Genomic DNA, 70,695 nt, shown 5'->3' with positions numbered 1-70,695 from the left:
CGTAACATTCTCTTATCTCATGCTACTGCAGTTGCAAGATACCGCAATAAATACCAGGTATTTTTCAATGGAAGGGAAGAATAAACAAATAGGAACTATTGCAAATACTTAAGTATTAGTACCAGGATAATATGCATGTCTGTGACAAAATGTACAAACTGGTGCACTGACATTGAATGTGTCAATGGTAGTATAATTTGCATATATGCAGCAAGTAACCTAAACCTGCAAGTGTTAATTATTGGGTGTTCTTAATGCTTACATGCTGCGATGGTCCTTTTTCGAAAAAAATACATCAATCGATAGCAACATGACAACATACGAGATTAACTGTTGACAAATGCATCATGGTACATTCGGGGTTTCTCAAATTAGTTTTTTTCTACTTCCTCGGTAAACTGAACCCAAAATGACCATCCTGTACTACATTGCATCTTACACACACACACACACAAAAAAAAAAAAAACTCTTGTGCCTAAGCAATCTAGTGGCAACAACTGTAATATGTAAAGCATATTCTGCATTTTTTATCATTGATGTAATTTATAAACTCCCCAACCCAAAAGAAGAAGAAAAAGATCGAAAATGATCCATTATTTTGCTGAGTCTTTTGTGAGGAAATGATCCAGAACAAGTTACTTTTTTTTTTCTCTATAGGCAACTCAGAAAGGCAAGGTCGGGATAGTTCTAGACTTCAACTGGTATGAACCTCTTACCAACTCAACTGAAGATCAAGCAGCAGCGCAAAGGGCCAGGGACTTCCATATTGGTTGGTAAGATCTTAACAGCAATATGCGACAAACTTCAGTATCTTATTTAACACAGTTACCAATATTAACCATACCAAATGGTCATGGTTCAGGTTTCTTGATCCATTAATAAATGGACAATATCTAAAGATAATGCAGGACATTGTGAAAGATCGGCTACCAAGTTTCACACCTGAACAGGCTAAGCTAGTCAAGGGCTCATCGGACTATTTCGGGATCAATCAATATACAACATACTACATTTCAAATGAACAAACTACACAGCAAGGACCACCAAGCTACTCGTCTGACTGGGGCGTTCAATATAAGTGTGAGTTACCAACCTGTGATTCTGGTTCTATGTGGTTGTGTGTGTATCACTACAGTTTCTGAAGATCATCGCCTTCTTCCTTCCATGTTGAACTTTGCAGTTGAAAGAAAAGGCGTGCAAATTGGACAGCTGGTATAAGCTTCTCCCTTTTACTACTTTGAACCCTCTACTTTATTCTGTTGGTGTTACAAGATTGACAAGTGCAAAACAGCATGAAAATTTCTGATGATGAATGTACCTGTGCTGTGCAGGCGCACTCAGTTTGGCTTTACATCGTCCCATCGGGCATGTATGGAGTTGTGAACTACATAAAGGAAAAGTACCAGAATCCAACCACCATCATATCCGAAAACGGTAACACGAAATAACCTGTCTCCTTCACCTGAAATGCTTGCACTCCCTTCCATGATGCTCCTTGAATTGCATCGACAAATCATTGTGCCATGAATGAATGGATATAATTATATCAGGGATGGATCAACCCGGAAACCTGACACGCGAGGAGTACCTGCACGACACCGTTCGGATCGACTTCTACAAGAACTACCTGACGGAGCTGAAGAAAGGGATCGACGACGGCGCAAATGTGGTGGGCTACTTCGCGTGGTCCCTCCTGGACAACTTCGAGTGGCTGTCGGGCTACACGTCCAAGTTCGGCATCGTCTACGTCGACTTCACGACGCTGAAGCGGTACCCCAAGGACTCGGCGTACTAGTTCAAGGACAAGCTTTCGGGGACGGGCTCCAAGGCCGCCACCCCGCAGACCGGTTCAGGCACCCGTCCAGCTGGTTCGCCGTCAGCCACCTCGAATGGCGCTGCCCTGCTGGTCTCTCTGTTCGTCTCCTTGTGTGTTCTACTTCCATCCGTCTTCATAGTTTCCTCGGTTTAATTAGAAAGGAGTACTTTTTTTTCTTCTAGTGTGAATTTTGTAGTGGATGGCAGCGTGTTGCTTTTAAGACATGTTGCATCGATGAGGGGGACCTGTTGTAGGACTGAGACTATGATTGAGGGCTTATTTTTCAGGAGCCAGCTTTGAACGTATATTTAGTGTTTTTCGTGTGTTGATTGAGCTGAGCTGCCTCATTCCGTGTATCTGCGTTGATTAGAGTCCGTTGTCGATTGTCATGGTGGCCACCAGTTTAGTGGATGTTCTTTTTTGGCAGCTGAGTACCGAGTTTTCATTTTTCATATAAAAGGTTGCTGCTGGTCCATCATGGCTCGCACGCACGGCTGGATATCATATCCGAAGGAAATTCCTATCCGAAGCGATGGGATCATTTGATGACCCTTTGATGCCGTATCGGAAGCTCCATAGATATGCGATGCGACACTGCTTGCCGGCACGTTAGCTACGTCCACTTCGAACGCGATATATAATGGTAAAGAATCACGCAGAGGCATGCTCGTGATCCTTCCGTTGCTATAGGTTACTGGTTCCTCGCAGCTTCTGAGCTTCCACCTGCCCCGTGAGGCCGTGACCTTGCGGTTCCATTTCGATTTCGAACAAATGCGCTTGATCCAGCGATCGCTGGAAACGCAAGAATCCAGATCGCTTCCCCACATGGCCACGTTCTTCCGATGTGGCAGCACGAGTACACCGAAGTTAGCAGCTGCAGCCTGCAGTAGCAGCACAGCGAAATCTTCGATATCCCAGCCAAATAAATTCAAGTCCGTCCGCACCGCACGACGTGCTGTTTCACCGGTCAACAAGACAGTAGACTGTAGACAGCCCGCACCGCGAGATACTCCCGCAGACCACACGCGACGGGGCGCGCCGGTTCATCAAAAAAGGAAGAAGAGGATCGCGCCACCCACCGAAACCGACAGGACGACGACCCATAAACAATCCAAGCCTCCAAGGAAAGTAGACGCGCACGAGCCATGCGATCGGATAAGTTAATCGCTACCCTCACCAGCCGTGTCGGCCCGTCGTAGTCAGGGAGAGGATCTCGTCGAAACTCGGGTGCGTGCACGGCCAAGTTCACATCAAAAAGATGCCGCGCCGGGGACTGGAGTGGTGACTGGTGACGACCCTAGCTAGCAGGACTGCAGGAGCAATAGTGCTACTGCCACCCAACCGTTACCAGGAGCCCGGAGCTAGTGGGCAAACAGAGTGAGAGCTGCTTGCTCTGTGCGGCAGGGGAGGAGAGATGGTTGCTGTCCGGTGGGCGGCGCTGCTGCTCGCGCTGCTGGTGGCGTGCGGCGGCGCGAGTCCAGGTGCAGCGGCGGGGGGAGGAGCGAGCTGGCTGGGCGGGCTGAGCCGCGCGTCGTTCCCCAAGGGCTTCGTGTTCGGGACGGCGACGTCGGCGTACCAGGTCGAGGGCGCCGCGTCCACCAACGGCCGGGGGCCCTCCACCTGGGACCCATTCGCGCACACCCCAGGTACGGTAGCAATCACCTTCACCTCTCGCTTACACTCAGATTCAGTTGCGCCCGGCTGCCCCATCCCTGCGCTAGCATTAGCAAGCTCGGCTTCGACTAGCGTAGTGTGCTGCAAGAGTCTGATGCGCAGGCGTACGAAATGGCCCTCTCTGTACTCGACCCGGCAGACTCGGGAGCGGTACCTTGTGTCTGCTGCAACGATTGAAGTTTCCTGTTTCATTGACATTCTCTGTTTTGTGTTGCGATCAACAGGAAATATTGTAGGGAATCAGACTGCAGACGTCGCAGTGGATCAATATCATCGCTACAGGGTACTGCTAGTTATTATATGACAAATGAGATGTAGTAAATGCTTGCAGGTGAAGTTTGAAGTAAAAGAAAGTTTGTTAATTAGCCTTGTACTTAGTCCTTTTGTCATGCTACAGGAAGATGTTGACCTCATGAAAAGTTTAAATTTTGATGCCTACCGGTTTTCAATCTCATGGTCCAGGATCTTCCCAGGTACATATATCTGAGTTCAGTTGTACTTAGCAGTTAGCATGGTAGTCTAGGAGCACAAGTTCTTTTAGGTTTAACACCGGTGACACACCTTTGGTTATGTAGATGGCGAGGGAAGAGTCAATCCAGAAGGTGTTGCCTATTACAACAATTTGATAAACTACCTGCTTCAGAAAGGTACAAGCTCAAGTTGGAGCAAATTCGACATCTGAGGCTTCGGTTGGAACCCACATTCGCTCATGTTTGAATGTCTCCTTGAAAACTGAGCAGGCATTACTCCATACGCCAATCTTTACCACTCCGATCTTCCTCTTGCACTTCAGAACAAATATGGAGGGTGGTTAAACCCCAAGATGGCGTAAGTCAGTCTAATTTCTATCTGTTCATGTGCTGAGATTTGTTACTGAGTCTTAAAATGTGACTCCTAGAGTCCTAATTCCTACAAGTAGATAATTATGAATATGAAAGTGTTTCTATATTTTCCCAAAAGAAGACTGCACAATGTATAGAAGCACTCTGTTTAATTTATTTTATCCTTGCAAAATGTGACATGCTATATCCCTCGTATCACAAGTCTTAGCAGGAAGAAAAATTTATTTCAAAAAAAATTAGCAGGAAGAAAAACCAGATTTTATTTACATTTCTATATAATGTTTTGTAGGGAACTATTCACAGATTATGCCGACTTCTGTTTTAAGACTTTTGGCGATCGTGTAAAGCATTGGTTTACATTCAATGAGCCAAGGATAGTAGCACTACTTGGTTATGATGGTGGGTCGATTCCTCCTCAAAGGTGTACCAAATGTGCTGCTGGTGGGAATTCAGCAACGGAACCTTATATCGTCGCTCATAATTTTCTGTTGTCACATGCTGCTGCAGTGGCAAGATACCGTAATAAGTATCAGGTATGTTCTACTTAATATCTCATAGAATTACCCTGAACAAAAAATCTTATAGATCTGTTCTTGAAGTGCTATGTTAGTAATAGGTAATCTGGAGTACAGTACAAAATTTGATCTTATTTTACTACATGAAGTGTGCAGTCCAAAAGTAAATTTTAAGAAATGAAATGTTGCGGGTCTATATGCTTTGGAACGATGCTCAACATACTTTATAATGTTTCAATTCTATTCCTCACTCAAAAAATGCAACCGATTCCTTCCATAACTAATTGGTCGTGTAAACCGCAAAAGGCATGCAATAGCTATAGCCTGTCCAATTTGCTATATATGTAATAATTAACATTTTCGGGTTTAAATTGCTGATAAAATAAATTTTTCGAAGTGTAGGCTGCTCAGAAAGGAAAGGTTGGAATAGTTCTGGACTTCAATTGGTACGAAGCTCTCACAAACTCAACTGAAGACCAAGCAGCGGCTCAAAGAGCAAGGGATTTCCATGTTGGTTGGTAAGCTATGCAAGTATCCTTTGTCAAGACCTGAGTTTTCATGTAAGCAAAGTACAAGTTCTAATATCATCAATAATTGCATTTGATGCAGGTTTGTTGATCCATTAATAAATGGACATTATCCACAGACGATGCAAGATATTGTGAAAGAGAGGCTACCCAAGTTTACTCCTGAGCAAGTTAAATTGGTGAAGGGCTCAGCGGATTACATTGGGATCAATCAATACACAGCTAGCTACATCAAGGGCCAGAAATTGCTCCAGCAGAAGCCTACTAGCTACTCAGCTGATTGGCAGGTTCAATATGCTTGTGAGTTCTTACCTCAAACCCAAGTTTTACCTAAATTTAGATATTTTTCACCTGAGCATTCATCCCCTAAATTATGCAGTAGAACGGAACGGCAAACCAATTGGACCACAGGTATGTAGTTCTTATTCACTTCAGCATTTGCAAACATCATCCAGTAAACTAGTACTTTCTCCATTCCAAATTATAAGTCATTCCAACTTTCTTGAAAAGTCAAAACATCTCAAGTTTGACCGAATTTATATAATAAAATAATAACATTTATGATATCAAATAAGTATCATTAGATTTTTCATTAATTATATTTTCATAGTATACATATGTGATGTAATAAATCTTTGTACTTCTTTCTATAATTTTGGTCAAACTTAAGATCCTTTGACTCTCCAAAAAAAGTTGGAATGACTTATTATTTGGAATGGAGTACTACACAGTACACGTTACATGCCATCAGTGGCTCAGTGCTGGTGAATTAAGAAATAACTCGCTAGTTTGTGAAATCCTGATTAGCTTTTCAATACCAGGCAAATTCAAATTGGCTTTACATTGTCCCAACGGGGATGTATGGTTGTGTGAACTATCTGAAGCAGAAGTATGGAAATCCAACAGTTTTCATAACTGAGAACGGTACTCATTAGTACAGTCTCACATCTCACCATTGAACATTTCACATGAAATGCGTTGCATATCAAGGGATACATATACCAATCTTGTTTCTATGTTACCAGGAATGGATCAACCTGGAAACTTGACCCGTGAGCAGTACTTGCACGACACCACAAGGGTGCAATTCTACAAAGGCTACCTCGCTGAGCTGAAGAAAGCCATCGATGATGGTGCAAACGTGGCTGGCTACTTCGCTTGGTCTCTCCTTGATAACTTCGAGTGGCAGTCAGGTTACACGTCCAAGTTCGGAATCGTCTACGTCGACTTCAGCACGCCCAAGCTCGAACGACACCCCAAGGCGTCAGCCTACTGGTTCAGAGACATGCTTCAGAAACACTGAACGTCTAACAACCACAAGCCTGAGTTAGTTACCATTTAATTTCTTCAGCGTTGCCTAAGGTAGTGTTTGGCTGGCCATATTATTCTACCAAAAGTTGTAAAGCAGCTCAGTGCAAGGATATCAAAATGGGAGTAAAAGATGATAAACGGAAAATCAATTTGAGCGTTCCATGCTAATTGTGTTTTATCTGTTTGCATCCTTGTGTTTTCTGCTATCATCCGTCTTCACTGTTTGTGGACAGTGGACACTTTATCCTGCTTAATAATTTTGAATACGTGTTGCGTCTCCAAGAGGGACATATCGTATCAATGTGACTATAATTCTGTGTGCCTAGCATACTTGATTTTTCATAGTCTTTGATGCATATCTTTGACCACTATCTTTCAAATATAACAGATTTTGCAAGTAGTTTGAATACAAACTGACACATAAACTTATATGATTTTTAAACTACACAATGTAATAATTATTAGCGCTTGCAGTTTTTAAGCTTTTGATCAAATATTGTGTTGAACAATAAGTTTCTGTTTATCAATTAGAAATAGTTGAACGAACTGAGTGGAACTCAGTTGGTTGGGTTCCTTGTGGTGAAACTTGTCTATCCGGGTTCAAGTCATTGACTTGACATATGTGCTCGCATTTTTCTAGATTTAACGGAGTTGACATTCTTTTAGTGGTTGTTGACGTATCCGTCAATAGTGAGACATCTGTGGTGACTTTCTCAGTCTCAGTATTTCATCAATCTCGAGATCTACCAGCTCAATCTCATTATTTCAAAGGTGCTCATAGGAAAAGGTGGTGATCGGGTGAAGTATTTCGAATGTGCTCAAGATCTGTTGGTTTAAGGTGCTCATAGGGGAAATGTGTGTGTGCTTACGTTCGTAAGGGTGAGTGTGTGTACATACGTGGCTTCGTCAATCTCGCGATTTATGCGTTCATATGGGTGAGTGTGTGCATATATAAATATATACACCAGTACTATGATTAAAAAAATGCTCGGTAGTGATATCTTTTTTCGATAAAGGAAGCTTTTATTATGTTTCTCATCACGTTGAGTTGATACAATCATCTTGAAAGCATTTCCGGACTCTGCATATCAGGATGCACACAACCTACAACTTTTAAAGAAAGTACAAACATACTGGTACTAATCAATCTACAGACTAGATCGTCACCCATGTGCCTAACAAAAGTATTACTTGACAACATTCGCTAATTGTAGACAAACCACCAAAATCGAATTCTAGGAAGCCAGCTTCTGTAGTATAGATAACATGTAGGTGAGAAGAAACACCTTTTGTTTCAAAAATTATATCATTCCTATATAACCAAAACGACCAATAAATGGCACCAGCTCCCAACAGGACTAGCGGCATGAAGTCCTCGCTTAAACGCCGTAACCAACTTTCGAACATGTTGGATACACTACAACAAGGTTGAGGAAGATTTGTAGCTGCATGCACAGCAGCCCAGACAGCGTGAGCAAATCGATGCTCAAAAAACATATGCTTAGTTATTTTGTTCTTGTAACAAAAGCAATTGTACTCTCTCCCTTGCTCGTTGCGCTTAGCTAAATTATCTTTGGTCAATACTCCAAAGTGACCGATGATTAAAACGAAACACGCGCGAATGATTCTCGATGGCTGCACGACAACCGGCTGTTTTGTCACCAAGCAAAACAGCCAGTTTGAGCAACGCGCGCACCAGGACATACTCGTCCTTGCCATGTTCGATCCTCCCGGGAACGTACCGTAGTCCGTGGCCAGCCGCGCCGACGAACCGACCGGACGCCTCTCTGCACATGCGCAGATGCATACGCCGCGCCGCGCCGCCCCGATTCCCTGAGAAAAAGAGAGCGACACGCCATCCACCGAAAACCGGCATGCGTCGTGAACCGCTCGCCATTCCTGCCTCGCGTGTCTTTAAACCTAGCTCGATCAGCTTCTTTTTTTTTTATCTGAAACAGTGTTTTTTTTTCACGAATTCCTTCAACATTCCTTCAAACCATCCAAATTCCTCCAAACAAACAGGTCCACTAACGCTTCATCAATCGAATAGCCGAGGACGGCAGGAGACAAGCGCGGATCACCAGCACGGAATTTTTTATAATTTGGCCTTTTTTTAAGTTTCGCACGAATAGACCCTTGATGGAAAGAATTTAGGAAATAGACCCTTAGCTCAGCGCCATTGATGCTGGCGCCGAGCTCCTGGGCACGGTCGATGACCTGCCAGGGGGCTCGGCGCCAGAGTGACTGGCGCCGAGCTCGGAAATATCTAACGGGCTCGCGCCTTTCCTCTCTTCTTTTCCCTCTCGCCCTATCCGAGCACTGCCGCCGCCGCCGCCCTTGCCTGCGCCACCGCCCGCGTCGCGCCGAGCCCGCGTCGCCGCCCCGCGCCGAGCCCACGCCGCCGCGCCCTACTCCCGCGCGAGGCGCCGCGCCTACCCGACGCCATGCCCGCGTGCGCCCGCGTGCGCCCCGCGGACCGAAACCGCGCGCGCGCTCCCGAGCGCGTAGCGCCCTACGCGCCCGCAACGTGCCATGCGCGCGCCCGAAGACGACCCCGCCGCGCCATTGCCGCGCCATCCTGCGGCCCGCTCTCGCGCCGCGCCCGAGCCCGCGCCCGGGCCGCGCCACGCCGAGCCCGCGCCGCCGTGCCTGCTCCCGCGCCCCGCGCCCGCCACCGTGCCCGCGCACGCGCCCCTCGCCGCGCCCCTCGCCGCGCCGCGCCTCGGCGCGCTGTTGCCCATAGTTGGCCGCCACGCCGCGCCGCGCCGCCTCCGCTGCCGTCCTCGCCTTGCCCTCCACCGTCGGCCCCGGCCGCGGCCCGCCTTGCCGCCCTCCACCACCGGCCTCGCCCCGCCTTACCGCCGTCCACCACCGGTCTCGCCCCGCCTTGCCGCCGTCCACCGCCGGCGTGCCTCCCGTGTCCATCGAGCCGGACTCGCCGCGCGTACATGTAGTCACATGCCATTTGATGTGTTTCGTGTGTTGATTTATATAATGACGTACATCGTTAGGTTTTTTTTGCAGCACGTGTTCACATTTTAATACGTCCGTATCATTAAGCGGAATATTAAGACCATAGATAATGAAAACAACCACATAATGAAAAGTTCAATACTATGCCACATTACACAACATATTAATACTACAACTACATGCCGACAGTAGATATAGGGGCAAATGCACTTCCAAATCCTCAGTCTGAAACGTACTGAGTAAGCAACTCATCATCCGAGTACCAGTCCTCTACTACAACTCTGCTGTTGTGGCTAGGCTCAACTGCGTTGCTCTAACCTGCCTGTCACTTGTAGTAAGCGGCCTCCGCTTCATCTGCGACCGCTGCGGCCTGAGTGAGGAACATGTCGTCATCCTCCTCCGCCTGTAAGCCCGCCTCTACTAGAGCAATGAGCTCGTTTAGTCTGCCAGTGCCGTCCTCAGCCTCCTACGCCTGCATGCTCGCCTCTGCTAGAGCGATGAGCTCGCTAAGTCTGCCAGTGTCATCCTCAGCCTCCTGCGCCTGTATGCCCGCCTCTGCTAGAGCAATGAGCTCACTCAGTCTGGCAGTGTCATCCTCATTCTCGTCTCCCTCATCAGACAATACAATCGGTGATTGAACGGTGCGACCAGCTCGCGATCCATGGTCATCTAACTTCTTATCCTCATACCTTGCACGAGTCACCTCTGCGGCATGTTCCCCGCTGCAACCAATCCCTTCATGTATAAAATGCAATCAGTTAGCAACGTGATTATATTATATTTAAAACTAGGCAACGAAAAAAAAGGTTTTCAAGCACTCATTGGCACATAATGTAGCAACATGCTCGCTCAAGATCTGCATCTGTATTCTTGTCTCCTCCCTTGCCTCATTCCTTACCCTCTCCTCCTCTAACGTCATTCACCTCTCCAATCCCCATTTGTTAAGCTCAACATCGATCGGGTTACAAATACCGCGCTGTCTAGCAAACTCACACATCTTTTTTTGTGATGTTTAACGAATAGGTTGACGTAGTCAGGTCCATATCCCCTCTTCTATGCAATTAGTTGTCTCTTCTTCAGTTTATCCAAGAACTTAGCTTGACCATCATAACATTGCCAACTGTATTTCCTAGTGCTCTATTCAAAAGAAATATTATATCATATATGTCTTAGCAAAACAAACAAAATACGATTTCATGTTTACCAGAAAAATAACGAACCTCATCATACTCAATCATATGGCCGCAATAATGGCCTATTCCAAGCTCCGAAGGGACTAGGCCATAGTTTGAATTTTACAGCACATTCGCACATGACAGGAGGTGCTTTGTAGATTACCCTTTCTTTTTTTCTTTTCCTTAACCCTTCGCGGTTCTTCCGGTCATTGATTCTTAGGACCATACAACCACTCCTTGAAACGATAATTCGCCATTGAAAACACCTAAATAATGAGACATTAGTACATGAACACATATAGCTTAAGATTTCAACACATACACTTTGCACTTACTTCATGCTTGTTTGGACACACAAACTCCAACGTATTCTCAGGATTTATCATAGCTCGATCTCCGCAATCGCACAGAGGAGGTTTCTCGAGTAGTCTAACTGTGGCTAGGTGCTTCTCCTTAGTCGTCATTGGCGGAGGGTTAGGGGGTGGAACCCACCGCTTGAAGTGCTCACGTGGATGTCTTCCTCTAAACCAATCGTCGAAAAAGAGGTACCTAGGATCAAACTTGTCTGTACCATCGATCCACTGAAAGAAAAAGCACCTCTCATGGTCCTACACAACAAGATTCCAACAAAATATTAGTAGCATACTTACACAAATAAAGAAAAAGGATAGTGCAAACAATTTCTTACATTAAACCGACTACATATGTTTCGATTGAAAAAGGGTAGAAGCAACGCGCCACTGTGTCCGGATGTTTCGATTGAAAAACATGGACCGGGAAACCACAATCACAGTTAGGGATAGGAGGGAGGTCAGGAGGGACGGTGGCATTTTTGCTAGACGCGTCGGGGTATAATTCTCAAGGACGACCCTGTTTTCGTCAAAACTCCTCCCGAAACATTTCTTGCATCTAACAAAACGGATATAATTTAACAAACATAAATTAAAACATCACAAATAAATATTAATGAGAACCATAACTACAATACAACCAATTTCATTCTAAGAATCAAAAGCAGTTAACATTAAACCCCTAGGGCCTACAAGCTAGGCGAGAGAGGGAGCTAGTCCCAGGTCTCTGCGTAGAGTGGTGTGGGTTGCTTGAGATGTTGATCTCTCGCAGTGAGGGAGCGTGTGTGTTATAGAGCGTTGTGCGTTGCTTGCCTGTGTGTCTCCCCTTTAGAAGCGGCCCTGGTCACTCCCTTTTATAGTCGAAGGGAGGCACATGGGTGGTACATGTGAAAGCTCTAGTTTGATTTTGGTGAATTGATAAAACCCTAAGTGCTAACCTAGTTTATCAAGTGATCATGAGATAGGTAGCACACTTCAAGTGGAGAAGCTAATGAAGATCATAACATGACAATGGTGATGACATGGCGATGATCAAGGGCTTAAACTTGAAAAGAAAAAAGAGAAAAATAAAAAGCTCAAGGCAAAGGTATAATCCATAGGAGCTATTTTGTTTTGGTGATCAAGACACTTAGAGAGTGTGATCACATTTAGGTTTGATAGCCGTACTATTAAGAGGGGTGAAACTTGTATCGGAATATGGTTATCAAAGTGCCACTAGATGCTCTAACTCATTGCATATGCATTTAGGATCTAGTGGAGTGCTAACATCCTTGAAAACATTTGTGAAAATATGCTAACTCATGTGCATAAGATGATACACTTGGTGGTTAGCACACTTGAGCAAGGGTGAAGAGAACGGAGGAGATGCCAGCGTCGGTCAAGTGATCGGACGCTGGATCCAAAAGCACCGGACGCTGACTACCTACGTCCGGTCATGCTGACTGGCGGTACAGTAGCTAGGGTTTACCACCGGACACTGGGTTGTGTCCGGTCGAGGTGGACCGGACGCGTCCGATCGAGGAAAATTGGTTTTGGACCCTTACTGTACTCGACCGGACGCTGGGGCTTCATCGTCCGGTCAGTTTTGCTGGAGCGTCCGGTCAGCTTTGTAGTCGTTGACATCTGACGAACAACGTTTGAAGCTGGTGACGCGTGGCATCCATTGGGCGACCGGACGCTGAGGGCTGGCGTCCGGTCAGTTCGACCGAAGCGTCCGGTTGGCCCGTGTTATGCCTAGTGAAGGGGCATAACGACTCTATTTCGTGGGGGCTTCTATTTAAGCTCCATGGCCGACTATGGCTCACATCTTTGGCCATTTTCATTGACATAGCAACCTTGTGAGCTTAGCCAAAGTCCTTCCACTCGTCTCCATCATTGATTCATCATCATAGTGAGATTGGGAGTAAATCCAAGTGCATTGCTTGAGTGATTGCATCTAGAGGCACTTGGTGTTCGTGTTTCGCTGTGAATTTCGCTTGTTACTCTTGGTGGTTGCCGCCACCTAGATGGCTTAGAGCAGCGAGGATCGTTGAGTGGAGGATGGTGATTGTCTCCATCTCCGATCATGGTGATTCTGAGGGGTTCTTGACCTTTCCCCGGTGGAGCGCCAAAAGGTACTCTAGTGAATTGCTTGTGGCTTGTGTGATACTCATCTTGTGTTGGTTGTGCGGCACCCTATTGAGGGTTTGGCGTGTGAAGCCAATTAACACGTGAACCTCCAAGTGAGTGAATCGCCACAACGAGGAGTAGCTTGCCGGCAAGCAAGTGAACCTTGGTAAAAATCGTTGTGTTCATCCCTTGATTCCGAGGTGATTGGTCTTCATTGTTATTTATCCTTGTGATTGATTGGTTCACTCCTTGACACAACGGTATAACTATCTTGATCACTCTCTTTACTTTACCGCAAACTAGTTGACAAGCTCTTTAGTGTAGCTAGTTGTGAGAGCTTACTTGGTTGGTGTGGCTCTTTAGTTAGCCTTTGAGAGCACACTAACATAGGGTAGTGTCATAGCTCTTGTGTGAATCAACACTATCTAAACTAAAATTATGATAGGTGGCTTGCATTTTGAGTAGGCTAGCGCAACACTTGCTTCGCCTCATAATTGTCTAACCTTTTGTTAAGTATTGTTGTAGAAATTTTTATTAGGCTATTCACCCCCATCTAGCCATTAGAACCTTTCAAGTTGTATCAGAGCTGAGGTCACCGTTATTTGAGGCTTAACAACCTTCGGTGTTAAAATGGCTCAAATCAACAATACCAAGAAGTCACCCCAATTTGATGGCACAAATTATCCTTATTGGAAGTCAAAGATGACCACACATATCAAGTCAATCAATAGAAAGGTGTGGAAGGTGGTAGAAACTAAAATTAAGATTGGTGATCTAGAGAATCCCACCGCCGCCGAAGAAGTGCTTCTCCAAAACAATGATATTGCTCTAAGTGCCATTCATGATGCAATTGATGAAAGAAAATTTGAGCAAATCAAGAATATTAAGATGGCACATGAAGCTTGGAAGAAGTTGGAAGAATCATTTGAGGGCACTCAAGCCGTGAATGGTGCAAAGGCTTATATTCTCAAAGAAAAATTTGCAAGTTTCAAGATGAAGGATGATGAGAGTGTGTCGGAGATATTCCATAGGCTTCAAGTGCTTATCAATGATCTCAAAGCACTTGGAGAAGAGGTGAAGGACAAGGACTTCTCCCACAAGTTCTTGAGATGCTTACCTTCAAGATTTGGCACATACCACTATTCTAGTAAGGAGTGGTTTAGACACCATGACACCAAACCAAGTATTGAGAGACATTATGACCGATGATACATATAGAGATGAAGATGAGAAGGAAGAAAAGAAGGAGAAGAAAGATGAGAAGAAGAAGAGCATGGCATTCAAAACCACATCATCCAAGGGCAAAGCAAAGCAAGATACATCAAGTGAAGAAGATAAATCATGGGATGATGATGATGATGAGAAGATGGCTCTTTTGTCAAGAGATTTGGCAAGTTCATGGTGAAGAAGGGCTACCGTGCTAGAAGAAAGAAGTCTTCATCTAAGAATAAAGAAGAGTCAAGAAGGTGCTTCAAGTATGGAAGCAAAGATCATCTTGTTGCTCAATGCCCATACAATAGTGGCAATGATGATGACAATAAGAAGAACAAAAAGAAGGTCAAGAAGGAAAAGAAAGAGAAGGACAAGATGGCCTTCAAGAAGAAGAAGGGTGGTTCATATGTAGTCACTTGGGATAGTGATGCTTCCTCAAGTGATGATGATGATGATAGTGATGATCACAAGACCACCAAGAAGAAGGTTCTTACAAGCATTGCCATCAATGAGAAGCCTTCTCTCTTTGAATCCTCATCATGCTTCATGGCTAAGGCCACTAAGGTACAATCTTGTGATGATAAAAGTGATGAAGAACATGTTGATGATAATGAACATGAAAATAAAAATGATAGTGATAGTGATGATGATGAACCTACTAAAGATGAATTAATTAACATGCTAGAAAATGCTAGAGAACACTTTTATATCAAGAGAAGAGAATACAAAAGCTTGCGTAAGGAACTAAAAGCTCTTAAGCAAGTCTTTGATGAGCTCAATGCATCTCATGAGAGGCTAGAGAAAGCCAATAAGAAGCTTGGCAAAGCTCATAAAAAGCTTGAAAAGGCTCATTCCACTTTGCTTGATGAGCAAAATAAAAGGAAGCATGTAGAAACTTGTAATATAGGTTTAACTTGTGATATAATAGATGAATCACTATCTATGCCTATCATTGTTGCTCCTACTAACCCTTCTTGTAGCACTTCCACTTCTACCTCATCTAGTAGTGATGGTCTCACTTGTGATGCCTTACTAGTGGTTGAGAATGAGAACCTCAAGAAGGAGGTCACTAAGCTCACTCACACCTTAGCTAAGGCTTATGGTGGTGAGGACCACTTGCTTATGGCCTTGGATAGCCAAAGAGCTTCTCTCTACAAAGAGGGATTGAGCTATACCCCCAAAAAAGGTAAGGCGGCCTTTGCTCCTCACAAGACAAATTTTGTGAAGAACAATAGTTGATTTTGCACTAGTTGCAAGCAAGTTGGTCATAAAGAGCATGAATGCACCAACAAAAGCAAAAATGCTAATGTATCCTCCATTAAGCTTAATTCTTCCTATATGCTTGTTAAGGGTACAAATGGTGTGAAGGCTAAGTTCATTGGCAAACCATAGATGGGCTCAAAGAAGAAAGTCATTTGGGTGCCAAAGAGCTTAGTTACTAACCTTGAAGGACCCAAGCATATTTGGGTACCTAAAAAAATTGATCTTCTTTTATAGGTCAATTAGAAAGCCGGAGGAAGGCATTGGGTTCTTGATAGTGGGTGCACTCAACACATGACCGGTGATGCAAGAATGTTCAACTCAATCAACACCAATAGCAATGATGGTTATGATAGTATCACATTTGGTGACAATGGCAAAGGCAAGGTCAAAGGGCTTGGTAAGATTGCAATATCCAATGACTTGAGCATATCCAATGTGTTGCTAGTAGAGAGCTTGAACTTTAATTTGCTATCCGTGGCACAATTGTGTGATCTTGAATTCAAATGCATATTTGGAGTAGATGATGTAGAGATCATAAGTGTAGATAGCTCTAACTTGATCTTCAAAGGCTTTAGATATGAAAATCTATACTTGGTTAATTTTAATGCTAGTGAAGCTAGATTGTCCACATGCTTGTTCACTAATTCTAGCATGTGTTGGTTATGGCATTGAAGGCTTGTCATGTTGGAATGAAACAATTGAATAGATTGATTAAGCATGACTTAGTTAAAGGCTTGAAATATGTTGTGTTTAAAAAGGATAAGCTTTGTAGCTCTTGTCAAGCCGGCAAACAAGTTGGAAACACCCATCCTAAGAAAAGCATGATGAGCACTAGTAAAGCATTTGAGTTATTGCACATGGATTTATTTGGGCCAACACAATACACTAGTATCGGTGGAAATAAATATAGATTTGTGATAGTGGATGACTACACTAGATACACATAGGTATTCTTTCTAGTGGACAAAAGTGATGTATTTGCAACATTCAAATCTTTGTCAAGGGCATTCACAATGAGTTTGAAACAACCATCAAGAGAGTTAGAAGTGACAATGGTAGTGAGTTCAAGAATACTAGAATTGATGAGTTATGTGATGAATTTGGAATTAGACATCAATTCTTGGCCAAGTACACACCTCAATCAAATGGCCTTGTTGAGAAAAAGAATAGAATACTCATTGATATGGCAAGATCTATGCTTAGTGAGTACAATATGAGTCAATCTTTTTGGGCCAAAGCTATCAACACGGCTTGCTATTGTAGCAACCGCCTCTATTGTCACCAATTGAAAGAGAAGACACCATATGAGCTCTTGAATGGTAGAAAGTCCAACATTGCATATTTTTGGGTTTTTGGTTGCAAATGTTATATCTTGAAGAAAGGCATAAGATTGGGCAAGTTTGACAAGAAATATGATGAATGATTCCTACTTGGTTATTCCACTACAAGCAAAGCATATAGAGTTTGGAATTTGGATAGTGGTACTCTTGAAGAGGTTCATGATGTTGAATTTGATGAAACCAAGGGTTCACAAGAAGAGAATGAGAACTTGGAAGATGTTAGAGGCATTTAACTTTCAAATGTCATGAAGAACATGGATATTGGTGAATTGAGGCTTAGGCAAATGATTGATGATGAAGATGATCAAGTGCAAGTGCTCTCCAACTCAAATGTGCAAGATGATACAAATCAAGCTAGTGCAAGTGACTCTCATGACATTGATCAAGATCAAGTGGCTAGTACATCATCTCAACCTAGTGATCTAGCAAGTGCAAGCAATCAAGTTCCATTGCTCCAACCAACAAGTGTTGCTAGAGATCATCCTTTGGATACAATCATTGGTGATATTTTAAGAGGTGTACAAACAAGATCAAGATTAGCATTATTTTGTAAACACTTCTCATTTGTGTCATCTATTGAACCAAAGAAGATAGATGAAGCTTTGAAGGATGTTGATTGGGTGAATACTATGCATGAAGAATTGAACAACTTCACAAGAAATCAAGTATGGGAATTAGTAGAGAGACCAAAGGGACACAATGTGATTGGAACCAAATGGGTCTTTAGAAACAAGCAAGATCAAGATGGGATAGTAGTAAGGAACAAAGCAAGATTAGTAGCACAAGGCTATACACAAATTGAAGATCTTGACTTTGGAGAAACATATGCCTCAGTTGCTAGATTGGAAGCAATTAGAATCTTGCTAGCCTATGCTTGTGCCCACAACATCAAGCTCTATCAAATGGATGTTAAGAGTGCATTTCTCAATGGCTACATCAATGAAGAAGTATATGTTGAGCAACCTCCCGGTTTTGAAGATGATAAGAAGCTTAACCATATGTACAAGTTGAAGAAGGCATTGTATGGTTTGAAGCAAGCACCTAGAGCATGGTATAAGAGATTGAGGGACTTCCTCCTCTCTAAAGGGTTCACAACGGGCAAGGTTGAAACTACTCTTTTCATCAAGAAGATTAGAAAAGGCTTATTTGTGTTGCAAATCTATGTTGATGACATCATATTTGGATCAACAAATTAAGATTTTTGTGATGAGTTTGGAAAGATGATGGCTAATGAGTTTGAGATGTCTATGATTGAAGAGTTGAGTTACTTCCTTGGTCTTCAAATCAAGCAATTGAAGAATGGTACATTTGTGAGTCAAGGCAAGTATATCAAGGACATGATCAAAAAGTTTAGAATGATTGATAGCAAAGTCATTAGCACACTAATAGGAACTAATGGCAACTTGGATAGTGATGCAAGTGGAAATATGGTGGATCAAAAGTTGTATCGATCTATGATTGGAAGCCTACTCTATGTGACCGCATCAAGGCCGGATGTCATGTTTAGTGTATGCATGTGTGCAAGATTTCAAGCCCCACCAAGAGAAAGTCATTTGAATGCTACAAAGAGGATATTGAGGTACTTGAAGCATACACCAAATGTTGGTTTGTGGTATCCCAAAGGAGCAAAGTTTAAGCTAGTTGGTTACTCCGACTCGGATTATACGGGATGCAAGATTGAAAGGAAGAGCACATTGGGCACATGTCAATTGTTGGGAAGATCACTTGTTTTATGGTCATCAAAGAAGCAAAATAGTGTTGCATTATCAACCGCCGAAGCTGAATACATATCCACCGGTAGTTGTTGTGCACAAATACTTTGGATAAAGGCCACTTTGAGTGACTTTGGAATCAAGTTCAAGAAAGTGTCATTACTATGTGACAATGAGAGTGCAATCAAGCTAACCAACAATCCAGTTCAACATGCAAGAATAAAGCACATTGATGTCCGCCACCATTTCATAAGAGATCATTAACAAAAAGGGGATATTTGCATTGAGAGTGTAGGCACCGAAGATCAACTTGCCGATATATTCACCAAGCCATTGGATGAGAAAAGGTTTTGCAAGCTAAGGAATGAGTTAAACATATTGGATTTCTCAAATATGTGTTGATGCACCCCCCCACTCATATGACATGCCTCTCCTTCGAGCAATCTAAGGTAAAAGTTGATTGGCATGACATACATCCTTGATAAGGACATGTTTAGTGCATCTAGTCATATTTTCAATCTTATTAGGACCTTTCCAATGGTTCTATTTTATTAGGCTCATTCATAAAAAATAAATGAATTTGATGTTTATATGGTATCACTATTGCTTCTATGCTTGATTTGATCTAGTGATAGCATATGACATGTTTATGGGCTTGTAAACCTAGTGTTTAATCTAGAAAATGAGCTATAAGAGTTTAACTCAACATGGTATAAGATAACCCTTATTTGGAGGTGTGAAGAAGCTTGTCCTTAGATCAAACCGAGTTAAATCTCTTTGGCATATATTCTAGTTTGAACCAAATTTAGGAAAATGATCCTCACCCCTTTGATTGACATTGATAATCTTGACCCTACATGTAATACTATCTATATTTAGAACATTTGTGGTCATTGATGACAAAGGGGGAGAAAAACAAAGATAAGGGGGAGAGAATCAAAGAGGAGAGAAACAAAGACAGTGAAAAAGGGAAAGAAACATAAAGATATCTTGACATATGACATAGGGAGAGAGGTATGAAAAAGGAAAGGGATCAACTAAAATTTTGAGCACACAAGTAGGGGGAGCAAGCTCATGAACTTGTATGGTGCATTTGTATGTGCATTTTATATGTTTGCTTGCATGGCACAAGTATTAAAGTTACACATCCATGCTTGTGTGATGTATGTTAGTTGTAAGATTGAATGATGAAATAGAATCACTAGATAATTTTCATTTCTAAGTAAGTCTTTACAAGTGATATCTTTTCAAAGTATGTTTCCAAGTGATATTGAGCTAACCATGGTGTTAAGGATGGTATTTTGGTGCACTCCGATTGGTATCACGCTTCAAAGGTCCATCTTTTATACCTTAGCATCATGCGGTAGACATTGACTCCTATATTTCCTATCTAAGCATATATGCAAGCTACAATCCAAACTCTTAGCACATATGTAGGGGGAGCAATTGCTACCATTTGGGGTTCATGAAACTTGTCCATATCCTTTTACACATAGTAAATATGCTTGGGCAAGCAACATGGATTCAATTGAATTTTAATTCATATCTTTGTATAAGGGTTGTCATCAATTACCAAAAAGGGGGAGATTGAAAGCTCTAGTTTGGTTTTGGTGAATTGATGAAACCCTAAGTGCTAACCTAGTTTATCAAGTGATCATGAGATAGGTAGCACACTTCAAGTGGAGAAGCTAATGAAGATCATAACATGACAATGGTGATGACATGGCGATGATCAAGGGCTTAAACTTGAAAAGAAGAAAGAGAAAAACAAAAAGCTCAAGGCAAAAGTATAATTCATAGGAGCTATTTTGTTTTGGTGATCAAGACATTTAGAGAGTGTGATCACATTTAGGTTTGATAGCCGTACTATTAAGAGGGGTAAAACTCGTATCGGAATACGGTTATCAAAGTGCCACTAAATGCTCTAACTCATTGCATATGTATTTAGGATCTAGTGGAGTGCTAACATCCTTGAAAACATTTGTAAAAATATGCTAACTCATGTGTACAAGGTGATACACTTGGTGGTTAGCACACTTGAGCAAGGGTGAAGAGAATGGAGGAGATGCCAGCATCAGTCAAGTGATCGGACGTTGGATCCAAAAGCACCGGATGCTGACTGCCTACGTCCGATCGCGCTGACTGGTGATACAGTAGCTAGGGTTTACCACCGGTCGCTGGGCTGTGTCTGGTCGAGGGAAACTGGTTTTAGACCCTTACTATACTCGACCAGACGCCGGGGCTTTAGCGTTCGGTCAGTTTTGCCAGAGCGTCCAGTTAGCTTTGTAGCCATTGACATCTGGTGAACAGTGTTTGAAGCTAGTGACACGTGGCGTCCATTAGGTGACCGGACGCTGAGGGCTGGCGTCCGATCAGTTCGACCAGAGCGTCCGGTCGGCCCGTATTATGCCTAGTGAAGGGGCATAACGGCTCTATTTCATGGGGGTTTCTATTTAAGCCCCATGGCCGGCTATAGCTCACATCTTTGGCCATTTTCATTGACATAGCAACCTTGTGAGCTTAGCCAAAGTCCTCCCACTCGTCTCCATCATTGATTCATCATCATAGTGAGATTGGGAGTGAATCCAAGTGCATTGCTTGAGTGATTGCATCTAGAGGCACTTGGTGTTCGTGTTTCGCTACGGATTTCACTTGTAACTCTTGGTGGTTGCCGCCACCTAGATGGCTTGGAGCAGCGAGGATCGTTGAGCGGAGGGTGGTGATTATCTCCGGCTCCGATCGTGGTGATTGTGGGGGGTTCTTAACCTTTCCCCGGTGGAGCACCAAAAGGTGCTCTAGTGAATTGCTCATGGCTTGTGTGATCCTCATCTTGTGTTGGTTGTGTGGCACCCTATTGAGGGTTTGGCGTGTGAAGCCAATTAACGCGTGAACCTCCAAGTGAGTGAATCGCCACAACGAGGAGTAGCTTGCCGACAAGCAAGTGAACCTTGGTAAAAATCATTGTGTTCATCCCTTGATTCTAAGGTGATTGGTCTTCATTGTTATTCATCCTTGTGATTGATTGGTTCACTCCTCGACACGATGGTATAACTATCTTGATCACTCTCTTTACTTTACCGCAAACTAGTTGACAAGCTCTTTAGTGTAGCTAGTTGTGAGAGCTTACTTGCTTGGTTGGTGTGGCTCTTTAGTTAGCCTTTGAGAGCACACTAACATAGGGTAGTGTCATAGCTCTTGTGCGAATCAACACTATCTAAACTAGAATTGTGGTAGGTGGCTTGCATTTTGAGTAGGCTAGTGCAACACTTGCTTCGCCTCATAATTGTCTAACCTTTTGTTAAGTGTTGTTATAGAAATTTTTATTAGGCTATTCACCCCCCCTCTAGCCATTAGGACCTTTCAATATGTATTTGCTTCATGGCATTTTGTGAGTAGAGGCGGTATGTTTGAGCCCTGTAGCTCATCACTGTGGTGGCATGGTCAGTGGAGCGGTCTTGTCCTCGGTTCACTGGAGCAACGCACCAGTCACGCCTGATCCTATGCGACGTGGGAGCTCCTATGGTGGCATGTATGCCTTCTTCTGTTGGAGGCATGCTGGTCACTATATGTTTAACCAGCGTGGAGAGCTGAGGCTGGGTAGATGCGACAGCGCGGGTGCGCTGATTCCAAGGCTATAGGAGCTTGGCCCTGTGCACGACATGGGAGCTCCCGCAGCTTGACGTAGGGCATGGCGTGTACTACGGATGACGTGCTAGTCCTAGAGTGCTGACAATGTAGAGAGCCGAGGCCTAGTCGGTGTAGAGGCTGAACCATCGTGGGGGGCTCAGTGGGCGTGAGTCCCGAGGCTACAGGAGCCCGGAAGCAGATAGCCGAGGCTGTGTTGTCTTTTCTCATGCTGTGTCATCTTTTTTCTGAGTTTTCTCGTAGTGCTTGATGTTTGTTCTGCCTATCCAGGAGCTCGAGGCCCGGTCCCTCGAGAAGTCGATGTTTCTCCAGTGGGAGAGGGACGTCTGGGACCAGCTCCGGCAGCAAAAAGACCTACTCGCCAATGCTAATGAGCTTCTATCGACACAGAATGTGGAGGTGGAGGACCTCCGCCTTTGCTGTGCTAACATGAAGGTCGAGGCGGCCATGGCTTAGGAGCAGGTCACCCCTTTGGCGGCGCGGATCAAGGAGCTAGAGGAGGAGCTGACCCGGGTGGCCGGCGAGCGGGACACCTTCCGGTCTCGGGCCAAACAAGAGAAGGCCTCTGCCAAGGCCGCCGCCGAGCAGCTAGAGGCGGAGCAGGGCGCGCACCTACTGACGAAAGGTGCCCTAGCGGAGGCTGTCAAGGTGGCCGAGGCCTCCTAGGTCGAGGCCTTAGCTTGGAAGGAAAATGCCGAGGGTGAGTCCTATTGAGGCACGCCCCATGTTTTATTTGTTTTTCTTGCGTTTGACCCCTAACTCCCCAATGTGACGCAGAGCTAGAGAGGGAGGCTTCTAGGGCGGCCGAGGCCTCTCGGGCCAAGGACCAAAACTAGAGGGAGAAAGCCGAGGGTGAGTCTCATAGGCTTGCGCCCCTGTTTGGCTTGTTTTCTTTCGTGCTTCACCCTATCCCGCTTGTCTTGGCGCAGGGTTGAAGAAAGAGGCCTCCCGGGTAGCTGAGGCCTCCGTTGTAGTGTAGGCGGTGCTCGAGACTAAGATCTGGGAGCACAACGAGCTACAGAGCGCCGTCCGTACCACCTGTGAGGCCCTAGGGGTTGGGGGGTCGAGTCGGGCAGCTCCCTCGGGAGCCACTTGATCTTGTTGAGTGGCCGAGTCCACGAGCGGCTCCGGGGGGCCCTGCATACGGGCGTCAAGCGCGCCCTGGCCATCATCTCCTCGCACTACACCGGCATCGACCTCGAGGCCGTTAGTGACGGTTAAGTCATGGCTGAGGATGATGAGAAGGCCGAGGAGGAGGTCATGAAGCTAGTGGAGGTAGCTAAGGCCCCTAGCACGGCACTGGCCAGATTGTTCGAAGAGGAGGTGGTTCCTCCTACGCCGACCGCCGACGCTGGCGACCTTGAGTTTTGACCTAGGCCAAAGGGGCCATGTAAATAGATTATGACTTACATCATTGTACCATGACGCTTGTGGCCATCGAGGCCTTTTAAAGTACTTGTGTGTATATGCTTTTTAATCATTTTTTATTGTATTTCTGAGCCTCTACCCTCTGTCTCGTCTTTGAACATATCTCTTGCAAAAAACTTCCTCGGAGCCTAAGCTGCCCTTTGGGCAAAAGGTGGTGAGGGAGTTGCCGTAGCCCAGAGGCGTAGGCCGTCTCATGGCTTGGCCAGCCTTTTGGTCCTGAGACAGACTTTTGGTCCTTAGGTTTTTTACAATCAATTTGTCAGAGTACGCGAGAGAGTTTGGCATAGAATTTTTTTTCGAAAAACGACTAAAAATAGTGTCTAGGACCTCTGCAGAGGCAGAGCTGAGTCTTGTTCGAGCCCCGTGGTGCGCACCTCTGCAGAGGTAGAGCCGAGTCTCCCTTATAGTGTTATCGTAACGTTGATCCCCCATCGATGGGCTTGGGGGGTTTCTCAAAAAATTAGAACAACTAAAGAACGCTTCTTTATTGTATTTTGAGAAACAATGTAAATAATGCTTGGGAATTTAAGGGTAGAAGCGACGTAGATGTTCTATGTTCCTAACATTGGTGAGGATTTCACCCTTCTCGTTGGCTAGCTTGTAGGTCCTAGGCTTTAGCACTTGAGCGACAATGTACGACCCTTCCCATGGTGGGGTCAGCTTGTGGCGGCCCTTATTGCTCTGCCTCAGTCTCAGCACTAGGTCACCCACTTTCAGGTCTCGGCTTCGAATGCGCTAGGCTTGATAGCATCGTAGGGCTTGCTGGTACTTGGCCGAGTGTAGTAGCGCAATGTCTCGGGCTTCCTCCAGTTGGTCGAGGGCGTCCTCGCGGGCAGTGCGGTTGCTTTGCTCATTGTAGGCCTATAGCCTCAGGGAACTGTACTCCAAGTCAGTGGGGAGGATGGCCTCGGCTCCATAGACCAGGAAGAACGGTGTGAACCTCGTGGCTCGGCTCGGAGTGTTCCTCAGGCTCCAGATGACCGATGGGAGTTCGATAAGCGCTTGGTACCCCGAGCTTGGCGTTGAAGCACTCACGAGTGGGATCTTAAGTGTCTTCGTCGTCGGGGTCAGAGTAGCCGAAGTAGTAGTCGCTCGTGGCCATGAAACGGTGCATGGCTTTAGGGTCGCGAAGCCCGGAGAAGTCTGTTCCGGCCCACGTCTTGTCCTCCTCTGAGGAGTCAGTATGGGTGTGGGTCGGGGTTGTGGTGATGAGGTCGAGGGCAAAACGTTGGTGGCGTCCTAGGGGCTCTGCGTGAGCAGAAGCGTAGGCATCGGCGGCATTGCCCAACCTGAAGGGGTATGGGGATGATGTCATCGCCAGGCTCCGCTCCACCGGAGTCGACTCCTCAGGAGGTGGCGGGGCAGAGCTTGATGATGGGGCGTTACTACGTGCCACCGGTGTCTTTCCCTTGCCCAGGCTCAAGCTAAATAGGTCCCCAGCCAGGGACTCTATATCAACAGCCGGGTATGGGATACTGACAGAGCGCGGTGTGTTGCCCTAAGCTCGCACGGTGTTGGGGTGGTCCCACCCGTGTCATGCCTGGCGAGCATGACGAGAGCGGCGGCTTGGGCGCCGCCTGCGCCTAGGCTGCTGGTGCGTGATGTCGTCATGGGTCGATGGGGCTCTGGGTGGGAGGAGTACCATATCATACTTATATCCTAGAGACATGAACTCTAGGCTCCCAAACCAGATCACTATGCCGAGACGCAGTGGTCGCACGGGATCTGCCATCCGGAACTTGTTGGGATGACTAAGCTGACACGCAGTATGGCCCCTACCTGGCGCGCCAACTATCGGTGTTTTGGTTTCGACGGGTCCTCTACCGACTAGTGAAAGTATACTGCGTGTTCCTAATCCCGGATAGTGATGCAAAGAGACATAAGATTTATACTGGTTCAGGTAATAGGTGCCCTACGTCCAGTCTAAGAGAGTGATCTTATATTCCTTACACCGAGGTGCTTGTAGTAGGGGCTTACAAGCTGGGCGAGAGAGGGAGCTAGTCCTAAGTCTTTGTGTAGAGTGGCGTGGGTTGCTTGAGATGTTGATCTCTCGCAGTGAGGGAGCGTGTGTGTTACAGAGCGTTGTGTGTTGCTTGCCCGTGTGTCTCCCTTTAGAAGCGGCCCTGGTCACTCCCTTTTATAGTCGAAGGGAGGCACAGGGGCGGTACATGTATTTGCTACGTGGTGTTTTGTTAGCAGAGGCAGTATGTTTGAGCCCTATAGCTCGTCACTATGGCGGCATGGTCGGTGGAGTGGTCTTGTCCTTGGTTCACTGGAGCGACGCGCCGGTCACGCCTGATCCTGTACGACGTGGGAGCTCTTATGGTGGCATGCACGCCTGCTTCTATTGGAGGCGTGATGGTCACTGTATGTTTGACCGGCGCAGAGAGCCGAGGCTGGGTAGATACGACGGCGCGGGTGCGCTGATTCCGAGGCTACAGGAGCTCGGCCCTGTGCACGACGTGGGAGCTCCCGCAGCTTGACGCAGGGCATGGCACATACTACGAACGACGTGCCGGTCCCAGAGTGCTGACAACGTAGAGAGCCGAGGCCCAGTTGGTGCAGAGGCTAAACCATCATGGGGGGCTCGGCAGGCATGAGTCCCGAGGCTATAGGAGCCCGGAAGCGGATAGCCGAGGCTCGGAGGGTGCAGTTGGTCTTGCACGTCGATTCCGGGGCTACAGGGACCTGGACTTGACTTTCCACGCCGCGCTGTCCTTGGAGCAGAGGTTAGGCAGCATAGTGCAGTACGGGTGTTAGCCGTGGGCACAGTGCCGAGCACAGCGGCCTATAACCCCTGCCCCGTTCTGTCCCAAACGGCATGGCATCGATGTGACTCTCGTCTCGTCAGCCACTCCGCTGTATCGTGCTGTCGTTTGGCTGACGTTGCGGGAGTGGTTGGACGCGTTGGTTGGATGTGACGTCCCATCAGAGAAGTCGGTCAAGGCGGTGGTGACAGGGTTGATGTCGAGCCGACCTCGAACGAGTCGATAACTGAGAATCGGTACCTCGTCTAAGGCCTTGTGGCGTGGGGCCTCGAGCAAGTCAGAGAATCGGTATCTCGTCCGAGGCCTCATGGCGTGGGGCCTTGGGTGAGTCGAAGGATCGGTACCTCGTTCGAGGCCTCGTGGCGCGGGGCCTCGAGCGAGTCGGAGAATCGGTACCTTGTCCGAGGCCTTGTGGTGTGGGGTCTCGGGCGAGTCGGAGAATCGGTACCTCGTCCAAGGCCTCGTGGTTTCGTTCTGGACCAAGTCCGCTTTAGGTGAGCCTGGATACTGTTCGAGGTGGGCTGGGTGGTCCAGCCGAGCCTCGGGTAAGGTGAGGGTTTGCCGGTGGTTGTCTCTTGGCTTCGATATTTACAAGGTCTAAATGATTTTTTTGGTTCTTGCTTAGGGAGCCCATTTTATGGTACCCGACACTAGGGTTTCTCATTTGATCCACAACAATAAACCCATAACATAACTACATGCGTCTAGGTTTGCTAGCTTTTTTTATGTCTTGGAATCAACCTACGGTTGTATAATACATATATTGAGGGATACAATGAAACCCTAAGTGGTGATGATTCTTAGGTTCAAAAATCCGACTAATATATACCGAACCGATGCAGAAAAAATAAGGAGGGGAGCGAGGATACCTTGCTCTCGAAGATCTATGGATTAAATCAATGTTTTCAAGGTCCAATATGACGATTCGTGAGGTAGGATGATCCGAAAGAGAGCGAAAAACCCGAAAGGGAAGAGAAAGAAGAGGAAGAACGTTCGGGCAAGAAGGTTGGGCCGGGGTTAAATGCAGGGAGCTCGACGTCAATCACTACGGCGCCGAGCTCGACGCCAAGATCTACGGCGCCGAGCTCGGCGCCAGTCACTCTGACACCGAGCCCTCTAGCAGGTCATCGATCGTGCTCAGAAACTCGGCGCCAGAGACGCTGGCGTCTAGCTCGGCGTCAGCTTCAATGGCGCCGAGCTGATGGTCAATTTTCTGAATTCTTTCTGCAAGAGATCTATTTGTAATAAACTTTTAATAAAAGGACCCAATTATAAAAAATTCGGTCACCGGCACCTGTCTTGCGCGTGCCGGGCCCCACGCACAGAGATGCCTCGATCTACCGCACCGACATGCGACACTACTCATTGATGAGAGGCGACGTGAGCAGCAACAAATAGTAGGGACACGCCAGCTAGTGCGCCAGCGCAGTCTAGCAGCGCTGAAGGCCTGCGCCTCTGCTACTCTGCTGTGCTGGCTGACGCGGTGACGCCGGTGGGTTGTGGGCGAACTGCGAGCTGACACTGCCCGGCCGCCGTGCGTGCGCGCGGAGCGAGATGGACGCCCGGTCGCGCTGCTGGTCGCCAGCGGCGGCGGCGGCGGTGTCCGCGTCTACGCCGCCGGGGCGAAGGGCGCCAACTGGCTGGGCGGGCTGAGCCGCGCGTCGTTCCCCAAGGGGTTCGTGTTCGGGACGGCGACGTCGGCGTACCAGGTAGAGGGCGCCGCGTCCACCAACGGCCGGGGCCCCTCCATCTGGGATTCATTCGCGCACGTCCCAGGTACTGCTTCGCTTCGCTTCATCACTGTGTGCTACGCTGAACTCTGCTTGACTGCTTCGGTTGGCACGGGAGTGAGGAAATCTGATGCGTAAGCGTGGGTAGTCCTAGGAAGCATGGATCCAGGTACTGGTTATCCAGTATCCACCCACGTCAGTTGCCGTATCAGTGCTGCAACAACAGGGCGTCTGAATTACCATGGCCTAGCCAATCAGGCGTTGATTACGGGTTGGATCTCCGAATGTTTGACAATGAGAGCAAGTGGCTACTTGATTAGATGGTTAGTACTTAGTAGTAGTTGACATTATTTTGGGGGTGGGGGTGCAAGAGATGGATCTAGGCAGAAAAAACTATGAACCAACTAGGAAATGTTGGACAACAGTTAATCCGATGTTGATTGTACGCCAAACATTCATTGAGATCTATGCATCTTGATTCTCATTAACTGTGGTAAACTATTCTGCTTAAACTACATTCATTAAGATTTTCTATTTTTTGTTTTGTTGCAATGAACAGGAAATATTGCGGGGAATCAAAATGGAGACATTGCAGTGGATCAATACCATCGCTACAAGGTACCTGACTATGAGAAGTAGATGAACCGATCTACGCTGAGATATAAGAGAGTTTGGTGGCTTTATGATTAATTCTTTTGTTCTTCTACAGGAAGATGTTGATCTCATGAAAAGTTTGAATTTTGATGCTTACCGGTTTTCAATCTCATGGTCTAGGATTTTCCCAGGTAAACAAATTTGACTTATGTTGTAACATGATTGCGCAAACATGTGTTTTTGGGTGCTACTACTGCTTATACATCTTTGGATTATGTAGATGGCGAGGGGAAAGTCAATCCAGAAGGTGTAGCATATTACAACAATTTGATAAACTATCTGCTTCAGAAAGGTAACAAATAAGTTGGAATTGGATAATTCTACTTCTGAGATGTTCATTGGAACCTAGTGTTACCTATGTAAACATAACTGAACGTCCCTCCTTGACAACTGGGCAGGCATGGCTCCTTACATCAACCTTTACCACTACGATCTTCCTCTTGCGCTTGAGAAGAAATATGGAGGGTGGTTAAGCGCTAAGATGGCATAAGTCAGTCTAAAAATTAATTGTTGTTTATATCTGGTCATATTATGGACGACTTTCTGTGTTTTCCCAAAAGAAGAATACAGAACATAGAAGCACTCTAGAAATTATATGTTAGCCTAGCTATGTGTCATGGCTATGACAAAGGGTCAAATCCTCCTCAAAGGTGCACCAAATGCGCTGCCGGTGGGAATTCAGCAACCGAACCTTACATTGTTGCTCATAATTTTCTCTTGGCACATGCTGCTACAGTTGCAAGATACCGTGCAAAATATCAGGTAATTTCTTCTTGAGGATCTCAAAAGTTCCCCTGAAAATAAAAGCTAGGCTGATGTTATTTTATTCAATGAAGTGTGCGGTCCAAAATTTTATTTTATTATTAAATGAAATGTGGCAGGGTCTATATATGCTTGGAACATTTCGTTAAAAAAAAATATGCCTGGAACAATACGCTCAACATACTTTCATATTTATAACTCTATTCTTCATTAAATGCATTAGCTTGTTTTCCTAAATAGTTGGACATACCTGTTGAATCTCAATTACTTCTTGGATTTAAAATTGCAGATGGAAGAGTGGCATAATGTTTTCAATACGTAGGCTGCTCAGAAGGGTAAGGTTGGAATAGTCCTGGACTTCAATTGGTATGAAGCTCTTACAAACTCACCTGATGACCAAGCAGCGGCCCAAAGAGCTAGGGACTTCCACATTGGATGGTAAGCTATATCCTCTGTCAGAACCTAAGTTTTGATAAATGAAAACTGCAAGTGATAATATAGTTAACTGTTACATCTGATGCAGGTTTGTTGATCCATTGATAAATGGACATTATCCACAGATAATGCAAGATCTTGTGAAAGAGAGGCTGCCCAGGTTCACTCCTGAGCAAGCTAAATTGGTCAAGGGCTCAGCAGACTACATTGGCATCAATGAATACACAGACAGCTACATGAAGGGACAGAAACTGGTCCAGCAGACGCCCAGTAGCTACTCTGCCGATTGGCAGGTTCAATATGTTTGTGAGTTTCTTGCCTTAAACTCTATATTTTGTATAAATATATTTGCCTTAGATATTTTTTAACCTAACCTAAACATTCGTCCCATAAATTCTGTAGCTGCACGCGATGGCAAACCAATTGGACCACAGGTATGCAGTTCCTCCATTTACTCTTTCTCAACGTTATTTCCTTTGTTAGCGCTGCATAGTGCATATTATGCTACCATTAGCTACAAATTCAGAAGTACTACAATAAATCCTTGCTAACCAATGCATGATCTTGTGCGGATGTAGGCAAATTCTAACTGGCTTTACATCGTCCCAACGGGGATGTACGGATGTGTGAACTACCTCAAGGAGAAGTATGGAAATCCAACTGTTTACATAACCGAGAATGGTACTCAACAGAATTCCATATTTACTTATTTCATGTTTCACATGAACACGTTGCGTACCAAGGGAATCCTCATATATCAATCTTTTTTTTTGTGTTACCAGGAATGGATCAGCCTGGAAACTTGACCCGTGACCAGTACCTGCGCGATACCACAAGGGTGCGGTTCTACAGAAGCTACATCGGCCAGCTGAAAAAAGCCATAGATCAGGGCGCAAACGTGGCTGGCTACTTCGCCTGGTCTCTCCTTGACAACTTCGAGTGGCTGTCAGGATACTCGTCCAAGTTTGGCATCGTCTACATTGACTTCAACACGCTTGAACGGCACCCAGAGGCGTCAGCCTACTGGTTCAGGGACATGCTTCAGAAGCATTGAGATCTCTAGGGCAGAGCCTGAAGATACTATTTTGTTCAGCTTTGCCTAGTGTGTTTGGTTGGCCCAATGGTTCAAATCCGGCCTTGTGCTTGGCTAGCAAAATGGGAATAAAAGAGAGCCACTCCGATCAATTGTGCATTCCGTATGGTCAGAATGTTGTGAGTATGTTCTCTGTGGAGTTTGAGCTGTGGTTATTTTATCGTGCTGATTGCAGATGGGCCAATTTGCAGTGTGCGCTACAGGTTTATGTGCGAGCCTGGGAGAAGATGGCGCTACAGGCCTCAGTTTGAAGATATTTGTCACGCCTGTACTGTGCATGAGCTGAAAAATGCACCCCAGTTTACTAAACCTGAAGAGTGAAGAAGCATTATTGGGTGAATGAGGTTGTGTAATCTGGGCATTCCCGTGCAAACCTATAGAATGCATTTGTGTGGTTTATAAGCAGGATCATGGATTTCCTAACTTGAATCATCAGTGCTCGATATTGTGTAATCTGGGCATTCCGGTGCTTGGCAAAGATTAGTCGAACCGCCTTTATGCGTGACTTCAGATTCTGACTGATACAGGTTCTCCAGCCGAACCTATTTCCGCTACTACGGGTTCTTCAAATCTGATCGTCGAGGCATTGCCATCAGTAGAGAAGGACAAATATTAAGCTGCAATTGCGAAAGAACACGATCTCGGTGGGATCCAATTATCCCAATCTGGTTCTCGGATCTTTTCTTACTGATTGATGAAGACGATGCATAAAACGGTCGCATAAAGGTTCTGATCAGAAATGATCGAACAGGATGCATGCTCAACAAGAATAAGAGTTTGTAGTATTTTACACATTCAGAATACAGCACTTGACTTCTTGACATCATAAGCAGGGGGAAAAAAGGCATAAACAAGGTCAAAAGATGGACAACCCTGGATTCTCACACAACCCTAAACCCTCCTATGACGCGTCGACGTCGAGAAGTGCCTCTCGTCCGTCGATCTCCAGCTGCTAACTCGGCTCCTACTCGCCGGCTCCATCCTCGGCCTGTGCTCGACCATCTCCGGGACCTTCCGTTGCCGCTTCACGTCATCAGCTTCTCGGTAGCAGCCTCCTGCTCCTGCTCCTGCTCCTGGGTGCTTGCGCTTCGCATCCCCTGTCTGCTTGTTCCTGACGCGATCGCCGCCAGCAAAGGAAACACCAGGAGGCATCTTCTTGTTCTCGGGGCACTCCAGGTCTGAGATCTTGGCGGCTTGCTTGATACTATCTGCTTGAAGAACTGTCGTCTCAGGGCCGCTGCGAATGGATGCGGTGACTGGAGCGGCCACCTCGTGCTCACACAATATCTGCAACAGCGTGTCCAAGGCGGCGCCTTTGACTTCGGTCGACGCGGCTTCGGCTTCGATCGACGAACTCCACTGGGCCAAGATGCCGCGCGCGAGGGCGCGCACCCACCCGGCCTCGTGCCTCAGCAGGCCGCCGACGGCCTTGGCGACGTCGGTGGCCGCCAGCATGGTCGGCGTCACCGGGACCGGGATCGCCCGCAGCGTCAGAAGCGCCTCGGCCATGGCCCTGTCGAGCAGCCGGCAGAGCCCCTCCGCTCGAACGTCGTCGTCGCTGCCCGCGGCATCGCAGTCGCAGAGCATCTCCACGAGGTCGCTCCTCACTTGCCGGTACTTGTCCCGGGAGCAGCCCTTGGTGGCGGCCTCGATGGCCGTGTCGATGGCGCCGAACGCCGGGAAGAAGGGCTTCCACCGGCGGAGCGCCATCACCGCTGCGGCGCGTGCGCTTGGATTGGCTGCAGGGAAGGGAACTAGGAAAGCTGTCGAGATAGGCGCTGAGGAGGAAAGGGTCTCGATGGCTCGCTAACGATCGATGGGAGGGAGTATGGGACAGGGACGATGGGACACCGGGCTTTATATCGATCGTCGTCGCGAACACGAATCGACAAAGGAGATTGGTTGTTCGAGTCGTACACGAATTCGTAGAACGCGATCGATGGGACGCCGGCTTATGCCCCTGTTGGCCGGGAATCCGACTGAGGAGATTGGTTGTTCGAATCCGACATGAACTAGAAACGCGGCCACGCTGGCGCGGCTAGGCTTTAATTTGCCGCGCCTCCCCTTGTGACTGGGCTAGACACGTTTCCGACATGAACTCCTAGATCATTTTTATCCCTAATAACCTCGAAAACGAGCTGATTAACGACCCATCATGGTCATGGCAAACGCAGTCAGTCCAGTAACACCCCAAAATTAGGGGGCGGCGGGCGCCCGTCCTAAACTGCAACAAAGAGAAGAAGCTCATTCCTCTCCGTCCGCTGTCTAAGTTTGCCTTCCTCGGCAAACCTCAGCCAAAGCCATCTTCGAAACATGCATCGGCCACACGCGCGCCATTTTGCATGCCGACCTCCACCAGACACGTACCTCATCTCGATCGTCCCCGCAATCCCCCCACGCACCGTCCGCACGCCACCGCCACCGCCGTCGCATCGCCACCGCCATGGCCACGGCGCCCGTCAAGTTCGCCGCGCTCGCCGTCGCCATAGTCGCCGCCGTCGCGCTCAGCTCCTTCTTCCACTACCAGTGCCGCCACCGGCCGTCGCCCTTCGTGTCCACCGAGGTGCTCCGCCTCATCGTGGTGAGCAACGAGCAGGAGGTCGGCGAGGAGATGGACCTGGCCGACGGCAACGTGGAGCTGCGGTGCTACGGCTTCAGCGAGCACAACCACAACCGGTCGGCGTGGTCGGCGCGCGCCGACATCCCCAGCGGCGCGGAGGCCAACCTCACGTTCCCCGCCGTGCACGGCGACGAGGTGTTCGAGGTGCTCTGCTCCTACCGCGGCGCCAACCGGTGCTGGGCGCACGGCGTGCGGGTGTTCGAGAACCCTGGCCACGACAACCTCTTCTGCTCCCAGCAGATCGGCGGCTGCACCGTCAGGTTCCGCAAGGATGGCGGCGTCGAGAAGGTGTACCAGACGAACGGGGAGCTCGACGTGCAGCCGCCCATCTTCATGGGGTTTGTGCCGGACTTCGACAACGCCAGGGACAGCGGATGCTCGTCGGCAAGCTGCGTTGGGAGGACGATCAACAGGGTCATAGGCGAGGAGAGCTGCTGCGATGATTCCTGCGGGGGATGGGAGAAAGCATTGCCGAAGAAATGATCCATGCTCACGCATGCATGTAGAATTCAAACTTGAATTTTTTGTATAATGTAGAGCATTTTAATGGTACATACATGAATTAGAAGACACTTGAAGCCAGTTTAATCGTGCTATGACTAAGATGGCGCTGAATCGATCAGAGTCCAAATGGAGCAAAATTCAAAAGGAAAACAAGCTAGCATGACCCAACTCCCAAAAAAAAAAATAGCGAACTTTGTGGAAACATGTAGATGATTTGTTACACCATGCGTCAGTAACAACCATGGTCGCCAAAGGAGTGCAACACATGAAACTTAAATAGATGCATTTGCAATACTGTCACTGGAGCATTTGCTAAAATCAAACCTTGGACAGAGCCAATGTCTACATAACAACAGGACATGAAGTATCAACCAGATTGCAATGATGTGCTTGGCATTGCAATTGTAAGCTGCGGCAGAGGAAACAAAGCAAGTGTCTTAAGTAGTACTCTCCTCAAAAACTGAATAACCAAGCAAAATTTGGAAGAACAAAACTAGCAATTGCATCAATCCAGGGTCCAGCACAGCCATATGAATGATGTTTGCTTAATCAGAGTCTTCATAGACACCCTCGTCATCAGAAAGCTCATCAAAAGAACGGATGTCCAGTTGGTAGCGCAACATGCCACCAATGCCACCAAATCCTCTGCAAAACTGAGATCCTTCTTGAGATTTGTTGGTAACAAATTCAAGTGTGCACCCAAACTTTTTGTACTCATTAGCAAACCATTCCAAGAGTGAGGTTTTCTCCTGAACCTCCAGCTCAGCATTGGTAGCTGGATCACGGAAATGACTCTGGTCAGCTTCTTGCTCTTTGTTCAGATGTTTGATAACAGTTTCTCCAGTTGCACTATTCTTAAGCACATATCTGTTGACATCAAGGTTTTCCCACACTATCAGTGTTTCCACAGCACCCATTTCAAGAGCTTTGAATGTGTCATCAACACCAAACACATACTTCCCCGTATCTTGACTAATTTCTTCAAAATACTTTCCAATCAGCTTTTTCTCTTGTATGAACTTCACATTTGCTAGAATTTCAGCTGACAACTCAATAGCTTGGTTAAAACCGTTCTCCCCACCATATGAAACATCAACAATGTTAAGTATTTTGGCCTGGAGACGCTGATCAAACATGTCAGATTGGCTCAATTCTGTCTTAAAATCAGCAGAACCAGCCAATATAAGTCCAGCAACATTAGGCTGACTGGTAGCTGGATTGATGAAAAACTGTGTAGCAAGTTCGGCTGTCTTTCGGACATAATTATGACGTTTTTCCATTCGAAGCCGAGCAAACCGAAGAGCAGATTGTCCTCCTCTCCCATGCTTCTTTGGGAGATCAACAGTGAATTTGTGAAGCACTTCACGAGTATTGCCACTCAGTGTACCAAAAAGAGTTCCATTACCATCCATAACAATGAAGCCAAACTTGTCATCAGATTCCAAGAGTTCATTCAAAGCTTCAGTGTGGAACTTATTGTCACAAAGGTACAGGGATGCATTGATAGGCCTGAAGGGCTCAAAATCAATAGTAACTTTCTTTTCCTTGCCATCTTCAGTAACAATTGTTCCAGTGTAGAGAACAAGTCCATTTGGGGGAACCTTGTTATACAGCTTCAGCCTCTGCTGAGCTGAAGTGATGGCTGCTAAAACAGATTGCCGATTGACTCTACTCTTAATGTTTGAAGCAGTACCATATTCATCACCCAACATCTTGGTCACACGGGAAATTTGGTCACGTGGTGGCATAATCAGAGAGATCATGCTGGTGCCATTGCCTCTAGCAGCTTCCAATGCCTTGATCAACTTCTTGATCTTCCAAATCTCGATGTTCTTGTCAGTTTCCTGACCGTCAGACATCTTGGTGAAAGCACAGTACTTGAATCACCCTGCAGAATACCAGATGTGAAGACCAAGGGCATCAGATAAAGAGAGGAATATAGAAGCTGGCAAGCGTAAGTGATTGAATGTAAGCATATTACAAATAGAGTAATACCAAAAAAAAATGAGAGTAAATAGTGGTAGTACATTAAGCACAGCTGTTTCCTATCAAAAAGAGAGTGGTTATATCTAATGTCATCTAAGGACAGATGCGGATACAGTAGGAAAAAAAAAGGTATACCTCAAACCGGAGACTAATATTTAAGTTACTGACATATAATCTTCATTAAGTTGTGCGCACAGAGTTATGATTGTGGTCACATGAAAATTACTATCTAATATTCACAAATGTACCACAGAAGCAAGCCACACACAAATTACCAAAGTAATGAGGAACCTTATGTTCTATGGTGTATTGGTGTCAATACAAATAAATAACTACATATGACAGCATTAAATACTGTATTGTAAAACCAGGGGGCTAACTAAACAAATAAAAAACTTTAAGGTAACAAACAAATTCTAGCAACACTTTAGGGAGTAAAATAGACTTCCTATGAATAATTCCAGAGCTGATGCTACACACTAAACTATTAATGGTGGAGCTTACACTCTATTCACAAGTTGGATTCATAATGTAGTCTAAGCTTCAACAAGAATTTTACGAATGATTTATGCATCCTTTTGCAGTCAGTTTTAATACACACACGGTTAGACTCAGATTCTAAATACCTCCGAAAAAGATGATTCTCTTGGACATTTAAGAGCATATGAGATCTAGTAGTGCATAAATACAGAGACTCGCAGTCAACAAATCAACAAAAATGTTAGAAGAGAGAAATCATTGGAGCCATTTCCAAATTACCACTTAACATGTTCACAGTTGGGTCAATCCTCACAGAGGAAAAATTATCGGCCAAGGCTAATGAACAACTCACATCATCTAAAAGGTCAAAAAGCTACCACAACCTTTTAGCTGGGCGGACCCAGTAAGGACATGGGTGATAATTTTTGCAAAACAATCGAAGTTAGTAGGCATAATACATGCATAAACTTGTAATTAGATCAGATCCGAATGCAAATAGCTTAAGTTAGGGTTTGGGAGCTCGGTTTCGCACAGCAGGAAGAGCTCGGTTTCGCACAGCAGGAAAAGAAGACAAAGGGGTGGGCGCACCTGGTGGCGCTTGTCGCCGGCGAAGGACGAGAAGAAGACCTGGGCACCTGCTGTAGAGCGGCGGCGGCGGCGGCGGTCAACCAGTCGTCGCCACGACCACGAGAGATAGCGAGAGTGAGACTGACAGAGCGCGCATGCAGGGGGAAATGGAAGAGAAGATATGGCAGTGGCAGGGCTGGACCGCTGGAGCGAGGGATAAACATACACCGGTTATCGGGGGTATGGTAACGGTATCCATCAAATCAAAGGAGAAAATAAAGGTGGGGACTATCCATAAGGCACTCGTGGGTACTTACTATAAATATAAATTTATGTATGTCCATATATAATCATTCAACGTGTGAGAAAAATCTCATATATTGGATGATTATGCATAGACGCGTGGTATAAATGTCTACGGCTGTCTCGTGGAGATAGTCTCTGCCTCTTTTTTTTCTCTTCTGTAGACCTGTTTAGTAGGCTCCAGCTCAAGGACTTCGGCTCTGGCTACTCATGTAGAGCAGTTTTTTCGTGCATATGAAGTTATTTTGAAAAATGTTTAGCAAAAATAGGTCCAGTAACAATTTTGTAATACATTTTTGAAGAGCAGCAAGGAGAAACTATTTTTTTTAGAGAATTCCTTATTTGACACTGGAAAAATGAGCCGTTCCTTTCTTGACCCTAAAATTTTCTTCGTTCCTTATTTGACACTCACTTGAACTTTCATCCCTAATATGACACCGCAGTCAACTCTATCGGCTAACAGCGTTAAGTGGTGCTTAAAAAGACCTTTTTGCCCCTGGTGTTGGCGCATGCATGCAGCGGGCGCTGGGCGCATGCAGAGGCACGGACGCATGCATGCAGCGTATTTGGCCGCTGGCTGCTCTCTCTTTTTTTTGTCAACATGTTTTTGCTGAGCTAACCAGTTTGGCCGATAGGATGGTAGATCGTGTCATGTGACCTCTGGCCTGTGGGGAAAGTAGCTTTTGGGGTCGGACGGACCTTTTCCCTTTTTTCATTCCATGCCTGCTTGCAGTTCCAGCAACACAGACTCGATCGATCTCAGGACCAGCAATCCGGCATGCAGCTGCATGCTTTATGATTTCTAACAACTATTTTTTCAACATTTACACAACATGATGATGACACATGATATAGCAAGTTCACAGATCAGCACCACATTAACTTCAAACACAAAACGGTTCACATATACATGCAAGTTCACAGGAGTCCAAATTCACATGCAAGTTCACACACAAAGGTTCACGGATACATGCAAGTTCACACACAAAGCGGAGTCCAAATTCACAGATACATGAGGATCACAAGCTGAACCTCCTTTTGCTTCTTGTGCTCATTGCATAGCTAGCAGGATCGACCTTTTTGCTTCTTGTGCCCATTGCAGGGCTGTCAAGTGGTAGCATAGGAATAGTGGTTTTCTTTTTAGTAGACTCCTTTTTCTTTTTGCTCTTTGCCTTGACTGGAGCAGCAGTAGGCGTAGGTTCATTTGAATCTGATATTGACCTGTGTACGGTAGAACTAGATTTGAACAAGAGACAACAAAGTAACAGTAGCAACAAAGTAACGACAGAACTAGATTTGCTAGAAAGGGTTGTATATGTAGCACCAGACATCTAGTGTAGAAGACTGTTACACTATTGACAATGGCAAACTAGTAGCTCCATCAGGGAGATAGGGAGCTGAGAACAAATCATTCTACTGACATGAATACCATATCAAATGAGGCCAAGAAAATCCAGATTTCAGTAATATTGTGAATGATCATTCTCTTTTAGCATGACAGTGCATAAAATATTCCGTCAATTTTGCCAGGTTGAAAAGTGTTACGCTCAACCTTCACTTATTGAGTTAGAAAACCCCACGAAGAATGTTCAACGAGATACAGAAGTACAGTAGCTATATCATGAACTGCGTCTCATTACCTTTTTGATGCTCCAGAACTAGATTTGCCCTTATTTGCCTTTTTCTTGGATGTAATCTCCGCGCTTGTTGATGCTCCAATACTAGAAATGACTTGGTTATCCTTACTCTTTGTACTTGTCTCCAAATTTTGGCTAACATGGCAAAAGTAAAGTGCTTCAAAACTTGTAGGTTGTTGTGGGAAAAAGTGAGACAAAATCATGAGCTAACCTTGGTGGAAAAGACATAGAAGTTGCTGGTGCTTCATTGTCCAAAGGCACAATGGATGACTCTACTGTTTTGGTTTTCTTTGCCTTCTTAGGTGGTCCTCTACATGATAAAGAAGAAAGTAGTTACAATCTATATTATGCCAAAAGAAAAATGCAATCAACAATAAAGTAGTTAGCATGTATAGTACCTCACAGCCATCATAGCAGCAATGTCCTCTGGATTACCTTTCTTACAGTTGTGCCAATGATGGCCATAGCCTGTATAAATAGGGCACTGGTGCTGGCCTTTTTTCCTCTTATTATCACTACAGCCTTTGTACCTCTTAGTTTTTGGCCTACCAACAGTTGCTTTCAATAGAGGTGGATGCATGAAAAATCCATGTGTAGATTTAGGCCACTGGCGTTTGTCAGTCATAGCAGGGATTAAGTGCTGATATGCTGCTCTAAACTTGTCAATAGAGTAATACATGTCTACATACTTCTCTAGAGGAGCATTGTGAAGTGATGTGATAAATGCTACTACATGTTTGCAAGGAATGCCAAAAACTTGCCACTGTCTACATGAACATGTCTTATCTTGTAAGTTGACAACAAACCTAAAGCCAGTACCCCCCAATGCTGTAACTTCAGCAACTTCTGAGCATTCAAGCACCTCCAAGTTTAATTCTCTACTCATTTCTTTCAGTTTCTTAATTATGCAGGGCAGAATCCAGCCATCTAACTTCATTGCTATTTTCTCCTTTGGTTCCACTTGATCATAAGCATTTGCCTTAATTTGTCCATTAAGTCATCCAAGTTCAAGGACTTGTGGTGCTTAATCCAATTGTTGAAGGACTCAGCCAAGTTGTTGGTTACATAATCAACCTTGGAAATGGTTGAGAACTGACTCCTTGTCCACAGCCTAGTGTGCCACTTCCTAAGGTAATTAGTAGCACTTGGCTTTGCTGCCTCCATTGCAGCCTAATATTTCTCAAACAAATATGGGTTCCATGAGTATGCTGCTGCCCAAAGGTGGTCATCAAAAACCTTGCCATAAAATTTTTTCTTAAAATTGGACACCAAGTGAAACATACATTCCCTATGTTCTGCCTCTGGAAACACATCACCTACCCCTGACATCACTGCTTGGCCAGCATCAGTGCATATGGTTAAACCCCTTGGTGATCCTATGGCCTCTCTAACTCTCTCCATGAACCATTTCCAATTATCATTTGTTTCAGAATAAAAACTCCAAAGCAAACAGGAAATAACCAATTGTGGCCATCAACAGCTGAAGCACTAGCTAACTGCCCCTTAAATTTGCCTGTCAGGAAAGTGCTATCTATTGCTAAGTATGGCCTACAACCACTTATGAACCCATCAATGCATGGTTTCAAGGCAAAGAAAAAACTTTTAAATCTAATCTTCCCATTTATCGTGTGATGATCTATCACTACTACGCTATCAGGGCAAGTGCTCTCAACTTGTGCCTTAAACCTATACAAATTGTCAAAGCTGTTGTTCCAGTCACCATAAATATGCCTCAATGCTAGCTCTTTACCCATCCACACCCTCTTGTAGTGGACACTCACCTTGTAGTGTTCTTTAAGCTTCTTTTTCAACTCCATTGCACCAAGTGATCCATCCTCAATGAGCCAGTCCTTAACTTTAGCACATACCCAATGCTTGGTGGCATTCTTGACCTTCTTCTTCCTCCTTGTACTGAGCACTAATGAGCATATGGGTTCTTCTTCACCTACAAAAGATTAACATCCCTATTAAGCTACACCAACATAACATAATAAATATTTAGAAAAAAAATAGAAATTATTTATGCTGAATAATTACCACTACAGTGCACATATCATATGTTGTAGAAGCAGGTAGTCTCCATGGGCAATTATCTTCCTCCTGCCTTGAACAATAGGCCCTGAACCTAGATGGTGCACTCTTCTCTGTGTTATACTCAAATTCGCGTTTGATTGCATGCTGAGATAATGCAATCTTAAACTCTGCCATGCTAGGATATGTTGAGCCAACTACCATTGGAGGGTCTTCTTTATTATATTCCCTATTTGGAATATGTTCTGCCTCATGTCCTACCAACTCTTGGTCATCCTCTAATTCAGTCCCTGACTCAATCTCTAATTCATCCTCATCCTCATCCTCATCCTCACTCTCAACCTTTTCTTTGTTCTGATCCTTATGCACAATCATAGCCATATTTGTATCTTCACAAGGTATCTTCTCTAAGTACATGACCTCATCATCAACACCTACATGCTCATTCTCTGGTACTGGGTTGCAAAGGTACCTATCCTCATCTTCTGCAACATTCTTGGCTGCAGCCTGCTTTTGCACATCGCTATGCCACTCTTTGATGGGCTCAAATGGTTTAGAGGGATCACAGTAAGAAATGAACATGTCGACAACCTTTGTCTTTGAATTTTTCTCAAACATAGACAACAAATCTTGGTCAGAATGAACTTCAGGGAATTCTTTCATATCATGGTCATAGTACTGAAGATGAGCTACTTCCAAATAACCTGGCGGGTACTTCTCTATAATCTCTTCAAGTAAATCCTTATAGTTTGTCAAATCTGAATCAATAGTTATATCAAAACAGAAACACCTAAAATCCTTTCTAACTTTCTTTTTGTTGCCTAACAGTCTAATTTCTAGCAAATATGTTGAATTTGGATCCATCCTGCAAATGAAAAGAACAATCTAAGGAATCAACACTGCTACTTGCACATCACTTTTGCACTGCTTAGATGAATCGAAGGCTAGCACTCACCCTTCAAAGAGCCAGCCTGGCTTTGTGCCAGCATTATCAGGCCCTCCATGGTCCCCTAAATCCCGCCCGAGCGTGCTGCCTGGATTTTGAATACAAGTCAATGAAGCTAACTAACAACATGTATATGTTCTAGCTGTGAAAAAGGAAAGGCAGATTACGTGGCAATTTCTTAGAGATCCTTAGTTGTAAAAAAATGGGACACCTTTTTTATTTTAAGAAAGACCACCTTGCCTGGCTAGCACCATTCTCAGACTTTCAAAATTCTAAAAGCACTCATTACTAGTGTGGAAAACACAAGAATGAAAAGCAGCGTGCAAATAGGTACGTACTTCAGACATAAATTCTGTGTTCAGCAAGCCAGAGTGGCAACAATATATATGTGTTCTCAGACTTCAGAGTTCTAAAAGCAGTCATCACTAGCGTTTCTCTCATGACAGATAAGCAGAACAATATTTCAGACACAAGAATGTAGATGACAGGAGTTGCACGGGGCAACCAAGCACTTGTGTGACAATAGCTAAATCACTAGTGAGTGAGTTTGCAAAACACTAAAACGAAGGCCAGTTTGAGCAAATGGGACTTAACACAAGAAAATGACAGTATTCAGATAAACACTCTGCGTTTCAAAAGAAACTCAAGGGTAGAATCAAAGATTCAAATACAAGAATACATTCTACAGATCAGATCAGCAAGCCAGAGTGGTGACAATATCTGTATGTTTTAGTTGCAAAAAATAAAAGGCAGATTACGTGTCAAATATTTGAATCACTAGGGTATCTCATGGTCATGGGAGATAAACAGGACAATATTTTACTAAAGCCCGTGAGGATATATTACCATTGGACCAATTGAATAATCCATCCATCAATTGACCAGAAATATATTTATTTTTTTGATCAAAAGAATATAAATAATGAACCAACAAAACAACAGATGAATGTAGATGACACGAGTTGCACAGGCAACCAAAGTGACAATAGCTGAATCAGAGCAAATGAATTTGCAAAGCAAGATAATTAAAGGCAGTTGAGCAAATGTGTACCTGCTTTACACATGATAATGGCAGTATAGAGACATAAACTCTATGTTTCAAAAAGAAACTCTGTGGTAGAAGCAAAGATTCTATCCAGTGATATAATGCATTCCACTCTTCGAATCAGCAAGTTAACTGACAACATATAGAAGAATTTGTGCAAAAGACAGTACCATTAGGGGGGCTCGCCGCCGCATCTACAACCAGGCCAGGGGAGCTCGTGGCCGCCGCTGCCTACGCAACCCGCTGGGGGGGCTCGCCGCCGCTGCCTGCGCGCGCCGCTGGGGGGGCTTGCCGCAGCCGCCTGCGCAACCCGCCGGGGGGAGCTCGCGGCCGGCGCTGCCTGCGCAACCCGCTGGGGGGAGCTCGTGGCCGCCGCTGCCTGCGCAACCCGCCGGGGGGGGGGGGGGGGGGGGCTCGCCGCCGCTGCCTGCGCGCGCCGCTGGGGGGGGGGGGGGGGCTTGCCGCAGCCGCCTGCGCAACCCGCCGGGGGGAGCTCGCGGCCGGCGCTGCCTGCGCAACCCACCGGGGGGGGCTCGCCGTAGCCGCCTGCGCGCGCCGCCCGGGGGACCTCGCCGCCGCCGCCAAGCCCCGCCCGAGGGAGCCGCCGGCCGGATCCACATACTCCCCCGCCGGATCTCCTTCCATCTCGCCGCCGACGGCCGGCCACCGCCAGGAATCTCGCCGCTCGCCGCCGGATCGAGCCTGGGACAGACGCACGGGAGAGAGGACGCACGGGAGAGAGGACTGGGAACCGCACGCACGGGACAGTCGACGGAGGCCAATTTTGCCCTAATCAAAATATCTGACAGCGTGTCCCAGGCTCTCTGACGGAAGAAGCTACCGATCGGACGGTAGTGTCATATTAGGGATGAAAGTTCAAGTGAGTGTCAAATAAGGAACGAAGAAAATTTTAGGGTCAAAAAAGAAACGACTCATTTTTCCAGTGTCAAATAAGAAATTCTCTCATTTTTTTTCGGCTCTGTTATACAAAAACAGCTCTAGCTCCTCCAAGCTCCTTGCAAGGGCCAGAGCCGAAGCCCTGCCAAACGAGATCATAGTCTAGTGTAGAAGGTTAAATATGGGCTTCAGGAATTTTGTCTTTTAGTGAACATGAATCTAAAATTTGTCATTTTTGTATCAATTTTTCAAATAAAAATTTGTATCTCAAATTTTTTTATGTGAGCACATATTTATATGCACCATGGATGTGTCAAGTTTCAAAAACAAAAGTTGAGTGGTCAGAATACTTTTTTTAATTGGTTTCTAAATTTTCACCCGGCAGGTGTATTTTGCCGGTGCAAACCGGGTCTGATCGAGCGAAGGTCTTGAGAGGCCCTCGATAGTGTATAAAGTCAACCTTTAGCAGAGGTGACGTGTTTAAGGCTAAGTTATTGTTATGTATAACTGTATAAGATCTAAATAAACTAGCGGAACGAACATATTAGTTAAAATAAATATAAATCCTTATTTTCTTGTTTTCGTTATCGTATATGGCAGGCAACAGTAACATATAAGCCTAAGAAACTAGCTTTTTGTTCCAACCCCAAGCCCGTGTTTGCCAGCTTTGGTGCTTTCCTCAGCCAGACAGCCTGCCACTGCAACTAGAGGTCGAGACTTGAGAGCTCTTAACTAGTGCATGGAAACCTATAACTGCAGTAGCAGTAGCAGTATCCAGTTGTCCATGGCAAAGCTCTATGTTACCAAAGGGGTATATCACTCCTTTTCAACAGTAACGGTAGTCCAAGAAAACAATAGCTCAACATAGTGCAGGAAATAGCTCAACATCTCGGCTTAGTGCAGGAACGAAGACGGTATTGCAGTAGCTGTTTCTAGAGTCTTGCATCATCTTCATATACTAATATACAAGTCCAAGTCCAACTTAAATGGATGCATGGAATATGACATAACAGGAACACACGCCACACGCCATAGTAAAACTGCACTTACAATTAGGGTATGCAGCAACAAGGCAGCCTGCAGTAGGTAAAAACACATTAGAGTGACCTACGTCTGCTTGTAACAGCAGACAACAGCAAAATTTGCCAGATTCACACTTGGTAATCCGCTCGTACTGAAGGCAGCAATGACAGAACAAACTAAAAAGGAAACACTACAATTCAAATTAGAGCCTATGGAGTGCTTTACAACATCTACAGTTTAACACCATTTCCATATGCTTGGTTTGGTTAAGGAATAACTATAGCCAACACATGGGCTGACGTGTTTCTCCAAATACTAAGCAAAAGTTCTAACCTATCTCTTCAACTTCTCTAATCCACCTATAGGTATCTCCCCAAAATATACACACCTAGCAAAAAAGGTACATCAAGAGGAGACATCCAGGTGTCATGGTATGAGAAGAGGTGCAACTTGCAGGAGCTTCTGAAAACATATTCTTTTCCACACATATATCAGCACCTCTTTCAGATTCACCGGAACAAAAAGATGTGATGGTCAACCCACAAAATAGGTAAACCATGGTTATCTGTTAATGAAGCTGCCTGTTTGGGTCCGTGTAACATAGGAAAGGCGTGCGGAAGGGATCAAAGGGGCTTCCTCATCAACTGCTGCAGCTTCTGATGCCAGGCCTCCAACTACAGTCACATCATTGTTGTCCATGGAATTGTCAGGCCTGAATATACTTAAAGACTTCTTGTCCTGCACGTAGAATTAGAAAGCAATCATTTACCACTTGCATTAAACATGAAAATCTAAATAGTTTGTTAAAGAGGTATAGAAGTAGTGTTCATGCTGTGCTGTCTGGTGTCGCCCCAAGCTGTGCTGTCTGGTGTTGCGTCGTCGTGCTAGTTGTTAGTTGAGTTGTTATTTTGGTCGATTCGACCAATTTGGAGCAAGTAGTAGCATGAGTTGATAGTTGTCCAATTGTTGTACCAAAGTCGTGTAGGTGAGTGGTGCACTCTTCTCGGTTGTATGGTTTTTGGGCCCAGTTTCCATTCAAAAAACTGGGCGGGCACTTGCCTTTTTTTTTCTTCGTCTAATAGAAATCGCGGCAATGCTTTTGCCGTCCTTTCTAAAAAAAGTAGTATTCATGACAGACAAACGCCAAAAGTTTAAAATGGTCAATCTACACTTATGGAAACCTACGTTGAAGAAACAAAAAAGTGCATGCTATATGTGTATTGATACTCCTTTTGATGGGATCATGTATCTTAATATAAGATGGTCTTTAGCAGAGTAGGCTTAAAAATAAGCTGAAGAAGCTGGAGATAAGAGAGGTAATGCATGAACTTCTAGGAGACCATCAGGTTCTATGCATTTCATTTCAGAGGCGAGTTATGTTGAGAAATGCTGTAGCTAGTAATGATTGTATAAGCAGGTCTGCTCCAGTTCTGTGACTTAAAACTGATGTAGAACCTTTTATGTCCTATTACAATGCATATGGACTGGGGCAATGTCTCTAGAACTCTAAAAGAAATGAAGGGAGATGAAGAAAAGAAGCAACTCTAGTTCAAAACCTTTTATGCCCAGTGCTTACAACAACATAATGCTCATGGGCTCATGGCTGGGCCAAGGTGATAAAATTTTCATAACAGCAGTGTTTTAACCACAATGAAAACAAAGTTTCGAGAACAGCTAAAAGGTAATGAAAGTGAAACGTGGAACAACACTCATCTCACTTATTTCTTTGAAACACTTATACATGTAACATATCTCCGGATAGGCACAATAAACAAGGGGAGTACTAAACATTAAAAAAAATAGCAGCAAGGAACTTATACCAACCTTTGTAGCCCTATCAGAATTATTATCTGCTGGAAGCTGGTTTGCTTTGACATCTTTCATCTTCAAATAATTGTACAGGACAACACCGGAGAGCGCTACACGTAAAATTAATGCTAGTTAAGGAAACGAATAATAACAGGCATACATAATATAAAATATCAACATGTTGTTCGAGATGCAAAAGAACAACTACATAATTACCAACTGCATATCCAATTATGTTGAGACTTGTAATAACGGATTCAGGGAAGATAATAGTTGAGAGAGCAATAAGTATCCAGTCCTTCAGAACACCAGCAACTCGAATGGTGACAGCTCCAGTTCTTCCAATAACTAAGAATATGGATATGTTCAATGCGAATGCAGAAAGTGCATTCAGGAAAAATATTGAATAGTTGAATTGAATTTGAGACACGTCCATTTCTGGCTTTTCCAGCAAATACCATGGAATAAACAGGAAGATAAAACTGCATAAAAACAATATAATCAAGAAACGTCAAGCAGAAAAAACGGAAAGGTATATTAAAGACACTTAGATTTTAGAACATGAAATAATTAGCTCAATATTAAAATGAATTGTGTTACAACCCTAAACTAGAATACCTGCACTGAAAGAAATGCTACTACCATAAAAGATAAAGCACGGAATATTATTCAATTATTCAAGGATATCTTTTAGTGCAGGCATTCAATCGTTTAGAGTTGTAACCCAGTTCATTAATGTGCCATCACTTATTTAATCTATCACAAAATTGAGATATCTGAATTGCCATGATCAATTCAGTTTGTACCCAACTTGGACAGCCAAAATCCTTTTGTGATCTATAATGCATGTGATTGGATTTTGAAAGATGAAGACAATCTTGCAAAACCATGCTTTAATTGAGTCAGTACGAGATCGTGTAGCATACTAGTGCAGAGGTAGCACAACTATCATATCATTAACCATGTTTTTATGAATGTGTCCTAGAAAGTATACAGAGATAATATATCAAACTACCATCACAGAAGAAATTCAGCTAATAAGCCTTAGAATAAACTTGACTACCAATTTATAACTTATCAAATGAATGAAAGAAAAAACGCCAAGAAGCACAATAAAACGGATAAAATAATCTGTGTACTTTATTTATAACTTATATTAAGTCTGAGGTCTGATATCTTAATTGCGGATACATTCAAACCAAATTGTCCTTTCAAAGCACCTCTAAGAAGATTCACATGGGGATCAGTCTAGTAAAACCTCAACACTACAGTAATTTGGCATTGTGATTTGAAACCTCGAGCAAATGGGATCTTATGTTCATTGACAACTATTTTTTCAAGAAAAGAATGACAGTGAAAGCACCTCTTGACTTTGGCTCATTCATTAATATTGACAACATATTGAACTAAACCATCAAAGAGGCTGAAGGCTCCATAAGGAAATCAATATACATTCCAAACTACCTCTTTTTCCATCCAAATTGAGGCGTTTCAAAATTGAGGCATACCCTTGGAGTACAACATATGCTTCTACAATCACTTTGGGGAGAATTAAGACAATGAGTACAAAAGTACAGTTACACTATGCACTGTTATAGGAAAACCAGTTATACTACAAAAGTGTTTCCAATTACAAATATAGGTTACGAAAGTAGCTAGAAAGTCCTAGCAATCATCTATACTGCACATATAAAACTTCATAGTGAAGCCTTTGTCAAGGAACAGGTTCATCCAATATATTATTAAAGACAACCGGTCCACAATCATATACGCTAAACAAAATACCAGCAATATTCATTCACTTTACGACATCAGCGCAATGAACCCAACTGTGACTATAGATTTTTCGCAATACAGAAATCACATGGTTAATGATACCGTATCACAATGACTAAACCTAGCAAACTTCTTGAAATTATAATGACTACGCATTTTCAAGGCTTTATCAGTGAAGCATTTTCAGATTTTCTTCTTGTAAAAATAATCTGTAAAAATATCATAATATATCAATATCACTAAACAGTCCTTGTCAGAAATTATATCAATTAAGAGAGCCTTTAGAATATCAGAATACAGTTTCTAGTACCTGCAAGGGGCTATGTAATACAAGCTTGTAATAGGATTCAGGGTCAAGCCCTTCTTTTGGAGAAGGACCTGAGTTAGGACCAGCCTGAGGGCTTCCGCAAAGATACCAGTTACTTGGTATAACGTTCCAATCACATTAAAGTGGATCTCACCATAAGATGAAACTACAACACCAACACTGACCAATACCATGTTCAAGAAGAGATCCCATCTTAATTTGTCAGTACCACATAAAACAGCCATTATAAATGTTGCTACAGGCACTGCATTTCAAAGAAACTCGAGTCAGTACTCAGTATCTATTGTATAAGCTCATGGATGGATCTTTGTTAAGTAACATAGAGGGGGTAGCATGTGGACGCACTCAAGGCCTTGAGCATCTGAATGAAAGCCACGGAAATATACAAGTACGCCGTGTTGCCAAACCTGAAAAGGGGCCAGCAAAATCGATGTGTGAATTATAAGGGAAATATGTGTTTTCCACATCTCATTTAAGAAACTCTAAAGGAGCACAGAGAACATGCACAACAAGGCATACTAATGGGAAATTAGCAAAGTGTAGTTCAATACTAATGCCAGAAGCTAACAAAGTTATAATTGTACAGGTAATTTGCAGACCAAGGATTGAGGTACTGCAATGCACTGCAAGGTGTCATCTAGGTCACATACAGATGGAGGAATAAATCTTTTTGAGTAAATGAGGCATGTATTTTTGTCGTTGTTGTGAAGTTTGTGCTTTATAAAATTCTGGAACAACAAACTGCTACATCAATGCATTTCTGTGCTGATGCGCCTTTGATAAAGTTATGAATAAAAGCAACCAAATCAAGCAAAAGTCCATAATGGAGCACTCCTGCATCTAGCCCAATAATGGAGCACTGCATCCATACAGTAAGCTAGCATAAAGAAGCATGCTACTGAATTTCACCCACAATAACATTAATAATTTATATATGTTATATTATTCTAGCCTTTGGTATACCATACTAGCAGCTACCAGGTAAATGGTTCAAAAAGGCATGCCCATAAAAAAAATTAACCTCAATTAGATCTGCAAGCAAACTCATTAGCAACAGTGCAAAGGAAATCAGCCAGCAGCACTGCAAGTATCATACTGTTTGTGCATGTTTATAATCAATTTAGATAAGATGTTTTACCATTTCATGCATGCTTGAATAGGCATATTTTGAATTTTGATACAGGAAAGTTTTATACATGTCCTTGCAACATATAAGAAATGAAAGATCAAGACCACATTGTAAAAATTTAGCTTACCACAGACTTGAAGCGAAGAAGGCACTAATTGGAATTACACACGTGGCATATCTGCATTAAGGGGGACAACTGACCAAGAGTCAAGACTTATACATGTAGAAAGGGAAGAATAAGTGAATGTTCTTACATATGGAAAGTCATCTTGACAGGTGCAACAACCTGCATTACAAATAATAGAAAAACAAAATCCATCAGCTCCAGGAATGTAAATCACATTACCAGAGAACCTAACAATCTAAACCAAAGATGGCAATCATAATATTATCTGTGTATGTTCTTTCACAATAGCAATGGTTACTTGAAATAATAATGTAAAGTCACTTGGTTGAACAGGAACATCATAAGAATAAAGGAAAATGTTGCAGAGAAGCCCACCTTAAAAACTCGGACAAGGAAGAATGTCACGATTCCAGAAAATGCCATGTGAATCATTGTAAGCGTGATAGGGAAAGGGAATTTGAAGTACTTAGGAGAAAGGACCCACTGCAGTCAAAAAAAATTTGAGCATTAAGTTCACAATCAAAGTCCAGATGAATCAAAAATACATGCATATAAATCACAATGCCTGCAAAATTCTGACTCAGTGTTTTCAGCACGCCAAGTCATATTGGGAATATGCTTAGAGGCACATTGTACCACAGATTACTGATAGTGACAGTGTGCTGTAGAAAAAACCTGGTTCACCTTACTGCCCTGTTCATTTGGACTGGTTTGGCTTATAAGCCATGGCTGAAAGTACCGTTGGCTGATTTAGTGTGAGAGAAAAATATTGTTCGTTGGCTGATAATCCATGGCTTATAAGCCAGATACGAACAAGCGCAGCGATAGCTACAGCTTTCAGGTCCTATAGAAAAAAACCCGGTTCACCTTACAGCGATAGCTACAGCTTTCAGGTCCTATAGAAATCAAAACGTTGCAATAGACCGTTCACCAACCTAATAATCCTAACAAATATGACCAGTCAAAGTAGAACCGTGATATCAGAATCACATGAACCACACTACACGCAAAACACTAAGCCTGCACACGGATACAAATGCTTCGTAAATCAGCTGGATTTGGGGCAAAATGGACATCAGTTTTCACCACCCACTACACAACGAGTGCTACCTTGCTTCACCACCACTCTACCGCAATGGAAAACATAGGGGCGCGCATAAACCCGCATTGGAAGGAAGCAGAGCCCTACTTTGTTGAACAGGATGACGCCCGACGAGAGGCAGATGTAGATCAGCAGGTAGAGGTAGGTCAGCACGAGCTGCCTGCTGATCATCTTCGCCGCGCCCCCCAACTCGCCGCTCGGGGACGGCGGCCGCTGGTTGGACGGCGAGTGGCTGGCCGCTGGCGGCTCCCGGGAGGTGGATGCGGAGGCGTCGGCTGGAACGAATCACAGATCGGAGATGGAAGTGGAACGAGAGCGGCGGGGGATGTCGGGCGAAAGGGCGAGGCCTAGTGCGGTGGGTTTCGAGATCCGCTGGGCCGTTGGATGGGGATCCGATGGATATGGCTGGATTGATCGCCCGATCGCAAGGATCATCAGTGTGCTGTGCCTGTGTCTGTCTGTCGAACAACAAAAATATGACGGACTAAGAATAGTTAAAGACTATCACGCATAATTGTAGTACCAGTGTGGTAACATGATAGCGTCTACGCTAATATAAGAAAATGCTCCCGTTGTTTTTGTTTTTTCTATTCGTCCGTTTCATTGTTCACATGTGAATTTTATTCATCTGACCAAATGCATTTATAATATTCTAATTTTTGCTTAGTGCGGTTACGTGGTACTATAATCGCCTCTAATCAGGCACCGATATCTTTGACATCTTTCGTATTTACACCTTAAATTTCAACATATAATGTGCTATGTATAACTCTTGAAGAACAACCTTTTAATCCCAAAGTTCCTGAACATGAATGGTAAAACTTTTCATTCTTTGATACTCTAATAAAAAGCTAAAATTTAAAATTGTTTGACTTTTCAAAAATTAAGCAAGAATTACACATATTTTTAGAGTATGTAGTGTTCACTATGTATTAGGCACGTGTCGGGTTCAAACCCGGGATCCCTAATGGGCCTGCTTCAGCAAAAGCCCGGCCCAGCAGACAACATTGCGAACGACGCGTAACTCCTGGACCGGCCCAAAAACCTACCGAAAGGCCAGAAGAGCGATCCAGTCTCCGACCGAAAGACCTAGCCAAGGAGGGGCGACGCTCGCTTCCCACTCCGACCCGCTTCTCCGACTGGAAGGCCTAGCCAAGGAGGGGCGACGCTCACCTCCGACTCCGCCCCGACTCTCCGACCGGAAGGCCTAGCCAAGGACAGGCAACGCTCGCTTACGATTCCGACTCGCCTCTCTGACCGGAAGGCCTGGCCAAAGAGGGACGACGCTCGCTTTCGACTCCGACCCGCTCCTCCGACCGAGAATACACCGAACCTCTGCTTGCCGCTCTTCTCCGACCGACGCGGTCGGAACCGACTGGGAACGACCGGCCGGGGACGCCCGCTCGATGAGGACCCAAGAAATCAGGCGGAGCAGATAAGGTAAGGCGCTCAAGTCAAAACTGCAATACCGAGGACCGTACCCTGCACACCTACAGAACAGTACGGTCAGGTCATGTCAGAAGGGTACTTTATAACCTTCCAGACATGTCAGAACACGAACAGTGTTGTGGGCGTCGACATTTGTCCTACAATATGGTAGGCGCCGATATTTGCCATACCAGAAGAACACGATGGAGCCTACCACATGCATCTGTGCGTCAACAGTATTGTTGGCGCCGACAAACCGTCTTATATCCGATGGCGTGGGCAACAAGACTAGGTAGCACACACACTCTCTCACACTTATAAGGCCATCCCCTTAACTTATAAAAGGGGATGCGCTTCCTCCTAGGAGGAGGATCGACACGATGGACAAAAAACAACAGACGGATCATTCCGACTCACCCTCTGCTAGCTTTAGACATTCTAAAGCTACACAGAGCACACGTTCGAATACTTAGCGCACGTAGGAGCTCCCGTCACTCTTGGCCCTTCAGTCCAGAGTCCGACCAGACCTCTTACACCCCCCCCCCATCTTACTCCCACTCGTTTGTAACCCCACAGCAAACTTTGAGGATCTAGGCTCAGGAATAAAGTCACCGACCGACACAAACTGGACGTAGAACACATTGCCTAAACCAGTATAAACCCTCTGTCATTGAATGCTAGGCCACATCCAATCACAACATACGGCAAAACGACAAATATTTACTTATTGGTCACTTTTCGCACGGACAGTTGGCGCCGTTCGTGGGGAGGACACCGTATGTTAATGCTTTTTGGCCATTGGATGGCCCACCTTTCCACCATCTTCGGCATGATGGGCTCAAGCGATACGACTCACTTCGGCTCGCTGGAGTTTCCCATGCTCCCACCTGTTGGGATGTGGGTTCCTCCCGTCTTCAAGCCATCCCAGACCTTCCTTTTCGAAAGCCTAGACTTCGTCGCCGACCAGCTCGACGTGCTTCGCCTTCGCGAGGAGGCACTTGTCCTGACGCCCGTCGGAGGAGGAGCGTCCTTCGTCGGCTCCAGGACACCCGGCGACCTCAACGACGAGACACCTACGCTTCGCTCCGAGCCCATGCTGGGCTCAAACCCCACTGTGAGTAACGTACATATTGTTCTTTACTCGCTATTTGATATCTTCCACCGACTCTTCGGAGGGACCCCGTTGTTCTTGCCGCAACCACCATGCGACCAGTTCCCCTGTGGCCTCGCGTCCCCTGCGAACGCGTACACACGGAGGCTCTAAAAGATGCTGACGCCGCCCCCTCTCACATCCGAATTCATGGGGATGGCGGGCTATGCTCCCGCCTCTTTCCACGACCTCATGGATGACGAGGTTGAGAGTGACGGCTCCAGCATCAACGACGTCGTGGCACCTAGCCACCCTCTATCTCGGGAGTGCGCTATGGCGAACGCTCTGGGACAGCCGCCGGTAGTAGCAGAGTCTCTACAGACTCACACCCCTCCGAACCCTCGTGTGGAGGCCCTCGTGCATGGTAAGGAGCACGGCGAGGAGCTACGATAGCGGCGACAGAGCTAGCCGCCACCTGCGCCGGCACGCTCGGCGCAGCACGCTGTGCCCCGTGCGCGACACCTGTCGAGCGGCGCCCGGGGTCGTACCCGCTAGGTCCAGCGCAACATCATGGACGGAGGGAACGATCCCCCATAGTTTGCTCGGGCTAGCCAGAACTTCGCCGTTGTGGCGATGCTTCTGCGTGGCCTTCCAGAGCCTGTCAACCCCTAGGAGCAGGCGGTCCACGGGAACCTCCGGGCACTGGTGGAAACCGTCGCCGTTCAACAGGCGGAGAGCTCCACATCGCGACACCGACTCGCGGCCTCTTTCTCTACTAGGGGAATGGGGACACATCAGTCGAATCGCTCCATCCGCTCACCACTACAGCCGCCGGACGTGGAACAGGAGGCCACAACAGCACCACAGCCTGACTCGGCGCCCGCTCCACACCGACCACCTATGCGCGAAAGCCTCGGGCCGAACCAAGACACTCGCAGCATCATCAACAATCGATGTCAAGCCTGGCATGATGATGACATCCATCATGCGACGGTGAGAGCAAGCGGCACGGGCCCCGACCGGACCATCGAGGAAAGCAGGGAAACGCACCCAAGGCATGGTCGCCGACCAAACGACCGGAGTCCTAGTCCGGATGCCCTGGGACCATGGGCCTTTGGCCGTCACATCCAGAAGGTGCCGTTCCCACAACGCTTCTAACCGCCTACCAACGTCGCCAAATATACTGGGGAGACAAATCCCGGTATATGGCTTGAAGACTTTCGGCTCGCTTGCCGAGCCGGAGGGGTGGATGATAACCACTTCATCATTCAATACCTCCCCATCTACGTGGGGGAGCATGTTCGAGCATGGCTCGAATTCCTTCCGCACAACAGCATCCGTGACTAGGCGGACCTCAAGAGGATTTTCATCGGGAATTTCCAGGGGACGTATGTCCATCCTAGGAATTCCTGAGACCTCAAGAGCTGCCAGCAAGAGCCCAACGAGTCCTTGCAGGATTAGATCCGTAGGTTCTCAAAACGATGCAACTCCCTTCCTGATGTTGTCGACGTGGACGTCATCAACGCGTTCCTTTCCGGGACAACCTATGAGTCATTGATCCACAAGTTTGGCTGTCTGAAACCCTGTACCACCCGCAACCTGCTCGACGTCGCCACAAACCATGACTCCGGCGAGGAGGCGGTCGGAGTGGTCTTTAGTGAAGGCCAGGGCAAGGGCAAGGCCAAGTGCGATGACCAAGATGAGGGCCCCTCCACACAAAGGGGCAAAAAGAACAAGGATCGGCGCCGATCGGCCAACTCCGCGTTGGTCACCACGGTCGATCGTGCGGGCAAGCAAGACCAACCTGACCACTTCGACAAGCTCATGGAGAGTCCATGCACCAACCACGCCTACCCCATCAAGCACCTCTACATGGACTACGAGCTCCTCAAGCGCTTTCTACGATAGGCCAGCAGACCAAAAGAAGGAAAGGGCAAGGAGGCAGCGGCCAAGAAAGAAGGCATGGTGGGCAAGGATGGGGACGGCTTTCCCTATCTCGAGGAATGCCTCATGATCTTTGGAGGATCCGATGCCATCTACTCTAAGCGCCAGCACAAAGTGCGCTACAGAGAGACATGCGTCGCCGAGACGGTCGTCCCTTCCTTCCTTAGCTGGTCGGAATCTCCGATCACTTTTGATCAGACGGACTATCCTTCCCACATCGCCAGACTAGGTCGCTACCCACTCATCGTCAACCCCATTGTTCATAAGAAGCGCCTCACCAAGGTGCTGATGGATGGAGACAGCGGCCTCAACATCCTCTACATCGACACCCTCGACGCCATGCGCATCCCCTAGATGGAGCTCCACCTAGTGAGCTCTCACTTCCACGGTGTGATCCCAGGAACGTAGGCATGCCCGCTCGGGCAGATCGACCTGCCCATCACGTTTGGCGACCGAGCCAACTTCCGCTCAGAGGTCCTCACCTTCGAGGTGGTGGACTTCCCAGGGTCCTACTATGCCATCTTAGGGCGGCCATGCTACGCCAAGTTTATGGCAATCCCCAACTACACCTACCTAAAGTTGAAGATGCCGGGACCGAACGGCATCATCACTATGGGTAGCACCTTTTCGCACGCCTGCATGTGCGACCATGAGCATTACGAGCTCGCCACTGTCGTCATCAACTCAGCCGAGCTCCCTCAGCTCGGAGAATCATCGACTCCAGTAGTCCTAGACTACAACAAGCCAACCTCCTCGATTGCCTTCTGTCCACTCGAGGAAATAAAGGCGGTGGGGATCGACCCCACCGACCCAACCAAGATGGTGCAGATCGGGACCCAACTCTCGGCCAAATAGGAATACGAGCTCGCCGACTTTCTATGCGCCAATCGTGATCTCTTCGCATGGAAACCTTATAACATGCCAAGCATACCACGAGAGGTTGCTGAGCACGCATTATGCCTCGTCCCGGGCTCAAAGCTCACCAAGCAACGCCTGCGTCGCTTTGACGACGAGAGGCGCAGCGCCATAAGCGAGGAGGTCGCCAAACTTCTGGCAGCAGGGTTCATCAAGGAGGTATAACACTCCGACTGGCTGGCCAATCCTTGTTCTTGTTAAAAAGAAGACCGGGAAATGAAGAATGTGCGTTGATTATACTAGCCTCAACAAAGCGTGTCCAAAGGACCATTTTCCTTTGCCACGAATAGATCAGATAGTCGACTCCACCTCAGGATGCGAAATCATCTCCTTTCTAGATGTCTACTCAGGCTATCACCAGATCACGATGAAAGAGTCCGACCAGCTCGCAACCTCATTCATCACCCCGTATGGTTCGTATTGTTACGTAACCATGCCTTTCGGTCTGAAGAACGTTGGTGACACCTATCAACGGTGCATGTAGCAATGCTTCACCGATCAAATCGACCCACTCGACCAGCCTGGCCAAGTCAAGTGGCCAAAACCAACAATCGCCGTCTATGTTGATGACATAGTGGCCAAAACGGCTCAAGCTTGCGACCTGATCACGTACTTGGCCGCAACGTTAGTGAACCTCTAAAGGTTCAACACCAAATTAAATCCCAAAAAATGTGTTTTCAGGGTTCCAAAGGAGAAGCTGCTTGGATACATCGTGTCTGACACACGGTATTGAGGCCAACCCTGAAAAAATTACGGCCATCTCCAACATGGGCCCTATACGCAATGTCAAGGGCGTACAAAGGCTCACCGGCTATTTGACTGCCTTGAGCTGGTTCATCTCCTGGCTAGGCGAGCGGGGGATGCCTCTCTACAAACTTCTCAAAAAGACAGACATGTTCGTCTGGACTAAGGAAGCACAGCAGGCTTTGGAGAGCCTCAAAGCGTCACTGACGTCGGCCCTAATCCTCGTCGCTCCCGAACGGGGAGAACCCCTCCTCCTCTATATCGCGATAAGCAACCGTGTGGTGAGCACCGCCCTGGTCGTCGAAAGGTAGGAGCCAGGACACCACCTTAAGGTCCAATGACCCGTATACTTTATCGGGGAGGTACTCACCAATGCCAAGGTTTGGTACCCCTAGGTGCAGAAACTTCTATACGACGTGGTGATGGTGACCCGGAAGCTCCTACACTACTTCACCAACCCCAAGTCTCGGTCATCACCTCATACCCGATGGGAGACATCATCCACAACCGCAATGCCGCGGGACGAATCTTCAAGTGGGCACTCGAGCTAATGGACCATGACATCATGTATATCCCCTGCACAGCTATTAAGTCTCAGGCCCTCGCGGACTTTGTTGCCGAATGGACGGAGGTCCAGCTTCCGACCCTAGATGTCACCCATGAGTACTGGATGATGGACTTCGACAGGTCGATGATGGCGCCCGACTCAGGGGCTGGAGTGGTTCTAATCTCCCCGGATGGTAGCAGGCTCTACTACGTAATCCGCCTCCATTTTTCGGCCTCAAGCAACGCCACGGAATACAAGGCCCTCATCAACAGACTGCGCATCGCCATCGAGCTCAGCGCTACGCGACTGTACGTCCACAGCGACTCAGAGTTGATCGTCGACTAAGTCATGAAGGAATCCTCCAGCAAAAGCCCCTCATGGCAGCATACTGCTAGGAGGTGCGCAAGCTCAAGGACAAATTCCAGGGGATCGAACTATATCATGTCCCCCGAAAGGACAACGATGCCGCCGATTTTCTCGCAAAATTGGCTGCCAGGCGGGTTCCGTCTCTAGATGGGGTCTTCATCAACGACCTTCACGAGCCGTCCGCCCGCATCCTAGAAGGTCCGATCTAGACACACCATAATGCCAATCTAGCGCTCGGGGGCTCCAACCTCGGTGCCTCCATGACAACGTCACCTACCGATGTCGTCGTGGTAGCACTTGATCAAGCCGACTGGCGAGCGCCGCTACTCGCCTACCTCCTCAAGGAGGTTCTCCCACCCGAAAAGATTGAAGCGCGATGGGTCGCTCGACGCACCAAGACGTTCATCACATTCGATAACAAACTTTACAAGCGAAGTCCGTCGGAATACTCATGAAGTGCATCCTTACCGACCAAGGGAAACAACTCCTCCTCGAGGTCCATGCCAGAATCTGCGGACATCATGCGGGCCCAAGGTCGCTGGTCGGAAAAGCCTATCGATAAGGTTTTTACTGGCCCACCGCGCTACGAGATGCAGAGAAGGTCGTTCGTAGGTGTGAGGGATGCCAGTTCTACGCTCGATAAACTCATTTGCCGGCACAGGAGCTTCAAACCATCCACATCACCTAGCCATTTGTGGTCTGGGGCCTTGACATGGTACGATACCTCAAAAAGGGCTCGGGCGGCTTCACTCACCTACTCGTAGCAGTGGACAAATTCACTAAGTGGATAGAGGCGAAGCCCATCACCAACATTCGTTTGGAAGAGACGGTCAAGTTCTTCCTTGACATCATCTACCATTTCGGTGTTCCTAACTGTATCATCACTGACCACAGAACTAACTTCACCGAAAAGAAGTTCCTAGACTTTTGTGATGGATACGGCATCAGGATCGACTGGGCCTCGGTCGGACATCCACGTACTAACGGTCAGGTCGAGCGGGCCAATGGCATGGTCCTCTAAGGACTCAAGCCGCGCATTTTTGATCGACTCAATAAGTACACTGGGCGATGGATTGCAGAGGTCCCAGCGACCCTCTGGAGCCTGAGAATGACTTTGAACTGATCCACAGGGTTCACACCCTTCTTCCTGGCCTACGGAGCTAAAGCAGTGCTGCCCTCTGACCTCGACCACGGTGCCCCAAGAGTGAAGGCCTTCGACCATGGCCGAGCTGTGGAGGCCTAGTAGGACGTGGTCGACCTGCTCGAGGAGGCCCACGAGACAACCGTCATCTGCTCCGCTCGCTACCAGCAAACCCTCCGCAGGTACCATGAAAGAAAAATCAGAGGGAGGATCCTCGAGGTCGGTGACCTTGTGCTCCGAAGAACCCAATCAACCAAGGAGAAACACAAACTCACTCCACCATGGGAAGGTCCCTATACGGTGACCGAGGTGATCTGACTGGGCGCCTACCGACTGAAGGACGACAATGGCAACGTTCTCACCAACACTTGGAACATCGAACAGTTACATCGTTTCTTCCCCTAAAATTTGGTCTTACAACTTTCTTTCATTCAAAGTTTGCTCCTACAAGCACCCCAGCTGTCGGATACCGTGAGAAGGGGTACCCTAAGCAAGAACCAAAAAACGACTGCTTAGACTTCGTAAAAGTCGAAACTAGCTAAACACCGCTGGCCTCGGCCGATTCTCTGACTCGCCCGAGGCCCCCTCACCGCTGACCTCGGGCGATCCCCCACCAAAGGCCTCGGCCGACCCCCTCTCGTCGCAGGCCTCGGCCGGGCCGCCGACCCTCCATCTCGCGTGAGGCGGGCTCGGCAGCACTCCGCTGCCTCTTCCTTCACCCGTCCCTCTGACAAAACGTCGTGTCGCATTAACTCAGCCAACTGCTGCCCCTGACATCGGCCGCATGCTCGACACAGTACAACGGAATGGCCGACGGGACAGGAGGCAGGACTGGGCAGGGGTTACCCGCCACTGTGCTAACCACTATGCACATGGTTGACGCCCATGCCTCACTGTGCTGCCAACTCCTGCTCCGAGAACAACGCAGCGTGGGGAGCCACGTCTGGGATACTGTGGCCTCGGAATCAGTACCCAGGACCAATAATTCCCTCCAAGGCCTCGGCAGTTTGCTTCAGGGGCTCGGCAGCCTGAGGATCCATGTCCGCCGAGCCCCCCACGATGGCTCGGCCTCGGCATCTGCAGAGCCACAGCTCCCTACGACATCATCGCACGATGACCAGCACGTCGCCCGCCATGTCCTGCATCAAGCTGTATTGGAGCCCCACGACGCACAAGATCAAGTATGACCGGCGCATCACTTCTGCACGACAAGGACGGGGCCACTCCATCGACCATACCACAACAGTGGCTGGCTACAGGGCTCGGACATGCCACCCCCATTTATAGAGCGCTATGTATGGACGTCCCTGGTTCTCCCTTAGAGTATAAAAGGGAGGGACCGGGGCCATTTCTGGGGGGAGGAGAGGAAAGACGAACACACCGATAGAACTACACACTTCTACGCTGCTTGAGAACAACGCCTCAAGCAGCCCGCACCACCCTCGCCGAGACCTGGGGCTAGCTCCCTCTCTCACCTAGCCTGTAACCCCCTACTACGAGCACTCCGGTGCAAGGAACAGAAGATCGATCTCTCAGACTGGACGTAGGGCCTCGATTGCCTGAACCAGTATAAACCTTGTGTCTCTTTGCATCACCATCCGGGATTAGGGGCACGCAGCACAAATTCACTCGTTGGTTGAGGGACCCCCGGTTCCAAAACACCGATAGTTGGCGCGCCGGGTAGGGGACGCTGCGTGTTAGCTTCATCGTCCCAGCAGGACCCGGATGACAGACCCCATACGACCATTGCATCTCAGCACCATAGTTTGGTTCGGGAGCCTAGAGTTCATGTCTCTAGGGCATGAGTACGACATGGTGCTCCTCACCCCTCGAGCCCCACCGTCCGACGATGAAGTCACGCCCCGGTAGCCCAGGCGCAGGCGGCGCCCAGGCGGCCGCTCTCGCCGCGCTCGCCAGGCACGACGTGAGGAAGGCCACCCCGACGCTACGTGAACCCGGGGCGGCACGCCACTCCCCGCCGATATCCTACGACCAGCTGTTGGTACGGGGTCCCTGGCTGGGGACCTGTCTGGCCTGAGCATGGAGAAAGGAAAATCGCCGGTGGCTCGCGGCGATGCCCAGTCGTCTAGCTCCACTCCACCACTCCCTGAAGAGTCGACCCCGACGGGGCAGAATATGGAGACGGCACCGTCCCCATACCCCTTTGGGTTGAGGAATGCCGCCGCCTCTTATGCCTACGCCTACACTGCCGCTCACGAGCACCCCTCGGAACGCCGCCAGCGCTTCGCTCTCGACCTGAGCACCCACTCCGACTCCTCGGACGAGGACGAGGCATGGCCCGGGGTGGATTTCTCCAAACTCCACAACCCTGGGGCTTTGCGCCGATTCTTGGCCGCAAGCGACTACTGCCTCGGCTATTCCGACTCCGACGACGAAGGGACTTACGATCCATCTCGTGAGTGCTTCCACGTCGGGCTCGGGATGCCAAGGGCGGGCGAAGAAGACGAGAGGACAGGCAACCATTCCCTGCCCCAGGCAAGGGCGGGCGATGCCACACCTCCGCGTCTCGTAGCCCCGGCGGCACGAAACGAGAATCCCGTCCGCGGGGGGCATCGACGCCCAGACCTGGAGCAACTCCACGAGCTTCAAGCCAAGGTCGAACAAGACCGACTCCTTCTGCAACAGCTTCGGGACACTCTCGAGCAGGAGCAGCAAGGGCGCGGTGAGGGCGGAGGAGCCCGAGGGAGGGCCCGCGACGTCCATCACCGCATCAACGACAACGAGGGGGGAGAGCCACCCCCAATCTTTAATCAGGCTAGCCAGAATGTCGCAGCGGCTGCGATGCTGGTCCGAGCAATGCCCGAGCCCTCCACCACCGAGGGGCGACGGGTCCGCGAAGAGCTCCGCGACCTCCTCAAGACCGCTGCGGTACAGCAGGCCGAAAGTTCTGCCTCCCGCCGGCGCGGAGGCACTTCGGAGCAACCCACGGCGCGACCTCGCCGGGGCCAGGATGCCTCGGTCCGTCCCGAGCCCGCTCGCGCGCCGACGGCCAACGGGGCCCCCTCGGTGTGCGATCGACCTGGAGACCAGCACGAGGCACAAGGCGACCACGAAGTAGTTGGCAGGCGATGGCGCCGCGGCGACGGAGCCGCCCGGGGCTACCACCCACACCGAGGCGGTCGCTACGACAGTGAAGAGGACCGCAGTCCTTCTCCCGAGCCACCTGGCCCTCGGGTCTTTAGTAGAGCCATTCGCAATGCTCACTTCCCAGCCCGGTTCCGGCAACCTGCCAACCTCACAAAGTATAGCGGCGAGACGAACCCCGAGCTATGGCTAGCCGATTATCGCCTGGCTTATTAGCTAGGCGGTGCGGAAGATGACCTGCTCATCATCCGCAACCTCCCTTTGTTCTTGTCAGACTCAGCGCGAGCCTGGCTCGAACACCTTCCTCCCGCACAGATCCACGACTAGCGCGACTTGGTGAGGGTCTTCGTCGGGAATTTCCAGGGCACCTATGTGCGCCCCGGGAACTCCTGGGACCTCAAAGGTTGCCGCCAGAAGCCAGACGAATCTCTTCGAGATTATATCCGGCGCTTCTCCAAGAAATGCACCGAGTTGCCCCGTGTCGGTGACTCGGAAATCGTCCAAGCATTCCTCTCTGGCACCTCCTGCCGAGACCTGGTCCGAGAATTGGGCCAGAACGTACCAACCACAGCGGCCGCAGTCCTCGACATCGCCACCAACTTCGCCTCGGGCGAAGAGGCGGTTGGGGCCATCTTCCCCAACAACGACACCAAGGGGAAGCAGAAGGATGAGGCCCCCGAGGCCTCGCCCACCCGCGTCCCCAAGAGAAAGAAGAAGGGTCGCCCAGGGAAGCAGGAGGTCCTCGAGGCCGTCCATGTCGCCACAGCAGATCGCAGGAATCCCCGAGGCTCCCGGGGCCCCGGGCTATTTGACGACATGCTGAAGAAGCCATGTCCTTACCATCAAGGTCCGGTGAAGCATGCCCTCGAGGAGTGCACCATGCTCCGGCGTTACTACGCCAGGCTTGGGCTCCCCGACGACGATGAGGCCAGGAAAAGGGGCGCCGGTGAAAGGGACGGCGATAAAGATGATGGGTTCCCTGAGGTACGCAACGCCTTCATGATCTTTGGCGGACCCTCGGCATGCCTCACGGCGCGCCAGCGAAAGAGGGAACATCGGGAGGTCTTCTCGGTCAAGGTGGCCACCCCCCCGGTACCTCGATTGGTCTCGGGAGGCAATCACCTTTGATCGGGATGACCACCCCGATTATGTTCCAAACCCCGGGCAGTACCCGCTTGTCGTCGACCCGATCGTCGGCAACACCCGGCTCACCAAAGTGCTCATGGACGGAGGCAGCGGCCTCAACATCCTCTACGTCAACACTCTGGAGCTCCTGGAGCTCGACCAGTCACGGCTCCGAGGCGGTTCCGCACCCTTCCACGGTGTCGTGCCAGGAAAGCGCACACGACCCCTCGGGCGCATCGACTTACCCGTCTGCTTTGGCACTCCCTCCAACTACCACAAGGAGGTCCTCACCTTCGAGGTGGTTGGATTCAAGGGGGCTTACCACGCCATCTTGGGGCGCCCGTGCTACGCCAAGTTCATGGCGGTCCCCAACTACACCTACCTCAAGCTCAAGATGCCAGGCCCCAACGGCATCATCACCGTCGAGTCCACGTACGAACATGCATACGACTGCGACGTCGAGTGCATCGAGTACGCTGAGGCCATCGTGGAGGCCGAGACCCTCATCGCCGATCTCGACCAGCTTGGTAGCAAGGTTCCTGACGCCAAGCGGCGCGTCGGGACCTTCGAGCCCGCGGAGGCCGTCAAGCTCGTCCCCGTCGATCCCGCCGTCCCCGACGGCCGAGGACTGAAGATCAGTGCCACCCTCGACAGCAAATAGGAGGCCGTGCTCGTCGACTTTCTCCGTGCGAACGTCGATATGTTCGCGTGGAGTCCCTCGGACATGCCGGGCATACCAAGGGAGGTCGCCGAGCACGCCTTAGATATTCAGGCAGGCTCCAGGCCAGCAAAGCAGCGCCTGCGCCGATTTGACGAGGAGAAGCGCAGGGCCATCGGCGAAGAAGTGCAGAATCTCATGGCAGCCGGGTTCATCAAGGAAGTATTCCATCCAAAGTGGTTGGCTAACCCTGTATTAGTCAGGAAGAAAAATGGCAAGTGGAGGATGTGCGTGGACTACACTGGTCTAAATAAAGCGTGCCCGAAAGTCCCATTCCCACTACCACGAATTGACCAAATCGTCGACTCCACTGCAGGATGCGAAACCCTCTCCTTCCTTGACGCATATTCCGGTTACCACCAAATCAAGATGAAAAGTCCGACCAGCTCGCGACTTCTTTCATCACTCCATTCGGCATGTACTACTACATAACCATGCCGTTCGGCCTCAGAAACGCAGGGGCTACTTACCAACGGTGCATGATCCAAGTCTTTGGCGAACACATCGGGCGAACCGTCGAGGCCTACTTGGATGACATTGTAGTCAAGTCCAGGAAGGCCGGTGATCTCGTCGGCGACTTGGAGGTTGCCTTCACATGTCTCAGAGAGAAGGGCATCAAGCTCAACCCCGAGAAGTGTGTCTTCGGGGTTCCCCGAGGCATGCTCTTGGGATTCATAGTCTCGGAACGTGGAATCGAGGCCAACCCGGAGAAGGTCTCGGCCGTGACCAACATGGGCCCGATCCGAGACCTCAAAGGGGTGCAGAGGGTCATGGGATGCCTTGCGGCCCTAAGCCGCTTCATCTCGCGCCTCGGCGAAAAAGGCCTGCCCCTGTACCGCCTCTTGAGAAAGTCCGAGCGCTTTTCTTGGACCACCGAGGCCGAGGAAGCCCTCGCCAGGCTCAAAGCACTGCTCACCAACCCCCCGTCCTGGTTCCGCCCACCGAGGGTGAGCACCTCTTACTCTACGTCACCGCGACGACCCAAGTGGTCAGCGCGGCCATAGTAGTCGAGAGGCAGGAGAAGGGACATGCTCTACCCATCCAACGACCTGTTTACTTCATCAGCGAAGTGCTCTCCGAGACTAAGACGCGTTATCCCCACATCCAGAAGCTGGTTTACACCGTAGTCTTGGCTCGACGCAAGCTGCGTCACTACTTCGAGTCCCACCCGGTGACTGTGGTGTCGTCTTTTCCTCTAGGAGAGATAATCCAAAACCGGGAGGCCTCGGGTAGAATAGCCAAGTGGGCTATCGAACTCATGGGGGAAACCTTGTCTTTCGCGCCTCGGAAAGCGATCAAGTCACAGGTCCTGTCCGACTTTGTAGCCGAATGGACCGACACACAGCTGCCACCCGTTCAGATCCAATCAGAATGCTGGACCATGTACTTCGACGGGTCTCTGATGAAGACTGGGGCTGGCGCGGGCCTGCTCCTGGTCTCGCCCCTCAGAGTACACATGCGCTACATGATCCGACTTCACTTCGCTGCCTCCAACAATATCGCCGAATACGAGGCCCTCGTCAACGGCCTGCAAATCGCCATCGAACTTGGAGTACGACGTCTCGACGTACGGGGTGATTCCCAGCTCGTCGTCGATCAGGTGATGAAAGAGTCAAGCTGCCATGACCCCCAAAATGAAGGCGTACTGCACGATAGTACGTCGCCTGGAGAACAAGTTCGACGGTCTCGAACTCAACCACGTTGCGCGAAAGTTCAACGAGGCCGCGGACAAACTGGCAAAGATGGCGTCGGCACGGGCCCCGGTCCCCCCGAACGTCTTCGCCAGAGACCTCCATAAGCCATCCGTCGACCAGGCCTCGGCGACGGAAGAGGGCATATCGGCCGAGCCCAACGCAGGGCCCAAGGCCCCCTCTGCCACCGAGACCCCGCCAGCCGAGCCCGAGGCCATGGCGATTGACGCAAAGCCTCCCAAGGCCGACCAAGGAACGGACTGGCGAGTCCCTTTCCTTGATCGCCTCGTTCGAGGAGAGCTTCCTGCGGACAGAACCGAGGCCCGGCGGCTTGCGCGACGAGCCAAGACTTACGTCCTCTGCAATGGCGAGTTGTGTAGGCGTAGCCCATCGGGTATTCTCCAACGATGCATCACCACCGAGGCTGGCCACTCCCTACTTGGGGACTTGCACGTGGGAGTCTACGGGCACCACGTGGCGCCTCGGGCGCTCGTGGGTAACGCCTTCCGCCAAGGTTTCTATTGGCCAACGGCGGTGGCCGACGCCACGAAGCTAGTACGCTCCTGCGAGGGATGCCAGTACTACGCTCGACAGACGCACCTCCCGGCCCAAGCCCTCCAAACCATCCCCATCACATGACCATTCGCTGTGTGGGGGCTGGACATGGTTGGGCCTCTGCAGAAGGCACCCAGGGGCTATACCCATCTGCTGGTAGCCATCGACAAATTCTCCAAATGGATCGAGGCTCATCCGATCACTCAGATCAAATCCGAGCAAGCGATGCTGTTCTTTACGGACATCATCCACAGGTTCGGGGTTCCTAACACCATCATCACTGACAATGGGACACAATTCACCGGTCGCAAGTTCCTAACGTTCTGCGACGACCACCACATCCGGGTGGCCTGGTCGGCCGTAGGACACCCAAGGACGAACGGCCAAGTAGAGCGTGCCAACGGCATGATCCTACAAGGCCTTAAGCCAAGAATATTCAACCGGTTGAAGAAGTTTGGCAAGAAATGACTTGACGAACTCCCGTCAGTCATCTGGAGCCTACGAAACACCCCGAGCCGAGCCACGGGATTCACACCGTTCTTCCTGGTCTATGGAGCCAAGGCCATCCTCCCCACTGACTTAGAATACGGTTCCCCGAGGCTACAGGCGTACAACGAGCAAAGCAACCGCACCGCCCGCGAAGACGCCCTCGACCAACTAGAGGAAGCCCGAGACGTCGCGCTGCTACACTCAGCCAGGTACCAGCAAGCCCTACGACGCTACCAAGCCCGGCGCGTCCAAAGCCGAGACCTGAAGGTGGGCGACCTGGTGCTGAGACTGAGGCAGAGCAACAAGGGCCGCCACAAGCTGACCCCACCCTGGGAAGGGCCGTACATCGTCGCTCAAGTGCTGAAGCCCGGGACCTACAAGTTAGCCAACGAGAAGGGCGAAATCTTCACCAACGCTTGGAACATAGAACAGCTACGTCGTTTCTACCCTTAAAGTTCCAAACGTCGTTTACATTGTTTCTCGAAATACAATAAAGAAGCGTTCTTAGTTGTTATAATCTTTCGAGGAACCCCCTTATAGACAAGTCGATTGTATAGAACCTAAGGACAGTACGATCGTCTCAAGGGCGAAAAGGCCGGCCGAGCCGTGAGAACGGCCTACGCCTCCAGGCTATGGCAGCTCCCTCACCACCTTTTCACCCAAAGGACAACGTAGGCTCCGAGGAAGTTCTGTACAAAGAGCTTGTCTATCAATAGGGGCTCGACATCACAATAGCGCTATAAGGGAGACTCGGCTCTGCATCGGCAAAGCCAAGCCTCCCTCGGGGGCTAAAAAGGGGGAACCCCCTAAGTCCCGAACACCGTTTGTTAATGGTCTTTCAAAAAATTTCTACGCCAAACTCTCTCGCGCTCCGACAGGACCTTCACAAGAAACCCAAAGACCAAAAGCTTGTCTCGAGGCCAAAGGGCCGGTCGAGTCGTGAGAACGGCCTACGCCTCTGGGCTACGGCAGCTCCCTCACCACCCTTCGCCGAAGGACGGCTTAGGTTCCGAGGGATTTCTTTGCGGGTTCCCAAGATCGAGACAGAGGGCACAGGCTTGGAAGTAGAACAGAAAACGGTTAAAAGACCCACGTCAAAGCTCAAGGATCGGCGGCCGGCGCGGGAGGGACCACCTCTTCTTCAAATAGACCAGCCAGCGCTGTGCCAGGTGCCTCGGCCACCTCCAATAGCTTCACGACCTCTGCATCAGCTTCCTCGTCATCTTCTGGCAACACGTAGCCATCGCTGACAGCCTCGAGGTTGATAGCGTAGTGCGAGGAAACGACGGCCAGGGCGCGCTTGACGCCCGTGTGCAACGCCCCCCGGAGCCTCTCGTGGACGCGGCCGCTCAATGCAATCAGGCGGCTCCCAAGGGAGCTAGCCGATTGGACTCCCTCGACGTCCAGGGCCTCGCAGGCGGTACGGACTGCGCTGCACAGCGCCTCGTGCTCCCGGACCTCAACATCCAGCGCCGCTTGCGCTGCGACGGAGGCCTCAGCCGCCTGGGAGGCCTCTTTCTCCAGATCTACGTCGCAACGAGGGGTCAGGAGTCAAACGCGAACCAGAACAAAAAGAACAAGGAGCACGGTTCGGCAGAACTTACCCTCGGCCTTGCTCTTCCAGTCTAAGGCCTCGACCCGAGAGGCCTCGGCCGCCTTGGTAGCCTCGGCCAAGGCGACTTTCGTCAGCTGATGCTCGCTCTGCTCCGCACCCAGCTGCCCGGCTATGGCCTTGGCAGAGGCCGTCGCTTCTTGGGCCCGAGACCTGGAGGCGTCTCGCTCCTCCTCCAGTTCCTTGATCTTCGCTACCAGAGGGGCAGACTACTCTTTAGCCGTGGCCAACTCGGCCTGAATGTCAGCACAACAAAGGCGGAGGTCCTCCACTTCCGCACTCCGCGCCGACAAAAGCCCCTGAGCATCGGCGAGCAGGCCCTTCTGCCGCCGGAGCTGGTCCTAGATATCCCTCTCCCTTCGTAGGAATACCGATTTCCCAAGGGATCGGGTCTCGAGCTCCTAAAGAGGCAAAACAAAAAACGCACGTCAAACATTGCGAGGGGGCTCGGAGAGAAGACAACGCGGCACGGGAGAGGAAAGTACTTACCTGGGTGACACCGGGCAAGTCCCCTCCCATAATAGTCATCGCTGTCTGCAGCGACCGCACTGCCAGTTGGCGGTACTGCTCGAGGGTATCCCACCGCCCCCCCTCTGCGATATCTTCAAGGGCGAACATAGGCTCCCCCTTGGGATCAGCCCGGTTCCGCCAGAAAACACGCGGGAAGTTCCACCCACGGGGCTCGGGCCGTAGCCGGGCAAGGGCCAAACTCCCCTCGGCGGGATCTGGGACTGGCTGCTCCGCGGTACTGGCCGCCTCGACGTCCGCCGCCTCCTTCCCTTGGGAGGAATCATCAGACGAGATTGTCTGAACCAGGGGCGGCGCCAAAACTTGCTCCGTCTCCACCTCCATCGCCTCGGCCTCGACGGATCCAGGGGCTCTGGCCTCCGCCATCTCTACCTCGGTGGCCCCGGCATCCACCGCCCTGACTTCGGAGGTCTTGGGGGCTCTGGCCTCACCCTCAATGGCCTCGGCAATGGTGGACGCCCCAGCCTCCTTCGCCCCAAGACTCATGACATCGCGAGGCGTGGGCTCCTCCTCCTCCACTCGCTCCGCGGCCGCCTCGGCACCCTTTTCCTGGGCAGCCGCCTCCTCCGAAACGGCCCCGCCCAACGCCGCGCCACGCTGCACGCCAGCCTGCGCCTCCGCTGCCTGATGGGTGGAGGAGCTAACGTTCACCTTGAGCGCCTTACGGGGCGCCAAGGCAGGATCTTCCACCAGATGCTTCTGGCTGGAAGCAAAGACACTCCCAAGGTCAGCATGCGACCAAGGGGCAAACAAGAAGTACTACGGACTCCACCAGAAAAGACGCTTACCGCGAACGGGGATGCAGCCGCTTCGACACCGCTAGCCTCCTCTGCAACGGCGGCGGTGGTGGCAGCAGCGTGGCCTCGGTGTCCACCGGTGCCAGCTGGCCTCCGCCGGACCCCGGCACCTCCTCGACCCTTCGTAGAGACAATGGGGTCGCCCCCACCGTCGCTCGCTCCACCTCCACTGTCGAACCCATCAGGCTGACGGCACGCTCCTCCGACACCCGCGCCTCAGGCATGTCGGCCTCGGCCCCGGGACGGGCCGCCACC

At 48.2% G+C, this 70,695-nt stretch overlaps 5 protein-coding genes and 1 pseudogene across 5 annotated transcripts in view; 3 read left to right on the top strand and 3 right to left on the bottom strand.

Moving 5' to 3' along the window:
- LOC136551283 (beta-glucosidase 8-like) overlaps window positions 1-1,966 on the top strand; it is a 3,715-nt gene extending 1,749 nt beyond the window's left edge. Inside the window, exons 2-7 of the mRNA XM_066542885.1 lie at window positions 1-57; window positions 659-774; window positions 864-1,081; window positions 1,182-1,213; window positions 1,333-1,435; window positions 1,552-1,966. The exon at window positions 1-57 is cut by the window's left edge and continues 187 nt beyond it. Coding sequence (XP_066398982.1) covers window positions 1-57; window positions 659-774; window positions 864-1,081; window positions 1,182-1,213; window positions 1,333-1,435; window positions 1,552-1,796 — 771 coding nt within the window. The 3' untranslated portion in view covers window positions 1,797-1,966. The remainder of the gene's footprint in view (window positions 58-658; window positions 775-863; window positions 1,082-1,181; window positions 1,214-1,332; window positions 1,436-1,551) is intronic.
- A 1,047-nt stretch (window positions 1,967-3,013) lies between these two features.
- LOC136474304 (beta-glucosidase 7-like) lies at window positions 3,014-6,952 on the top strand. Its single transcript, XM_066471898.1, has 11 exons — window positions 3,014-3,463; window positions 3,716-3,774; window positions 3,889-3,964; window positions 4,067-4,138; window positions 4,232-4,319; window positions 4,623-4,866; window positions 5,251-5,366; window positions 5,458-5,675; window positions 5,755-5,786; window positions 6,197-6,299; window positions 6,401-6,952. The coding sequence occupies exons 1-11, from the start codon at window positions 3,232-3,234 to the stop codon at window positions 6,676-6,678; spliced, it is 1,518 nt and encodes a 505-aa protein (XP_066327995.1). The 5' UTR covers window positions 3,014-3,231; the 3' UTR covers window positions 6,679-6,952.
- Window positions 6,953-28,151: 21,199 nt separating this feature from the next.
- Window positions 28,152-32,056, top strand: LOC136474294 (beta-glucosidase 7-like; annotated as a pseudogene).
- An 18-nt stretch (window positions 32,057-32,074) lies between these two features.
- LOC136474283 (uncharacterized) lies at window positions 32,075-33,120 on the bottom strand. Its single transcript, XM_066471879.1, has one exon. The coding sequence runs from the start codon at window positions 33,043-33,045 to the stop codon at window positions 32,227-32,229; it is 819 nt and encodes a 272-aa protein (XP_066327976.1). The 5' UTR covers window positions 33,046-33,120; the 3' UTR covers window positions 32,075-32,226.
- Window positions 33,121-34,626: 1,506 nt separating this feature from the next.
- On the bottom strand, window positions 34,627-37,679 carry LOC136474275 (eukaryotic peptide chain release factor subunit 1-3-like). Its single transcript, XM_066471870.1, has 2 exons — window positions 37,514-37,679; window positions 34,627-36,347 (listed from the first exon to the last, which is right to left on the bottom strand). The coding sequence occupies exon 2, from the start codon at window positions 36,316-36,318 to the stop codon at window positions 35,005-35,007; it is 1,314 nt and encodes a 437-aa protein (XP_066327967.1). The 5' UTR covers window positions 36,319-36,347; window positions 37,514-37,679; the 3' UTR covers window positions 34,627-35,004.
- An 8,125-nt stretch (window positions 37,680-45,804) lies between these two features.
- On the bottom strand, window positions 45,805-52,122 carry LOC136474267 (probable sugar phosphate/phosphate translocator At1g48230). Its single transcript, XM_066471857.1, has 9 exons — window positions 51,733-52,122; window positions 50,919-51,026; window positions 50,671-50,702; window positions 50,544-50,594; window positions 49,633-49,694; window positions 49,270-49,531; window positions 47,400-47,665; window positions 47,199-47,293; window positions 45,805-46,112 (listed from the first exon to the last, which is right to left on the bottom strand). The coding sequence occupies exons 1-9, from the start codon at window positions 51,814-51,816 to the stop codon at window positions 45,936-45,938; spliced, it is 1,137 nt and encodes a 378-aa protein (XP_066327954.1). The 5' UTR covers window positions 51,817-52,122; the 3' UTR covers window positions 45,805-45,935.
- Between the last annotated feature and the right edge of the window lie 18,573 nt (window positions 52,123-70,695).

The sequence above is a fragment of the Miscanthus floridulus genome, chromosome 1 (assembly GCF_019320115.1).
Source record: "Miscanthus floridulus cultivar M001 chromosome 1, ASM1932011v1, whole genome shotgun sequence".
In the NCBI taxonomy this organism is placed as follows: domain Eukaryota; kingdom Viridiplantae; phylum Streptophyta; class Magnoliopsida; order Poales; family Poaceae; genus Miscanthus; species Miscanthus floridulus.
The sequence above is the reverse complement of the archived record's forward strand: the minus strand, read 5'-3'. Positions and strand labels throughout refer to the sequence as shown.

Coding starts and splice junctions, on each gene's coding strand:
- LOC136474267 (XM_066471857.1), bottom strand. CDS start 51,816: ATGATCAGCAGGCAGCTCGTGCTGACCTACCTCTACCTGCTGATCTAC. Junction 50,703..50,918: donor TCCTTGTCCGAGTTTTTAAG/GTGGGCTTCTCT, acceptor TTTGTAATGCAG/GTTGTTGCACCTGTCAAGAT. Junction 49,695..50,543: donor TTCTTCGCTTCAAGTCTGTG/GTAAGCTAAATT, acceptor GCCCCTTTTCAG/GTTTGGCAACACGGCGTACT.
- LOC136474304 (XM_066471898.1), top strand. CDS start 3,232: ATGGTTGCTGTCCGGTGGGCGGCGCTGCTGCTCGCGCTGCTGGTGGCG. Junction 3,775..3,888: donor ATCAATATCATCGCTACAGG/GTACTGCTAGTT, acceptor GTCATGCTACAG/GAAGATGTTGACCTCATGAA. Junction 4,867..5,250: donor GATACCGTAATAAGTATCAG/GTATGTTCTACT, acceptor TTCGAAGTGTAG/GCTGCTCAGAAAGGAAAGGT.
- LOC136474283 (XM_066471879.1), bottom strand. CDS start 33,045: ATGGCGCTCCGCCGGTGGAAGCCCTTCTTCCCGGCGTTCGGCGCCATC.
- LOC136474275 (XM_066471870.1), bottom strand. CDS start 36,318: ATGTCTGACGGTCAGGAAACTGACAAGAACATCGAGATTTGGAAGATC.